A 60,948-nucleotide genomic window follows, 5' to 3' on the forward strand; every position below is an offset into this window, starting at 1 on the left:
GATGTTTGGGAGTAAAGAGTGGAACCCGTGCTCACCGTCCAGGCTCTGCGGCTCCGAGTCCAGGGTGCGGGTCTTGGCTTTGGGGAGCTTCCCACAGGAGCTGATCCAGATGTAGGTGACCTGGCAGCGCGGCGCCGTGGGCAGGGCCAGGAAGGGCATCCGGGCCAATCTGTGCAGGCACAAGGTGTCCGGCAGGAAGGACATGTCCACCACCCTGAGGGTCAGACGCCAGGACACAAGATCAGCCGCTCACACAGGAACGGGAAACATCAGAGTCATCACCTCAGCTTTACCCAAATCCAAAAGCTTCTTGAAACACGACACAAAAGTGACAAACTAAAGTTCAGAGTCCGGACCCCGTGGTCTGAGGGCTCACCTGAACTACAGTTTTTTGTATTTTTTTTGTAATTTATTTTTTAAATTTCATTAAATGTATTTTTTCTGGACTGGAGGGTTGACCTGAGACTGTGGAGCTGCTTTTTTTTCTTTTTTCACATGTGTAACGCTCAGCAGAAGTCTCAAGTTCATACTTTTAAATTTAAAAATGAGCGATGGAAGATAGAGGTGGAATCTCAATGAGTGAAAAGTATTGTCAGGCGTATGCATTGTGAGAGCTAGAAACGAGTTTGGGCCAAAACAAAATATGTCCCGCCTTCGTTTACACACACTCCGTTTAGGGAGACACAGCCCAAAAGAATATTTAATCTATCATCCAACTGACTTTTAAATAAACATTTAAGAATCGTCTTCTTTTATGTTATTGCCATCCTTTTCAACCATCTAACTTTCTAAAGTGGAAAAATAAAAATACAGTTTTTAAAGAAAGTAATACTGAGTGAATATCCTTTTACCGACTACAAGAGACCTGATCTTTAGGCTCAGCTTCATAAAGCAGAGTTTAATGGCGTCAGGAGAGAAGCCTCTGATGTGTTTTGTTAATAAAAGTAGTTCAGGTTAAGGGCTGGAGATCTCAGGCTCATCATGTGTCGTTAGAGGGACTATACAGAGTTTAAACATGTTAAGCTAAGTGTTTCCTCCCTCTGCATGTTCGTCCTCATGTGTCTGTGAGCTCAGACCTGTTCATCACAGCGGCCTCTGAACTCCTGACCTCAGAAACTAAGAGCCTCATGCACGAGCTCATGTAGAGACTGCAGATACAGCAGACCTGACGCTAAAGAAAAGACCAAAACCAAAAATGAAAAGTAAGAAATGAAGTCAACAAAGAAAGTCACGAAGAAAACACAAGGCAGAAAAAACTAGATTTCCTTCTTTTAGAACAAATGTAAAACGTGTTGTATATAAAATATGACCAAAACCGAGACAAACCAAAAACAGTAAAAATGTCTAATAATTGTGTAAGTTTTTAAGTGAGACTAACCTGAAGCTGCTGAGTCTGAGTCTGAGACCTGAAGCTCCTCCTCAGTGTGTGAGCGCTACCTGCACAGGTCAGGCCTTATCAGAGCGGCACAGGGGGCGGGGCTACAGCAGGACCTGCCCAACCACACTCGCCGTTCACCCTGAGGGCGGAGTCAGTCTCAGAGAGGGGGCGGGGCTACAGCAGAACCTGCCCAACCACACTCGCTGTTTACCCTGAGGGCGGAGTCAGTCTCAGACAGGGGGGGACAATATATCTGTACCCAGGAACTAAAACATGTACAACAGGCCAGGATGAATGAGAGTGTGGAGGGTTCATTAACATGCACTGTCTGAAGCTGAGGCTAAAGGGCCTTTCTAGCACAACCTTGGTCTGCAGGCCGTCATCAGAAGTCTCCTTGTGTGCAGTTGAAAGAAAGCCTGTTAATATATCGATTATAATGTATTTGTTTGCAACAGTTTCTTCTCTTTCACAAGTCAAGGCGTAGTTTCTCGCCTCACGGAGCTTGTTGCTGAAGTCGTTCCAGAATGATCCCTGTGTTTCATACGTATTATAATATCAGACATTGTTATCCGGTGAGCTAACCATACGACTGAGGAGTATTTTCTGTTTTGTCCAACTCTCTTTCCTCTGTTTGATGTTTGCAGATCTTCACACATGGAATGAGTGCACATCTGTTCTGCATCTGTGGCTTTAAAACTGGCACTAAAAAGCGTTAAATGTGACTCGCTTGCGTTTACGGCAGAGACACGGAGTTTCTTTTCACACGTGATGTGTGACTTTAACATGTTTACATTGGTTTACTTTCCAAACCTGGAGCCAAACGTTTCCCAGTCCTTCCTAAGCCTGAGGGGATTCTTCTAAAGAGACGCTGAAAACAAACTCATTCACAGACAAAGGTTTGACTTTAATGATAGAAAATCACAAACTCCTCTGTGTATTTTACTTTTTATACACTTTATTCTTCGTATGTTAAAAGTCGCTCTGACCAGAGTTCTTACAGAGGAACGTTTCCAGCAAAGAACTGCCACGATTTGGCCTTTTTGTTTCCCTTCTGGTTTATTTTGTATCTGGCCTTGGTTTATTTTGACATGTCGTTTTGGTCTTTGTGATTTTCTGTTTGTTTGTTTTGTTTGTTTGTTTGTTTGTTTACTTTATTGTCCCCATAGGGAAATGTGTCCTCTGCATTTAACCCATCCTTCGATGCCACTGGGGCGACCCCGTAAGGAGCAGTGGTCGACGGCAGTGCTGCGCCCGGGGACCCGTCTCCATGATGTGGAGCCAGGCTGATGGTCAGAATCACCTGGCTGGAGGATTCACCTATTGTACATGTTTTTAGTGGTAGGGGAAACCGGAGTACCCGGAGGAAACCTACGCAGACACGGGGAGAACATGCAAACTCCACACAGAAAGGCCCCGTCCTGGTGGGAGTCGAACCCGGACCTTCTAGCTGTGAAGTGGAGGCGCTAACCGCTGCGCTACCGTGCCGCCCCGTTTGTCTTCCCTCGTTACTTGCCGGCCCCGCCCTGACGTGTTTCACCTGTGCCCCGCCCTGATGTTCTTCACCTGTGTCTCGCCCTGATGTGCTTCACCTGTGCCCCGCCCTGACGTGTTTCACCTGTGCCCCGCCCTGATGTTCTTCACATGTGCCCCGCCCTGACGTGTTTCACCTGTGTGGGAGGCATTTAGGCAACATGCCGAGGGCGGTGCATTAGCTACGGTACGGCTAAACATAAAGAATAATAAATGAGAAGGAAAATGTTAGATTGAAATGATTAGAATTGGAAAAGCAACATATGAGCAACCCCAATGATTCCAATTTAAAGGACTGTAATATTGACAAGGACAGAACTGCAGGCATCGATACATGAGGAAACCTCTGGATAAATTGGAGAAACAATCTTTTGAAACTGGAGAAAAAACGGGGAGATTATTGGCCCTCGGGTTAAACTAGAAAGTAAATCCTGTATATCCATGATACAGGATCATATATTCCTGATCAAGACTAAATAAACTCAGCTTTTGAATCATTCTATTGTAAATTGTCTGCATCTGAATGTAATATCAGAGCCGCAGTCCATAATGATTTCTTCCACAATGTATCACTCCCTCAGGTGAAAGAGAAAGAGAAGGAACTCCTGGAAGCAGACGTGGATGAAAATGAAATAAAAGGAGCCATTAAAGCCCTTGCAGCTGGAAAAGCCCCCGGGCAGGACGGCTACAGCATCGACTCTTACAAGTGTTTCCAGGACGTCCTGTTTCTCTTTCTTTGTTACCTAAACCAGGAAGAGATCATACACAAATGGGACATGTTCGCCCTTTGAGTTTGCTAAATAATGATTATAAAATATTTAGTAAAATGCTTGCTATGCGCCTTGAAATAATGATCCCATCAGTTATAAATTTAGACCAGGCAGGTTTTATATCAGGACGGGAATCGGCACAAAACATGAGAAGGTTGTACCATGTAGTTACGGAAGCCCAAGCTCTTAGTCATCCAGCAGTTGCAATATCCCTCGACGCTGAAAAAGCGTTTGACCGGATTGAGCGCTCATATTTATTTAATGCACTGTCGAAATTCAGAATTGGTCCTAAATGTATTCAGTGGGTCAGGGCAATGTACAATAAACCTATAGTGACCGTTAAAACTAACAGCCAAATGTCCTCTCCTGTTAGGTGAAACATGATGAAGAGCAGCACACTGATGAAGATCATTTATGGTGGACGCAGAACGTCGCTCTGATTGTTGAGGTTTAAGTTTTGTGTCTCTGTGTTTCCATCGTTGTGTTAGAGAAAGTGTATAATGTGAGTCACAGTTTGTAAAAGGCAGAATAAGACTTGCCTTCAGCCTAAAGCCTTCGCTCAGGCATCATTTAAACTCCTAATGTACATGTTTTCTTATTGTATAATGTTTAAAATCTGTGGAAAACATGTGACCTAAGATATAAATGTTTATAAAAACCAAAGGAAATAAACTACTGCTTTTTTGCCACTTTTTTTTGCATTTTCATCCTTGTTTTTTTTTGTTTTTTGTCTCTAATTTGACGCTTTTTTTTTCTTTTCAAGTACCTTTTAGATTTGGGTAAAGCAAAACAGGAGAAAACGTGCTCGGTTCAGGCGGAGGTTAAGAGGTTAAGAGATCAGTTCGACACTACTTTTATTTTTTATTTTAGAATCAACGCTGCCGTGTGTTTTATGCAAAAGAACAAAAACACATTCAGAAAAGTACATAAGGGACATTAATATAACATTAATATTATATTAATATAATATCAATAACAATAACGGATCAATAACAGACGGTTTAGTCCTGAACCTGTGCATGCTGTAATGACACTTTGCCACTAGATGTCACTGTGGACACATTGTTTTGAGGCTCAATTTCTTCAACTGTTCTGGAGTTTCATGAAGCTTCACTTCTCACAGCCTTAACTGAGCTTTACCCAAATCTAAAAGCATCAAAATAGCATCGAAAACGAGGATGAAAACGAAAAAAAGTGACCAAAAAATGTGACGAAAACACAACACAGTAATGAAAAGAAGAGACATAAAGTTAAAATCACTTGTGTAGGTCTTAGCTTTCAAATGAGGCGTTACTCTGGTCTATAGGCTGTAAACTCACTTTTAGATTTGGGTAAAGATGAACTGGGAAAAATGTGCTCGGTTAAAATGGGGGTTAAATAAACTTAATTTAATCTGATGTTACTAATTACCAAGAGCAGCGGAACAAATAACATAATAACATAAACTGCATACACATGTAAATATATAATATATAATATATATAAACACTAACTAATACATAAATATGTGTGTTAAAGAGCTTCTACATGTGCTGAGATCAACTCTCCCTTCTGAGCCTGAAACCGTCCATGTGGCGCCCCCTATGCATCATCCAGTGCACTGCATGTGAATTTAGTGCCAGTGTTTTCCATTGTGTCGCACGGGTCATGTGACATGAGTCGCTCTGAAGCCCCACAGCGAGGAGGCGGGGCCTCTTTGATGGAATCAAAGGGGCGCGGGTGACCCCTGACCCAGGGTTACAGGTGACCCCTGACCCAGGGTTACGGGTGACCCCTGACCCAGGGGTACGGGTGACTCCTGACCCAGGGTTACAGGTGACACCTGACCCAGGGTTACAGGTGACACCTGACCCAGGGTTACAGGTGACCCCTGGGTCAGGGGTACGGGTGACCCCTGACCCAGGGTTACAGGTGACCCCTGACCCAGGGTTACGGGTGACCCCTGACCCAGGGGTACGGGTGACTCCTGACCCAGGGGTACAGGTGACCCCTGACCCAGGGGTACAGGTGACCCCTGACCCAGGGTTACAGGTGACCCCTGACCCAGGGTTACAGGTGACCCCTGACCCAGGGTTACAGGTGACCCCTGACCCAGGGTTACGGGTGACTCCTGACCCAGGGGTACAGGTGACCCCTGACCCAGGGTTACAGGTGACCCCTGACCCAGGGTTACGGGTGACCCCTGACCCAGGGTTACAGGTGACCCCTGACCCAGGGGTACAGGTGACCCCTGACCCAGGGGTACAGGTGACCCCTGACCCAGGGTTACGGGTGACCCCTGACCCAGGGTTACGGGTGACTCCTGACCCAGGTGTACGGGTGACTCCTGACCCAGGGTTACAGGTGACTCCTGACCCAGGGTTACAGGTGACCCCTGACCCAGGGTTACGGGTGACTCCTGACCCAGGGTTACAGGTGACCCCTGACCCAGGGTTACAGGTGACTCCTGACCCAGGGTTACAGGTGACCCCTGACCCAGGGTTACAGGTGACCCCTGACCCAGGGTTACAGGTGACCCCTGACCCAGGGTTACAGGTGACACCTGACCCAGGGTTACAGGTGACCCCTGACCCAGGGTTACAGGTGACCCCTGACCCAGGGTTACAGGTGACCCCTGACCCAGGGTTACAGGTGACCCCTGACCCAGGGTTACAGGTGACTCCTGACCCAGGGTTACAGGTGACCCCTGACCCAGGGTTACAGGTGACCCCTGACCCAGGGTTACAGGTGACCCCTGACCCAGGGGTACAGGTGACCCCTGACCCAGGGTTACAGGTGACCCCTGACCCAGGGTTACGGGTGACTCCTGACCCAGGGTTACGGGTGACTCCTGACCCAGGGTTACGGGTGACTCCTGACCCAGGGTTACAGGTGACTCCTGACCCAGGGTTACGGGTGACACCTGACCCAGGGTTACGGGTGACCCCTGACCCAGGGTTACGGGTGACCCCTGACCCAGGGTTACGGGTGACCCCTGACCCAGGGTTACGGGTGACCCCTGACCCAGGGTTACAGGTGACCCCTGACCCAGGGTTACAGGTGACTCCTGACCCAGGGTTACGGGTGACCCCTGACCCAGGGTTACAGGTGACCCCTGACCCAGGGTTACAGGTGACTCCTGACCCAGGGTTACGGGTGACTCCTGACCCAGGGTTACGGGTGACCCCTGACCCAGGGTTACGGGTGACTCCTGACCCAGGGTTACGGGTGACTCCTGACCCAGGGTTACAGGTGACCCCTGACCCAGGGTTACAGGTGACCCCTGACCCAGGGTTACAGGTGACTCCTGACCCAGGGTTACAGGTGACCCCTGACCCAGGGTTACAGGTGACCCCTGACCCAGGGTTACAGGTGACTCCTGACCCAGGGTTACAGGTGACCCCTGACCCAGGGTTACAGGTGACTCCTGACCCAGGGTTACAGGTGACTCCTGACCCAGGGTTACGGGTGACTCCTGACCCAGGGTTACAGGTGACCCCTGACCCAGGGTTACAGGTGACTCCTGACCCAGGGTTACAGGTGACTCCTGACCCAGGGTTACGGGTGACCCCTGACCCAGGGTTACAGGTGACCCCTGACCCAGGGTTACAGGTGACTCCTGACCCAGGGTTACGGGTGACACCTGACCCAGGGTTACAGGTGACCCCTGACCCAGGGTTACAGGTGACCCCTGACCCAGGGTTACAGGTGACCCCTGACCCAGGGTTACAGGTGACTCCTGACCCAGGGTTACGGGTGACTCCTGACCCAGGGTTACAGGTGACCCCTGACCCAGGGTTACAGGTGACTCCTGACCCAGGGTTACAGGTGACCCCTGACCCAGGGTTACGGGTGACTCCTGACCCAGGGTTACAGGTGACTCCTGACCCAGGGTTACGGGTGACCCCTGACCCAGGGTTACAGGTGACCCCTGACCCAGGGTTACAGGTGACTCCTGACCCAGGGTTACGGGTGACTCCTGACCCAGGGTTACGGGTGACCCCTGACCCAGGGTTACGGGTGACTCCTGACCCAGGGTTACAGGTGACCCCTGACCCAGGGTTACAGGTGACTCCTGACCCAGGGTTACAGGTGACTCCTGACCCAGGGTTACAGGTGACCCCTGACCCAGGGTTACGGGTGACCCCTGGACTAACTTGCTACACTCTCCTACAGCTCAGTGCTGATGTGTCCAGCCCAGTGCGGGGTCATCATAAAGGCTTTGTTGACATGATCAGTGCATTATACATGTTTTAGGAGCAACAAACTCCACCTTCTCCACCTCTGGTGATGAAGAGAACTCCTCCCCCTCACGGTCACTCTGCATGTTTACTGTTAGCTGCTGTTACAGTCACACAGACCCCGCCCACCCTAAGCCCCGGCACGTCCCCTTTTACATAGTGTGTTGTAAACATTGTTGTGGGCAGAGTAAGGCCCTGGTGTTCGGATGATTTAAAGTCGGTTGTTTCGTTACATTTGTGCTTCTCAGAGTCTGAGGACGAGCTCGGTGATAACGTCCACACACGGACACAAACACTGCTGTTCTTCTCACATTAAGTGGATCCTTCCTTTGCTTCTGGCTCTGGACACAGCCCTGCCCATGAGGCGAGTGACTCCTGCTGCTGCTGCGGGAGATTAGCCCTGGATTAGGCCCAGATTAGGCCCAGATTAGACCCGGATTAGGCCCGGATTAGCACCGTTTGCAGCTCTGCCTGTTCTTCACGCTGTCACTCCGCACTCACGGCCAAAGAGCAGCCCACGAACCCTGGGCCAAAACTTTAATTAAGGCTTTGATCATCTGCAGCTGGCCCGGGCGGCGTCAGGCCATGGGGCAGGAGGAGAGCCGCCCCGAGACGGAGATGGACCCGCAGAGGATCCAGGAGCTGTGCATCCTCTTCATGAAGGAGTGTCCGAGCGGGGCCCTGCACCTGCACGAGTTCAAGCGGATCTTCGGGGTCCAGAGCAGCAGCGAGGAGGAGACGGCCTACATCGAGACGGTCTTCAGCTCCTTCGACACCAACAAGGTTCCTCTGGGGTTCCTCTGGGGTTCCTCTGGGGTTCACACCTCTGGGTTTTTATTATTTATGATGATTCTGTGTCTGTGATTGGAAAGAAACGCTCGCTTTAAAGAAACCGTTTCTGCAGCTGCTCATTTGTAAAGACGTCCTCGTTCCTGAAACATTCACAAAGCTTTTCTCTGTCCAGAACTCGGACTCTCTTAGAGCTGGATATGTTTAGACCAGGGGTTCTCAACCTGCGGCCCGTGTCCTCGGCTCCAGTCCTCATATAGCCTGTGCAGCTCTTTGCAGCTGCGCTTTCGGGTCACGTGATCAGCGCCTTTCGCTCGGACCGTGACCGTGAATGAAGCTGAAAATAGGTATAAACGGCATGAGAATAAGTTGATATAATGAGATCTAGTAAGAAATTATATTATACAAAACTTTTAGACGTGAATAAAAGGAACACCAAAAATGCTTGTGGAATATGAAATACTGTTATAAAGAATGGGTCTAAAAAGAGAGATTATCCAAATTACTTTTGGAACAACAATGAAGAATGTGATCATGTAAATAAGGTTGTTAGTTAGTTAGTGAGTTAGTTAATTTATTTTCTTCGGTCATTGTGAACATTTAAATCACAAATCACATGTTTTCCAAAGATCTTAGACATTTTACAATAAGAAAACACATACATTTAGAATTTAATCTAAATGATGCCTGACCGACAGGGGTTTAGGCTGAAGCCAAGACTTATTCTGCCTCTAAACCCTTTTACAAACTGTGACTCTGTGTCCAAAGAGACACATTATACACTTTCTCTAATACCAACGATGGAAACACTTAAGCACAAAACTTAAACTTCAACAAACAAAAATGATGCTTTGTTTCCTCGATCGACTTCTCTTCTAATGCTCTTCATTCAAGTGTTCTATACTTCTCTATCATGTTTAACTTATACGTTTTCTTAAATGCTTTAATAGTTTTGGAGCCTTAAGTTGAATAAACCGTTCCATAGATCAACGCCTTTAACTGATAAACTCCTCCTCTTAGTGTTACTGAGCGCCAGAGGTTTCTGTAGCAGATCAGTTCCTCTGAGGTTGTATCTAGATTCTCTAGTTTGTTAGTTTCTAGTTGTAAACAGTTTCAACAAATCCGGATCTTGCATCCAAAATTACAAATACAGGTCCGAATAATGTAACGTTCATTGACAGAAATCCCAAATCAATCTTCCTCCTGTAGACGAGCTTGAAATAATCACTGTCGGGAAAAATGTAAAAACTAATCTTCATTAGACTGCTTCGACATAGACATGGCACCTATGGGTATATATAATACTGTGAAGCCTCTTGTATATATATATATATATATATATATATATATATATATATATATATAGTACTGTGAAGCCTCTTGTATATATCTGTAACTCAAGAAAATGAAAATTGCTAAAGTTGTTCCATTTTACAAAAACACATTTTTACAAATTACCGGCCAGTCTCTCTGCTCCCGCAATTTTCAAAAAATCTAGAAAAATGATATGATACGAGACTAGAACGTTCTCTAGAAACATTAGAAATTCTAAATGAAGGTCAGTACGGATTTCGGAGTAAAAGATCGACGTCTATGGCGATTATGGAAGCTATAGAAGACAGCACTAATGCACCAGATGAGAAAGAGTATGAAGTCGGCATATTTATAGATCTTAAAAAAGCCTTTGATACGATTAATCATTCAACATTGTTATAAAAATGAGAGCTGTCTGGTGTCAGGGGGATGGAATGGACCCAAAGCTGTTAGTTGGAGAGAATGCAGTGTAAAAACGGGTGAGCAAAACTATTCAACTTATATATAAATGACATATTTAAGAATTCTCAGTTGTTAAACATGATTCTATTTGCAGATGACACTAATTAGTTCTATTCAAATGAAAATGACTGTAATTTAATCCATACTGTCAACGAAGAATTAAGGAAAGTGAAACATTGGCTGGAGACAAACAAACTGTCCTTAAACCTGAACAAAAGTAAAGCTGTGTTCTTTGGAAACAAAACAAACGACAGGGAGAAAAGTGAAATACAAGTAAACATGGATGGTGTACAAATGGAAACGGTGTCTGAAAACACATTTTTAACAGTGGACGACAAACGATCATGGAAGCCACACATGAGACTCATCCAAGCTAAGGTTATTGCAGTAATAAACAAAGTTAAAACATTCTTGAGCCTGATACTGTTCGTTAATATTACCATACTTAACTTACTGCTTGGAAGTCTGGGGCAACAACTACAAAAGTGCACGACAGCCTCTGTGCGATAAGAATTATCCATAAAGCTGTTACATCGATCACACAAACCATCAGGTCTTCTGAAGCTCACCCATGTGGTCAAACTAAATACTGCACAATACTGTACAAGGCCGACCATAATGTACTGCCATGTACTATTCAGAAATGATTCTGCAACAATGAAGGGCAGCATAACTGAAGGGGATGTGGTAACTTTAAAGGGGATCCACTAGGAAAAGCTGGTGTGTCTCAGTATGCGGAGTCATTCCTCTGTTCAAAGCTGGAGATAAACGTCTCTTTACAAACTACAGGCCTGTTTCACTTTTACCGCAATTCTCAAAAATCTTAGAGACGGTTTTTAACTCTAGACTCGACAGATTCATTGAAAGAAATAACTTACTCTCTGATAATCAGTTTGGTTTTAGGAATAATCATTCAACTTTGCACGCACTCTTTGATACAATTGAAGAAATAACAAATGCTGTAGAAGAAGAAATATGCAGTAGGGTTATTTATTGACCTGAGTAAAGCGTTTGACACAATAAACTATGATATATTCATTGATAAACTAGAACGTTATGGGATTAGGGGGGCAGCTCTACAGTGGGTCACCAGTTATTTAAAAAATAGAAAACAATGACTGAAAATAGGAGACCATCAGTCGAGTTGTCTAGAATTGTGTGTGGTTTACCTCAAGGCTCCATTCTGGGCCCCACATTGTTTAATATGTACATTAACGACATTAGTAAAACATCTTAAATTCATTTTGTTTGCAGACGATACAAATATGTTCACAGCAGGAGACGATTTGCAACAACTGTGTCAGATTGTTAACTTGGAACTCAAGAGTGTCAATAAGTGGTTCAAACAAAACAAATGATCCTGGAATGTGAGTAAAAGCAAACTGATGATATTCGGCAACTGTGATTCTAATGCTCTGGAACAATTCAGACAGAGGGTGTTGTTATAGAGCAGGTGCACGAACTCAGAGTCCTCTGCGTTATTATAGACGACAGAATTACCTGGAAATTGCACATTAAATATATAACTACTAAACTTTCAAGAAGCATTGCAGTAATAGCAAAAGCGAAGCACATTTTAAATATCAAAGCGCTACATACCTTATACTGTTCTCTTATACTGCACTATTTATACTATTGTACTGTGGTTTGGGGAAGTACTTACAAAAACACAGTTAAACCAATAATGGTTTTCTGGACCACACAAACCCATTATTTTTAAAATCAAGGATCATGAAGTTTTGTGACATTGTTGAGTTCCAAACTGTACAGATGTTATACAGAGCAAGGCACAAACTGTACAGATGTTATACAGAGCAAGGCACAAACTGTACAGATGTTATACAGAGCAAGGCACAAACTGTACAGATGTTATACAGAGCAAGATACAAACTGTACAGATGTTATACAGAGCAAGGTACAAACTGTACAGATGTTATACAGAGCAAGGTACAAACTGTACAGATGTTATACAGAGCAAGGTACAAACTGTACAGATGTTATACAGAGCAAGATACAAACTGTACAGATGTTATACAGAGGTACAAACTGTTACCAGGCCAAATACAAAGAAGGTTCCAAGAACGCACTAGTTTTATGAATTACGTGAAGATTTAAACTTCAGGATTCAGAAACATAGCTCAACTTTGAAAAGCTTCAGCCCTGCAGTTAAAGGTGCAATTGTGGAATAATTTGGAGATGGAAATGAAACAATGTCCAAACATCAACCTGTTCAAATATAAATACAAACAAAAGACTTTTGAAAAATACTAGTTTCCACTAGAGGGAGCAATAGAATCACTTTACATTGATTAATTAAGGCAGAGTGTTTGGAATTGCTTGTAACGGATGTCATTTCTATTTCTCAAAACATAATAAAGAATGAGCCCCCCCAACGGGCTCAAGAACCTCATTGGTTAATGCACTTTACAGTAGACGAACAACATCTACAAAATCAGCTGTTAGGGCGGCTGGGGGGGGTTTGTTGATGGGGAGCTACTGCCCTCTTCAACTGGCCCGCTCTACACCCGGCTCTTTAACGCACCACTCGATGTAGGGGTCACATCATACACTGTACATAATAAAATATATATAAAGAATACTAATACAATAAAAAGGTGTGGTGGGACGGTGGCGTGCTGGGGGGGTGTGGTGGGGGGGGGGGGGGGGTGGTGTGGTGTGGGGGGGGTGTGGTGGGGGGGTGGCGTGGTGTGGGGGGTGTGTGGTGGGGGGGGTGGGGGGGTGGCGTGGTGGCGTGCCAGTGATGTAGTGAGGTCGCGGTACGGAGGCGCTGTATCTTTCTAACCCTATATTGACATGTTGACAGGTGAAAGAACATACATGTGATTGGCAAACAGTACTCGGTTGGAAAAGTAAACGCAAACTCCAGTCTTGCACCATAATCGGTTGTTTACCACAAGCCAATACGCACTACTGACAAAACACACACACATCACACTTTTCAACACAACACATTGTGTTTGTGGTCACATGGACTGAACGTGGCGTCCTGTCACCTGCTGCAGGGAGGTTTGTGTGTCACTGGCTCAGCGGCTTTGGAGCTTTGCTGGTGTGTGGTTGTGTTGGTGCTGGTGTGTGGTTGTGTTGGTGCTGGTGTGTGGTTGTGTTGGTGCTGGTGTGTGGTTGTGTTGGTGCTGGTGTGTGGTTGTGTTGTTGCTGGTGTGTGGTTGTGTTGTTGCTGGTGTGTGGTTGTGTTGTGCTCTTTGTTGCCATCAAGTTTTTGTACATTGCTACTAATGAAATGATGAAACTTACAGGGGAACCTATAAGTTTACTTCCTCGAGTTGTGTAAAGTATGATATTGAAGCATGTGGAAATGTACATGAAATGAAAGCATGTTAACATGTCGTGAAAGCGTGTGTATGTAATAATGTACATTGAATAAACAATCAATCAACAAAGCATCAAATCAGCGAAAAACCACAAAAAAGTGACAAATGTGCTGGAAAAGCAACAATAGCACAAAAAGTCCCAGTCAGTTTTGTTTCTTAACTTTCAAATGAGGCGTAACACAAACTCTCCAGTCGAAGATATTAGATTTGGGTAAAGCTGAACTGGAGAATGTGCTCGGTTCAGGTTTAGATCGAGTTCATCTGTTCCTGAATCGTCTGAATATTTGAAGGAAACTGATTATGTTTAACTTTAAACATTATCAGGGGAGTTTGTTTCCTCTTCCTCTGTGTGTTTGTTTCCTCTTCCTCCGTGTGTTTGTTTCCTCTTCCTCTGTGTGTTTGTTTCCTCTTCCTCTGTGTGTTTGTTTCCTCTTCCTCCGTGTGTTTGTTTCCTCTTCCTCCGTGTGGTTGTTTCCTCTTCCTCCGTGTGTTTGTTTCCTCCGTGTGTTTGTTTCCTCTTCCTCCATGTGGTTGTTTCCTCCGTGTGTTTGTTTCCTCTTCCTCCATGTAGTTGTTTCCTCCGTGTGTTTGTTTCCTCTTCCTCCATGTGTTTGTTTCCTCTTCCTCCGTGTGGTTGTTTCCTCTTCCTCCGTGTGGTTGTTTCCTCTTCCTCCGTGTGGTTGTTTCCTCTGTGTGTTTGTTTCCTCTTCCTCCGTGTGTTTGTTTCCTCTTCCTCCGTGTGGTTGTTTCCTCTTCCTCCGTGTGGTTGTTTCCTCTTCCTCCGTGTGTTTGTTTCCTCTTCCTCTGTGTGTTTGTTTCCTCTTCCTCCGTGTGTTTCCTCTTCCTCCGTGTGTTTGTTTCCTCTTCCTCCGTGTGTTTCCTCTTCCTCCGTGTGTTTGTTTCCTCCGTGTGTTTGTTTCCTCTTCCTCCGTGTGTTTGTTTCCTCTTCCTCCGTGTGGTTGTTTCCTCTTCCTCCGTGTGTTTGTTTCCTCTTCCTCTGTGTGTTTGTTTCCTCTTCCTCCGTGTGTTTCCTCTTCCTCCGTGTGTTTGTTTCCTCTTCCTCTGTGTGTTTGTTTCCTCTTCCTCCGTGTGTTTCCTCTTCCTCCGTGTGTTTGTTTCCTCTTCCTCCGTGTGTTTCCTCTTCCTCCGTGTGTTTGTTTCCTCTTCCTCCGTGTGTTTCCTCTTCCTCCGTGTGTTTGTTTCCTCCGTGTGTTTGTTTCCTCTTCCTCCGTGTGTTTGTTTCCTCTTCCTCCGTGTGGTTGTTTCCTCTTCCTCCGTGTGGTTGTTTCCTCTTCCTCCATGTGTTTGTTTCCTCTTCATCCGTATGTTTGTTTCCTCTTCCTCCGTGTGGTTGTTTCCTCTTCATCCGTATGTTTGTTTCCTCTTCCTCTGTGTGGTTGTTTCCTCTTCCTCTGTGTGGTTGTTTCCTCTTCCTCTGTGTGGTTGTTTCCTCTTCCTCCGTGTGGTTGTTTCCTCTTCCTCTGTGTGTTTGTTTCCTCTTCCTCTGTGTGGTTGTTTCCTCTTCCTCCGTGTGGTTGTTTCCTCTTCCTCCATGTGTTTGTTTCCTCTTCCTCCGTGTGTTTGTTTCCTCTTCCTCCATGTGTTTGTTTCCTCTTCCTCCGTGTGTTTGTTTCCTCTTCCTCTGTGTGGTTGTTTCCTCTTCCTCTGTGTGGTTGTTTCCTGTCTTACGCCCGCTCTCTCTCCTGCAGGACGACCGGCTGGACTTCCTGGAGTACGTGGCGGCGCTGCACCTGATCCTGAAGGGGAACCTGGAGGACCGGCTCAAGTGGTCCTTCAAGATGTACGACAAGGACGGGAACGGGAAACTGGACCGCAGCGAGGTCAAGAGCCTCATACGGGTACGAGCTAACGCTAACGCTAACTGCAGCGAGGTCAAGAGCCTCATACGGGTACGAGCTAACGCTAACGCTAACCAGAGCGAGGTCAAGAGCCTCATACGGGTACGAGCTAATGCTAACGCTAACCAGAGCGAGGTCAAGAGCTTCATACGGGTACGAGCTAATGCTAACGCTAACTACAGCGAGGTCAAGAGCCTCATACGGGTACGAGCTAATGCTAACGCTAACCAGAGCGAGATCAAGAGCCTCATACGGGTACGAGCTAATGCTAACGCTAACCAGAGCGAGGTCAAGAGCCTCATACGGGTACGAGCTAATGCTAACGCTAACTACAGCGAGGTCAAGAGCCTCATACGGGTACGAGCTAATGCTAACGCTAACTACAGCGAGGTCAAGAGCCTCATACGGGTACGAGCTAATGCTAACGCTAACTACAGCGAGGTCAAGAGCCTCATACGGGTACGAGCTAATGCTAACGCTAACTACAGCGAGGTCAAGAGCCTCATACGGGTACGAGCTAATGCTAACGCTAACTACAGCGAGGTCAAGAGCCTCATACGGTACGAGCTAATTCTAACGCTAACTACAGCGAGGTCAAGAGCCTCATACGGGTACGAGCTAACGCTAACGCTAACCAGAACGAGGTCAAGAGCCTCATACGGGTACGAGCTAATGCTAACGCTAACTACAGCGCGGTCAAGAGCCTCATACGAGTACGAGCTAATGCTAACGCTAACCAGAGAGAGGTCAAGAGCCTCATACGAGTACGAGCTAATGCTAACGCTAGCTAATGCTAACGCTAACTGCAGCGAGGTCAAGAGCCTCATACGGGTACGAGCTAATGCTAACGCTAACTACAGCGATGTCAGGAGCCTCATACAGGTACGAGCTAATGCTAACGCTAACTACAACGAGGTCAAGAGCCTCATACGGGTACGAGCTAATGCTAACGCTAACCAGAGCGAGGTCAAGAGCCTCATACGGGTACGAGCTAATGCTAACGCTAACTACAGCGAGGTCAAGAGCCTCATACGGGTACGAGCTAATGCTAACGCTAACTACAGCGAGGTCAAGAGCCTCATACGGGTACGAGCTAATGCTAACGCTAACTACAGCGAGGTCAAGAGCCTCATACGGGTACGAGCTAATGCTAACGCTAACTACAGCGAGGTCAAGAGCCTCATACGGGTACGAGCTAATGCTAACGCTAACTACAGCGAGGTCAAGAGCCTCATACGGGTACGAGCTAATGCTAATTCCCGGTCGTTTCTCGGTCGTTTCTCGGTCGTTTCTCAGTCGTTTCTCAGTCGTTTCTCAGTCGTTTCTCGGTCGTTTCCCGGTCGTTTCTCGGTCGTTTCTCGGTCGTTTCCCGGTCGTTTCCCAGTCGTTTCTCGGTCGTTTCTCGGTCGTTTCTCGGTCGTTTCTCGGTCGTTTCTCAGTCGTTTCTCAGTCGTTTCTCAGTAGTTTCTCAGTCGTTTCTCAGTCATTTCTCAGTCGTTTCTCGGTCGTTTCTCGGTCGTTTCTCGGTCGTTTCTCAGTCGTTTCTCGGTCGTTTCTCGGTCGTTTCTCGGTCGTTTCTCAGTCGTTTCTCAGTCGTTTCTCGGTCGTTTCTCGGTCGTTTCTCGGTCGTTTCTCAGTCGTTTCTCAGTCGTTTCTCAGTCGTTTCTCAGTCGTTTCTCAGTCGTTTCTCAGTCGTTTCTCGGTCGTTTCTCGGTCGTTTCTCAGTCGTTTCACAGTCGTTTCCCGGTCGTTTCTCGGTCGTTTCTCAGTCGTTTCTCAGTCGTTTCACAGTCGTTTCCCGGTCGTTTCTCGGTCGTTTCTCGGTCGTTTCTCGGTCGTTTCTCGGTCGTTTCTCGGTCGTTTCTCGGTCGTTTCTCGGTCGTTTCTCGGTCGTTTCCCGGTCGTTTCTCGGTCGTTTCTCGGTCGTTTCTCGGTCGTTTCTCAGTCGTTTCCCAGTCGTTTCTCAGTCGTTTCTCAGTCGTTTCCCAGTCGTTTCTCAGTCGTTTCTCAGTCGTTTCTCAGTCGTTTCCCAATCGTTTCTCAGTCATTTCTCAGTCGTTTCTCAGTCGTTTCTCAGTCGTTTCCCAGTCGTTTCTCAGTCGTTTCTCAGGCGTTTCTCAGTCGTTTCCCAGTCGTTTCTCAGTCGTTTCTCAGTCGTTTCTCAGTCGTTTCCCAATCGTTTCTCAGTCATTTCTCAGTCGTTTCTCAGTCGTTTCTCAGGCGTTTCTCAGTCGTTTCTCAGTCGTTTCCCAATCGTTTCTCAGTCATTTCTCAGTCGTTTCTCAGTCGTTTCTCAGGCGTTTCTCAGTCGTTTCTCAGTCGTTTCCCAGTCGTTTCCCAGTCATTTCACAGTCGTTTCCCGGTCGTTTCTCGGTCGTTTCCCAGGCGTTTCTCAGTCGTTTCTCAGTCGTTTCTCAGTCGTTTCTCAGTCGTTTCCCAGTCGTTTCCCAGTCGTTTCTCAGTCTTTTCTCAGTCGTTTCTCAGTCGTTTCTCAGTCGTTTCTCAGTCGTTTCCCAGTCGTTTCCCAGTCGTTTCTCAGTCATTTCTCAGTCGTTTCTCAGGCGTTTCCCAGTCGTTTCTCAGTCGTTTCTCAGTCGTTTCCCAGTCGTTTCACAGTCGTTTCCCGGTCGTTTCTCAGTCGTTTCTCAGTCGTTTCTCAGTCGTTTCTCAGTCGTTTCCCAGTCGTTTCCCAGTCGTTTCTCGGTCGTTTCTCAGTCGTTTCTCAGTCGTTTCTCAGTCGTTTCCCAGTCGTTTCCCAGTCGTTTCTCGGTCGTTTCCCAGTCGTTTCTCGGTCGTTTCTCAGTCGTTTCTCAGTCGTTTCTCAGTCGTTTCCCAGTCGTTTCCCAGTCGTTTCTCAGTCGTTTCTCAGTCATTTCTCAGTCGTTTCTCAGTCGTTTCCCAGTCGTTTCCCAGTCGTTTCTCAGTCATTTCTCAGTCGTTTCTCAGTCGTTTCCCAGTCGTTTCTCGGTCGTTTCCCAGTCGTTTCTCGGTCGTTTCTCAGTCGTTTCTCAGTCGTTTCTCAGTCGTTTCTCAGTCGTTTCCCAGTCGTTTCCCAGTCGTTTCTCAGTCGTTTCTCGGTCGTTTCTCAGTCGTTTCTCAGTCGTTTCTCAGTCGTTTCCCAGTCGTTTCTCAGTCGTTTCTCAGTCGTTTCTCAGTCGTTTCTCAGTCGTTTCTCAGTCGTTTCTCAGTCGTTTCTCAGTCGTTTCTCAGTCGTTTCTCAGTCGTTTCTCAGTCGTTTCCCAGTCGTTTCTCAGTCGTTTCTCAGTCGTTTCTCAGTCGTTTCTCAGTCGTTTCTCAGGCGTTTCCCAGTCGTTTCCCAGTCGTTTCTCAGTCATTTCTCAGTCATTTCTCAGTCGTTTCCCAGTCGTTTCCCAGTCGTTTCCCAGTCGTTTCTCAGTCGTTTCTCAGTCGTTTCCCAGTCGTTTCCCAGTCGTTTCCCAGTCGTTTCTCAGTCGTTTCCCAGTCGTTTCTCAGTCGTTTCCCAGTCGTTTCTCAGTCGTTTCCCAGTCGTTTCTCAGGCGTTTCTCAGTCGTTTCCCAGTCGTTTCCCAGTCGTTTCCCAGTCGTTTCCCAGTCGTTTCTCAGTCGTTTCCCAGTCGTTTCTCAGTCGTTTCCCAGTCGTTTCTCAGTCGTTTCCCAGTCGTTTCCCAGTCGTTTCTCAGGCGTTTCCCAGTCGTTTCTCAGTCGTTTCTCAGTCGTTTCTAAGTCGTTTCTCAGTCGTTTCTCAGTCGTTTCCCAGTCGTTTCTCAGTTGTTTCCCAGTCGTTTCCCAGTCGTTTCTCAGTCGTTTCCCAGTCGTTTCCCAGTCATTTTCCAGTTGTTTTCCAGCTAATCGAGCATCATGTGTTTCCTCTGGGGCTGGAGAAAAGAGAAAACACATGAACGTGACACAAGTCAAAACTACCTCTGAGCTGAGTCTGAAAGCAGGAGAGTAAAAAACATGTACAACAGGAGTTGACACATTTGAATGATTGTCCTTTCTGCTCAAGGCTTCTTCAGAATAAAGAGTGGTGGGAGAGTCTTTATCTCCAGTTCCATTAGAGAAAAGCTGGTTAGAGCAGATTACAGGGATGAGGGGCTATTTTTATCCCTGACCCTGACTGACCGCCTCCTGCTGTTCATGAGGAGAGACCACCTCCTGCTGTTCATGAGGAGAGACCACCTCCTGCTGTTCATGAGGAGAGACCACCTCCTGCTGTTCATGAGGAGAGACCACCTCCTGCTGTTCATGAGGAGAGACCACCTCCTGCTGTTCATGAGGAGAGACCACCTCCTGCTGTTCATGAGGAGAGACCACCTCCTGCTGTTCATGAGGAGAGACCACCTCCCTCTGTTTACGAGGAGAGACCACCTCCCTCTGTTTACGAGGAGAGACCACCTCCTGCTGTTCACGAGGAGAGACCACCTCCTGCTGTTTACGAGGAGAGACCACCTCCTGCTGTTTACGAGGAGAGACCACCTCCTCCACGGCGCCCCCTGCAGGCTCCCTGTCCCACAGGTGTCGGCTCCAGAGCAGCAAATCCAAACATAACCTCTCTGATAATCCCGACTCGGGCCTGATATGAAGGGACAAGGCCAATGTTTTCAGTAATTAATTTATCATTCTGAAATTATAGCAAAAGTCTGCAATATAAAACATATAAAAAAGGGGCAAACTCAAGACCAATTTTCAGCGCGATGTTTCTCTCGGGACGAGGTCGTTGTCTTCACTTTGGGTCACGTTGGCCGATAAACGGCTCGGCCTCTGATCCATGTACGAAACACTTCTTTTTGAGCTTCAGGAACATTTGAAAAGTCTTTGTGACTCAGACCAGACCTGAGCGTCTCCTCAGTCTAACTGATGCTGTTCCGTGTTTCAGATCATGCAGAAGATCCGTGTGCGCCGCAGCGACATAGACATGACGCCCACGCAGATCTGTGACCGAATCTTCGAGCTCGTGGACCAGAACCACGACGGTAAGAAGCTCCCGGGCTCGGGTTCAGTTCAGCTCGTTTCTTCTGTTCCTGCGTTACTTTATTATGAAGGTAAAGCGTTAGTGACTCATGTGTGAAACAATAAACATCTAAAACAGTGAGGATGAAGAGTGGACTTGTTAAAGCTGAGCCTCGTCGCTTTACAGTGAGAGCGTCTGTAAAGGAGCTCTGACAAAGTGCATTGAATCGGTCACGATAAACACAGTTACTCGTCAGATTAATTACAGCTTTCCTCAACCACGTCAATCTGAGTTTGTTGAAGACACTGGAGGACGATCCACCAGTGACTTCAAAATAATGTCAGAACGTCTGCACGAACACGAGACCAGCTCTGATTGACATCCGTCTCTATGGAGACTCGAGGGGAAAGGGGCGGAGTTAATGCTTAGTTTGTCTGAGTAGGAGCAGACTCGGGGAAACTCAGTGTTAAAACACAGAGCTCAGTGTTCCCCCCACACTGCTCAGAGTCAGGCTCAGTGTTCCCCCCACACTGCTCAGAGTCAGGCTCAGTGTTCCCCCCACACTGCTCAGAGTCAGGCTCAGTGTTCCCCCCACACTGCTCAGAGTCAGGCTCAGTGTTCCCCCCACACTGCTCAGAGTCAGGCTCAGTGTTCCCCCCACACTGCTCAGAGTCAGAGCTCAGTGTTCCCCCCACACTGCTCAGAGTCAGGCTCAGTGTTCCCCCCACACTGCTCAGAGTCAGGCTCAGTGTTCCCCCCACACTGCTCAGAGTCAGGCTCAGTGTTCCCCCCACACTGCTCAGAGTCAGGCTCAGTGTTCCCCCCACTCTGCTCAGAGTCAGGCTCAGTGTTCCCCCCACACTGCTCAGAGTCAGGCTCAGTGTTCCCCCCACTCTGCTCAGAGTCAGAGCTCAGTGTTCCCCCCACACTGCTCAGGGTCAGAGCTCAGTGTTCCCCCCACTCTGCTCAGGGTCAGAGCTCAGTGTTCCCCCCACACTGCTCAGAGTCAGGCTCAGTGTTCCCCCCACACTGCTCAGAGTCAGGCTCAGTGTTCCCCCCACACTGCTCAGAGTCAGGCTCAGTGTTCCCCCCACACTGCTCAGAGTCAGGCTCAGTGTTCCCCCCACACTGCTCAGGGTCAGGGCTCGTGGATTTAGCGAGGCCGATCCGTTTATGGAGTTTAAAATCACACTGCTGAGTCTGAGGGACACAATGTTTTCGACCCAAGATATTTCTGTTTCTATGGAGCAAAACATAATCGACTCCCTCGCCTTGACCGAGCGTGTTTTCTCCAGTTCGGCTTTACCCAAATCTAAAAGCTTCTTGTGTGTCAAAAATGAGTCGGCAAAGTAACAATGACGTAATAAAGCAGGAGATGTGCCGGTGAAGGCGGGGAAAGAGCTCACTACTGTAACCCAGGTGATAAAACCTGTGCCCAGCCTGTTCCTACCGTTCCCATTCACTATTTTTTTCCCCACGCCTGAAACCAATCACTGCGCTCGCTTTCGGTGATGTCATCAGGTCACATGGGTCGGGGCGGCGCATCGTGAGTTCTAATATGGCGCTGTGCATTCAGTGTGCAGAGGCAGTGGGGAAGGCAAGATCAGAGCCGTGCTACAGGAGTCTCCTCCCGTGACCCAGCACCGTGACCCAGCCCACCAGGAAAAGCGCTTGTGTGTAGAAATAGATCGCTAAAGCGGCCAGGTTCTAATCCCGAGGGCGAGCTGATGGAGCAGGCCTAGAGCCGACAGATGGAAACTGCTGAAGAATCGAATCACTCTCTCCTGCTGGGCTGGTAGGGGGGGGGGGCTCCTTGTAGTCCACGAACTCTCCCCACTCAACTCACACTATTGCCCAAACCCCCTCAGACATTTCCCCTGGACAATTACACTCAACCCAGACGTGGGTTTATCCGGGACCTGTGGAGGGGTTGGGAAGTGGGTGGTTTGCCTGAGGTTGGGGTTTCCCAACGCTGGGTTTGCGGACTCTTGATTGTGATCAATGTACGGTTGTACTGGGCAGTTTTTCTGGTCGCATTTGATTTGAATTGTTTTCACTAACTGGATATTGATTGAAGCGCTTGTTTGTTGAATGGCCATTCACAGAATCTGTACTATTGGTCACCGTATATATTTTTCACTTTGGTTTATAATTACTACTTTTCTTTAAATACATGGTACCTCTTAACCGTACTCTTGCCTCCTGTCCACTCCCTCCTAGAGCCGAACTCGATCTTCTGGTCACTGGCCTATGTTGACAGTCACTTTTGTATTCCTGTGTTCCGTAGTAACATAGCCTACCCACAGGTACCATAGGATCTATAACATTGTTATTACACAGGTGCTACAGTTCAGTTTCTGATCTGTGAATCTTCCTCAGACTGTGAGTGTGTTTCCTCCTGCCCCTGTGGCACAGTGGTTAACCTGTGTCCGCCCCTCAGAGCTCGGTCTCAGGTTCAACTCCCTCCTCTCTGTTCCAGGTCAGATCTCTCTGGCCGAGTTCATGGAGGGCGCTCTCAGAGCTCGGTCTCAGGTTCAACTCCCTCCTCTCTCTGTTCCAGGTCAGATCTCTCTGGCCGAGTTCATGGAGGGCGCTCTCAGAGCTCGGTCTCAGGTTCAACTCCCTCCTCTCTCTCTGTTCCAGGTCAGATCTCTCTGGCCGAGTTCATGGAGGGCGCTCAGAAGGACGAGTGGGTGATGCAGCTCCTGAAGCTGGACGTCGACGCCTCGGGCTGGGTCATCCAGAACTGTGGAGACAAGAACCCCTGACACACACGGAGTACACGCAGTACACGCAGTACATGCAGTACACGCAGTACTACAGTACTACAGTACATGCAGTACTGCAGTAACACGGACCTCTCTCTGAAGCGTGGACAGTGTGAAGCAGCTGTTTCTGGATAAAACGCTTTTCCTCTTGGACCGACGGCGAGTCCGAGAACAGACACGTTTGTTTGGACGTTTGGACGTTTGTTTGTTTGGACGTTTGGACGTTTGTTTGTTTGGACGTTTGGACGTTTGTTTGGACGTTTGTTTGGACGTTTGTTTGGACGTTTGTTTGGACGTTTGTTTGGACGTTTGTTTGGACGTTTGTTTGGACGTTTGTTTGGACGTTTGTTTGGACGTTTGTTTGGACGTTTGGACGTTTGTTTGGACGTTTGTTTGGACGTTTGGACGTTTGTTTGGACGTTTGTTTGTTTGGACTTTTGGACGTTTGGACGTTTGTTTCTTTGGACATTTGTTTCTTTGGACGTTTGTTTGTTTGGATGTTTGTTTGTTTGTTTGTTTGTTTGTATGTTTCCGACTGGTTTGCAGCTGAGGACGTTCTGCTCGATGCGACGGAAACACCTGGAGTTCATCCCAGCGATAAAGACTCAGGCCTTGGTTTAAGCTCAGCTCACTCTACACGACTTATGCTGGATTCTTCTCGTATCTCGCTGAAGGCCGTTTCTCTCACAGAGTCGTGTCGTAGTGTGGGCGGGGTCACAAAGACGTGACTAGACTCCAGTCGTAGGAAGTCAAACATGAAACACAGAAACGTGGGTGATTTTACCGTCGACACCCAGAACGCAGCGGCTCATGAAACACCGCAGAGCCTCCTTTTTCATTTCTCTGTCGAAACCGAGCCACAAACAGCTCCTGTCATGGCCACACCCCCACACATGTCATGGCCACACCCCCACACGTGTCATGGCCACACCCCCACATGAAGATCACCCAACATGTCATGGCCACACCCCCACATGAAGACCACCCAACATGTCATGGCCACACCCCCACACGAAGACCACCCAACATGTCATGGCCACACCCCCACACGAGGACCACCCAACATGTCATGGCCACACCCCCACACGAAGACCACCCAACATGTCATGGCCACACCCCCACACGAAGACCACCCAACATGTCATGGCCACACCCCCACACGAAGACCACCCAACATGTCATGGCCACACCCCCACATGAAGACCACCCAACATGTCATGGCCACACCCCCACATGAAGACCACCCAACATGTCATGGCCACACCCCCACACGAGGACCACCCAACATGTCATGGCCACACCCCCACACGAAGACCACCCAACATGTCATGGCCACACCCCCACACGAGGACCACCCAACATGTCATGGCCACACCCCCACACGAAGACCACCCAACATGTCATGGCCACACCCCCACACGAAGACCACCCAACATGTCATGGCCACACCCCCACACGAAGACCACCCAACATGTCATGGCCACACCCCCACATGAAGACCACCCAACATTCACAAGAACCACCTTTTCAAGCTACATTTCAATCGCGATCAGAGTGCAGCAGCTCTTACTGAGTTTGGAGACGAACTGTTCTCCTCTTTCTCCTCCATCTCGTCTCCTTTTCTTATTAAATCCACTGAAATACGTCCGGCTTCTTCGCGTTGCCGACTTTTGCCTTCATTTGACAGAACTACAGCCCAGTTGAGGCTTTGTTGTAGCGTTAGCCGATAGCAGTGTTTTTCAACCTTTGTTGAGCCAAGGCACATTTTTTTCATTGAAATAATCACGAGGCGCCACCAGCAGAAAATGTTCTCAAAGTGTCTTGAATAGGAACACCATATAGTCTCACTCGCCACAATACCTCAATACATCACTAATTCTCTTGTCTCAAAGAAACTAACTCCCTGATATGGAAGAGTAATATATGGTTACTCTGCCGATCACTAGACAGCACAGACACTCTAAAACGGTACATTATTTGTGGATAATAATGCATTTGTTTAAAAAAAAAAAACAACTAGGTGAGATTGGATAATTTCCCAAGACTAGTTCCACGGCACAGTGGTTGAAAAACACTGGCCTATAGCGCTGCAGTGCCGGTGTTGTGACATTGTTGACACCGTTGACCAATCAGGGACATGTTCCTCACACTCACAAACACAGGCCTGTCGTTGCTGATCTGGGGTCAGTTTCTGAAGCCGGAGGAGAAATGAAGCGGTAAAGAAACATCAGCTGTTTGTCAGGATCGACCCCCACACGTTCTATAATGGTGTTGTGAACCCCCATTCTACTAGAAAGGCCGTGTAGTGTGAGCTGACCTTACGTTTGAGTCCTTGCGATCTCTGACGTCATGTGTGTAGCTGAAGTCATGTTTCTGAGACTGAAACGAGACAAAACTCAGGTTAAAACATTCACCGGACGCTTCAGTCGCTGCAAACACGACGGACTCGCGTTTGCAGCTTCTGAGTTTGTTCACGTGTTGTGATTCTTCTGCCATATTGAACAACAGTAAAACCTCACTTTTCTACTCTGTAAATAAAACTCTCCGTTGTTTGGTCCGGGATGAGCTCGTGCTGTTTTTTGACATTAAATGATTTTTCTAAGAGACTTTCCTGTCGTGTTTTTGAGGTTTGTGCAGCTGCAGTTTCAGGCTCGGCCACTCGAGGGCAGCAGAGGGACACGGACCTGCACAGGCGGGACTCCACACCAGGGGGCGCTGTCGTCTCATGTTTCATTCACTCAGAGCTGTGTGACACTGAGCTAAACCTAAAGCCTCTTAACCTCTGAACCCCGTGTGGACCGAGCACGTTTACTCCAGTTTTACTCCAATCTAAAGCGTCTCCTGGAGCTCAGCCTGAAGGCCAGAGTCTGCAGCTGAGACGACACTCAGGAGCTCCGGTGCTGGTTTCTGATGTGTCTTTGTCTTGTTTCCTTTACATTCTTCATCACATTAACTTACGTCATACTAACAAAACAAAACAAAGATAATCCATACGACACACGTTTGTCTTATCCCTGAAGTACGACCATATAAGACGTCTGCTAAAACAGCGCCCCCAAGCTCCCATTGAGGGTATTACATTACATTTAACTCGATTCAGAAACAACTTTATTTTACGTAGTGTTTTTGACGATTCCAAAACTCAAACGCAAAGAAATAAATCACAAACTGGCAAAATGAGCCCCACATGCAATAAGTAAAGCCGTCCCAGATCTTCAGCCCCGCCCACACCTGTGGAGGAACTGAACGTCCAGCGGTGCCAAAGGCTCTCCAAGCGCGCTCTGCGCTATTACGCATCACACCTCCCCAACCGCAGCAGCGGCGACTATTCACCACTCTCATCATTTATTATATTATATGTGAGGCTATGGGTTATCGCCATTTTACTCACAACAACAGCGACACCAAAGCACAACTCACCACTGACGTCTTCATGAGTCCTTCTTCTCCTCCAGATGCGTCTCCAGCTCCATATCTCTCCTGTCACTTCCGTCTCTGTCCTCAAACGTCCTCGTGTCTCAGACTCCGTGTCTCCCGTACGTCCGGTTGTCCGGTGACCGCGGCGAGACTCGGATCCGCCCCGGGTTCCAGAGCGTCTGATGCGGAAACACCTCTGTCACCCCGACAAAGTGTGGCCTCGGCTCCGCTGCTGTTCTCCACAAAGTCCTGCTGTTCTCCACAAAGTCCTGCTGTTCTCCACAAAGTCCTGCTGTTCTCCACACAGTCCTGCTGTTCTCCACAAAGTCCTGCTGTTCTCCACAAAGTCCTGCTGTTCTCCACAAAGTCCTGCTGTTCTCCACAAAGTCCTGCTGTTCTCCACAAAGACCTGCTGTTCTCCACAAAGTCCTGCTGTTCTCCACAAAGTCCTGCTGTTCTCCACACAGTCCTGCTGTTCTCCACAAAGTCCTGCTGTTCTCCACAAAGTCCTGCTGTTCTCCACAAAGTCCTGCTGTTCTCCACAAAGTCCTGCTGTTCTCCACAAAGACCTGCTGTTCTCCACAAAGTCCTGCTGTTCTCCACACAGTCCTGCTGTTCTCCACAAAGTCCTGCTGTTCTCCACACAGTCCTGCTGTTCTCCACAAAGTCCTGCTGTTCTCCACAAAGTCCTGCTGTTCTCCACACAGTCCTGCTGTTCTCCACAAAGTCCTGCTGTTCTCCACACAGTCCTGCTGTTCTCCACAAAGTCCTGCTGTTCTCCACAAAGTCCTGCTGTTTTCCACAAAGTCCTGCTGTTCTCCACACAGTCCTGCTGTTCTCCACAAAGTCCTGGTCTCTGTCAGAGTTCCTCTGGAGAACGAGCTCCACAAAGTCCTGGTCTCTGTCAGAGTTCCTCTGGAGAACGAGCTCCAAATGTCCTGATCAAACTGAGCTCGTCATTTCTCCGCAGTTTCGTCATTTAAGGATAAAAATATAAAACATCACAGCTGTGTTTAGCTCGCGGGTTTTTCCAACTAGATTTGACGGACACTCGCTCTGTCCAATGAAAACACGTGAATCAGCTCGAGGGCGTTTGGGCAGCTGAGCCTGCGTTCTGATTGGCTGAAGGGTCTGCTACGTCATATCCTGTAATATTTGTTAATAATTATCATCATTATATTATAAACAATCTGAAATAAACTGTTGTAAAGCATTTCCTCTGATGCCGGTGATTTATCTGGACAAAAGCAGGATTTAACCCTATGTGAAAGGTGCAGGTGGGAAGAAAAAAGAAAAGGGTTTATGTATTTGATTTTATTTATTTATTTATTTATACATTTCTTGTTATCTATTACTTATGCATTAATATATTTCCCTCAGCAAAAACTATTCTTTCTGGGATCCATTTACTTGTATTCTTAACTGTTATTTGAGTTTTATCACAATTTTTACTTTTACTCAAGTAATATTATTTTGAAGTATCTGTGACTTTTGGAGACATTGGCATGAGTGTCTTTTCTTTTTAAGGGACTACGAGTCCGGAATAAAGAGGAATTGTAAATTGTAAATAGTACTCGAGTGTATAGTGGGAAGCAGCAAACTGAAAAACAAATGAAAATGAATCTAAACCTTGTTCTTCTTATTCTTAATTTTCTTGTGTCTTTTCATAACAATGATGATTGTTTCTCTGGGGTTTTATTTACACATGACAGAATTTTCAACATTGTTTTATGTTCTGTCTCTGCTTTATCAACATTAAACCTGGATCAGACACACATTTACTCAGGGGTTGCAAGTTTGTGATTTATTACTTTGCGTTTGAGTTTTGGAATCGTCAAAAACACTACGTCAAATAAAGTCGTTTCTGAATTGGGTTAAATGTGATGTAATTCCCTCAATGGGAGCTTGGGGGCGCTGTTCTAGCAAACGTCCTATATGGTCGTAATTCAGGGATCAGACAAACGTTTCTGCTGGAGGACAGTCTCCAGAAGATCTTGGTTTCCCCTACCACTAAAACATGTACAATAGGTTCCCCTCTGGGACCAGGACTCCCCAAAACAGAGATTCTTAATCTCAGTGGGACTTTCCTGTCAATAACTAAATAAAATCTACTTTTGACTGAAACTAATATGATATATGTGAGTACGTGCAAAGTGACACATGTCAAGTCTTTGTTGTTATTTTGATGATTAAGGCTTACAGTCCATTTTCTAAATATTCTCATTTTATGATATTTTTAATTTGTCTTGTTTTTTTACAAACTGGGCCACAATAAAATGAAAACAAATAAATGTTTGTTTGATTACTTGAGCTGTTAGTCGCAGCTCTAAAGGGGCCGAAGCATAAGGACTATAACCCCCCCCCCCCCAAAATAAAAACTAACATTTTTATTAAGGCGAGACGTTGCAGGTGAAGAGGGAAAAAATGTATATTTACAGATATCAATGTGAAACTGTTGCTGTCGATCAGTGGCATAAACGTGAGAAAAAATATATCTGTCATTTTATCTTTTCATATCAGAACAAGGTGTTTGATGCCTAAAAATGCCCCAAATTTCCCGTCTTCTCGGCGACGAAATCTGAATAATGGACAGAGCTACATTCAAATTTATGGTTTCATTTTATTTATAAATGAGTGACCAATACTTTCTCAGAGCGGATTTAGGATTTCTTGTTTAGTTTTAAAATAATCTGTTTTTTAGTGTAAAAAATGTAAAAATGTAATTTTCGCCTTATTTTTTGACATTCAAAACTGAATAAATGGGGCTTAAGGGATTAAATAATAAAAAATCCCTCTGAAAAAATCCTCCAAATATTGTTCAGTCCAAGGCTGGAAAATGTGAAGTCTTTAGGTCCGACTGACGTGGACATAGTGTCGCCACAATGACAGAAACATGTGTTTGGAGAAAAAGGCCCTTGAAATTGTGTTCTCCCATATAAGTCTATGGGGGAACATTGAATCAGCGCAATATTTAAACATGTTATTGTGAAGATTAGGCATATTTTCTGTTTCCGGGTGAAAGCTTATATGTTCAGAGACAGATTTGGCCCAAAACCTGAAAACTGAAAACATTGAGTTTTGCCTGAAGTGTCTCGCCTTAACAATGAAAACGAAGAACATAGTGCAAAACAAAACAATAATTCAGAAACCGCTCGACTAAAACACAAACAACACAATGTCTAGTCATTACAAAATATCCCGTAAATGTCACTATTTTAACACAAACCAAACTGACGAGGCTCAATTTAAACTGATCCAGTAACAAATAGAAACGGCCACACGTCACTGTGCAGGTCATGAGTCACATCAGGGTCAGACTCACAGGTTAAGATGAATCACTTTTCACCATGTTCTGAGTTTCAGGTGTGGCTGGAAGTGTTATGACCAGCAGGCAGGTTAGGGCTGGGGGGTCAGAGTGGAGCAGGTAGGTTAGGGCTGGGGGGGGGTCAGAGTGGAGCAGGTAGGTTAGGGCTGGGGGAGGTCAGAGTGGAGCAGGCAGGTTAGGGCTGGGGGAGGTCAGAGTGGAGCAGGTAGGTTAGGGCTGGGGGGGGGTCAGAGTGGAGCAGGTAGGTTAGGGCTGGGGGAGGTCGGAGTGGAGCAGGTAGGTTAGGGCTGGGGGAGGTCAGAGTGGAGCAGGCAGGTTAGGCCTGGGGCTGGGGGGGCAGGTAGGTTGGTGGTGAACAGGCACAAAGATCTGACGAGGAGCAGGATGTTGTCATAAAGAGCAAACACAGATTAGGCCTGAGAAGTCGTCTCTCTGAGGTACTGACGATGTGAAGCAGAGCCTGCGCTTTACTTACTGCATGTGATTCAGCGGCTTCAGGAGTGGGTTCAGGTGTGGATTCAGGAGTGGATTCAGGATTCAGGAGTGGATTCAGGTGTGGATTCAGGCGTGGATTCAGGTGTGGATTCAGGTGTGGATTCAGGTGTGGATTCAGGTGTGGGTTCAGGCGTGGATTCAGGTGTGGATTCAGGTGTGGATTCAGGTGTGGATTCAGGTGTGGATTCAGGATTCAGGAGTGGGTTCAGGTGTGGATTCAGGAGTGGGTTCAGGTGTGGATTCAGGAGTGGGTTCAGGTGTGGATTCAGGCGTGGATTCAGGCGTGGATTCAGGTGCCGATGAGCCCGCCAGGAAACAGGAGGCAGAATCCAAGGCCACGCCCACAGCGGCACCAGACAGGACAGACCAACATGCACCACAACAGTCAGCTCCTGTCAAAACGCTTTGAGATTTGGATATAAATAATTGATTATCCAAACCCTATGGTGCAGTTTCACCTCTTCGCCCCCACTTTAACCGAGCACATTTTCTCCAGTTCGACTTTACCCAAATCTAAAGCTTCTGGGCCGGAGTCTACAGCCTGTAGTCCAGAGTAAAGCCTCATTTGAAAGAGAGGGACACCTTCATGTTTTGTTTGTGTTACGTGTTATTTTCGTCGCTATTTCTGAGCTTGTTTCCTCGAAGCTTTGGGAAGAAGCCAAACTGGTGACAATGCGCTCGGTTAAGGCGGGGGTTAAGAGGTGTTAATTCCCATTAATTCCCTTGGTAAATTTCCAGTGTTGACCATTCCTGGAAGTTTGCCGCCGTACTCTCCGTGAGGGTCAGCTCCGGGTCAGTGACGTGGGGCTAATCCCCCTGAGAGTGGCTTCTTAATCACGGAGACGCTCTTTGATCAGTCTGCCACAAACACTTCCCTCAGACCCACGAGTGCAGGCTGGAGATGTGACTGCTCAGACGTCCGTGTGTTTGGATTATCAGACGGGGGGAAATGGGCCAGACTCACAGCGGCCGGGAGGACGTCCCGGAGCAGGAGGCGGCTCACGGGGGCCAGGACGACCCCGACACTCAGGTCACGCTGCAGCACATCCAGAAACTCTACCCCAAGTTCACCATCGAGTGTCCCAGCGGAGACCTGCACCTGCACGAGTTCAAGCGCATCTTCGGACTCAACCACAACGCCACGGAGGAGGAGGCGGCCTACATGGAGAACGTGTTCCGCTCCTTCGACACCAACGGGGTAAAGATAATACACATAATAATAACACATAATAATACACATAATGATACACATAATAATACACATAATACAGATAATACGGATAATACAGATAATACAGAAAATACAGAAAATACAGATAATACAGATAATAATACAGATAATACAAATAATACAGATAATACAAATAATACAGATAATACAAATAATAATACAGATAATACAAATAATAATACAGATAATGCAGATAATACAGATAATAATACACATAATACACATAATAATACACATAATAATACATATAATACACATAATAATACACATAATACAGATAATAATGCACATAATAATACAAATAATACAGATAATAATACAGATAATACAGATAATACACATAATAATACAGATAATACAGATAATACACATAATAATACAGATAATACAGATAATACAGATAATACACATAATAATACACATAATAATACAAATAATACAGATAATAATACACATAATAATACTAATAATACAGATAATAATACAGATAATACAGATAATACACATAATAATACAGATAATACAGATAATACACATAATAATACAGATAATACAGATAATACACATAATAATACAGATAATACAGATAATACACATAATAATACAGATAATACAGATAATACACATAATAATACAGATAATACAGATAATACAAATAATACACATAATAATACAGATAATACAGATAATACACATAATAATACAGATAATACAGATAATACACATAATAATACAGATAATACAGATAATACACATAATAATACAGATAATACAGATAATACACATAATAATACAGATAATACAGATAATACAAATAATACACATAATAATACACATAATAATACAGATAATACACATAATAATACAGATAATAATAATCCAATCCACTTTATTTGTATAGCACATTTAACCAACAAAATGTTTTCAAAGTGCTGCACATGAGATCCTGAAAACAGATACAATACTTATTAGCTCTACCACAAAAAATAAAAATAAAAATAATAACAATAATAAAAAAATAAATAAATAAACTAAAACCTGCATAAAACAATAAATAGTTCGTAAATTACATTAATAAAAATAAAATAGATAACATAAAATAATTAAAAACATTGAATAAAAAAATAAAATCAACAAGATAAAATAAATAAAAGACACGGGGACCATACAACTCACACGGTGTTAAAAGCCTGAGAATAAAAATGGGTCTTAAAGGAACAGGCCACCGTTTTTCCATACTAAGATATGTTCTTAGCTCACTTTAGCTGAGTTAATATATCCCCGTCTGGTCTTTGTCCGTGCGCTCACACATACGCAGCCTCTCCCACATGTCACATAGCTCCGAAAAAGCTCACGATAGAAGCTACCAAGCTCTTCCACGTGTTCCCTATTTAAATAAAGTTACGTGAAGTGTTTTCATGCGAAGTATATTTACACAGAAATGTAACATGTCGATTTTATAAGCAGATAAAAAGGGGAACTATATTGTGAGGCGTAATGATACAGGAGCAGTAACTCCTAAAGACTTCCCCGCTCACTTCCGTCAATAACCTTTAGGAGTTACTGCGCGGACGTTTTACTCCTCGTATCATTACGCCTCACAATATAGTCCCCCTTTTTATCTGCTTAGAAAATCGACATGCTACATTTCTGTGTAAATATACTTGGCATGAAAACACTTCACGTAACTTTATTTAAATAGGGAACACGTGGAAGAGCTCGGTAGCTTCTATCGTGAGCTTTTTTGGAGCTATGTGACATGTGGGAGAGGCTGCGTATGTGTGAGCGCACGGACAAAGACCAGACGGGGATATATTAACTCGACTAAAGTGAGGTAAGAGCATATCTCAGTATGTAAAAACGGTGGCCTATTCCTTTAAGACGAGATTTAAAACACTCCACTGTGGGGGCTGTTCGAACGTGGAGGGGCAGAGCGTTCCACAGCTTAGGGCCGACAACGGAGAACGCTCTGTTATACACATAATAATACAGATAATACAGATAATAATACAGATAATACAGATAATGATACAGATAATACAGATAATAATACAGATAATACAGATAATACAGATAATAATAGAGATAATACACATAATACACATAATAATACAAATAATACAGATAATAATACAGATAATACAGATAATACACATAATAATACATATAATACAGAAAATAATACACATAATAATACAGATAATAATACAAATAATACAGATAATACATGAGAACGTGCTTAGGTCGATTAAATATAATTACAATAAATATCACACATGATCAGTGAGTTTGTCCAAATATGGATCATCTCCAGGTTCTGCAGGAGAGTCTTCACATGGTCAGGAGAATCAGATCTGATGCGTTTACATTCTCTATGAGCCAGAGCAGAGTCTTTCAGAGGAAATGTTCATCTTGTTTATTCATTTTAAAATAAGCCTTTTTTAGGAGAAGAATCTGTAAAAAAAATAGATTAAAAAAAATGTAAATGTGCCTTGTTTTTTGAAATTTAAATCTCAATAATCAGGCAAGTATCTTTGAAACGTTCCCCTGGTCTCCTCAGGACGGACACATCGACTTCATGGAGTACATCGCGGCCGTCCACCTGATCCTGAGGGGGAAGCTCCGGGACAAGCTGGCCTGGTCCTTCAAAGTGTTCGACCGAGACGGGAACGGCTGCCTGGACCGAGACGAGGTCCGGCTCGTCATCAAGGTCAGGAACAAGTCAAAGAACGACCGTTAAGAGAGCCAAAGTTCACCAACGAGCCGAACAACAACACACACACACAGGAACGAGAGGCTCATGTGTCTCCTCGGGTCTTCAGCTGGACCAGACCTCAGAGCTCCAAAGGTCATTTATGCACAAATATCAAGTGGTTTTGTCCCTGCATTCAAGATATTTTAAATAAAGGCACTGTAGCTGTGTGGGAAAGCTGGCCAATGTGGTGAAGAGGCAGAATCAAAGCCCAATTTATTGCACCAAACTTTACATATTTACAAAAAAACTGTCAAAAAAACCTAACATAATCATACAACAGAACTGCAAGTTGTGAATCGTGCTCATTAACAGAGAGGATCTAGTTAGCATGAAAAAAAGAACAGTTTAATTTAATGCTTTCCTCTTTCATTGTCGGTTATTAAAACAGTTTCAGGGCCTTTAATATCTGTGCTGTTTGTGGTGCATTAAGGCCTTAACCCAAAACATGTTCTCCAGTTCGGTGCAATGTCTCATTTGAAAGCTAAGACCTACAAAGTGATCTAAGATTTTTCCTCATGTTGTCGTCACTTTTTGTTTGGTTTTTGTTTGTTGTGTTTCCTCCAAACTGGGGAAAATGTGCCGGGTTAAAGTGTGGGAGTTTTATTGTCCCTGCATCTTCACATGAATATATCACAACAAGGTCTGAGCTCAATGTTAACCTCTTAACCCCCGCCCGAACCGAGAGGATCTTTTTCCTCACGTCATCACATTTTTTTTTCCATCATTTTTTTGTTGGTTATTCAACTCATTTTTGTAACTTTTTTGTCATTTTTTTCGTCATTTTTTTAATCAATTTTTTGTCATTTTTTCGTCATTTTTTTATCACATTTTTGTCATTTTTTGTCACTTTTTGTCATTTTTTCATCCATTTTTCGTCCCTTTTTTGTCAATGTTTTCTCACTTTTTTGTCACATTTTCGTCATTTTTTTATCACATTTTTGTCATTTTTTCGTCTTTTTTTTTATCATATTTTTGTCATTTTTTTGTCACATTTTTGTCACATTTTTGTCACATTTTTGTCATTTTTTGTCACATTTTTTCGTCATTTTTTTATCACATTTTTGTCATTTTTTCGTCTTTTTTTTTATCATATTTTTGTCATTTTTTTGTCACATTTTGTCACATTTTTGTCATTTTTTGTCACATTTTTTCGTCTTTTTTTTTATCACATTTTTGTCATTTTTTCGTCTTTTTTTTATCATATTTTTGTCATTTTTTTGTCACATTTTTGTCACATTTTTGTCACATTTTTGTCATTTTTTGTCACATTTTTTCGTCATTTTTTTATCACATTTTTGTCATTTTTTCGTCTTTTTTTTATCATATTTTTGTCATTTTTTGTCACATTTTTGTCATTTTTTGTCACATTTTTTCGTCTTTTTTTTTATCACATTTTTGTCATTTTTTCGTCTTTTTTTTATCATATTTTTGTCATTTTTTTGTCACATTTTGTCACATTTTTGTCATTTTTTGTCACATTTTTTCGTCTTTTTTTTATCACATTTTTGTCATTTTTTGGTCACATTTTGTCACATTTTTGTCATTTTTTGTCACATTTTTTCGTCTTTTTTTTATCACATTTTTGTCATTTTTTGGTCACATTTTGTCACATTTTTGTCATTTTTTGTCACATTTTTTCGTCTTTTTTTTATCACATTTTTGTCATTTTTTGGTCACATTTTGTCACATTTTTGTCATTTTTTGTCACATTTTTTCGTCTTTTTTTTATCACATTTTTGTCATTTTTTGTCACATTTTTTCGTCTTTTTTTTATCACATTTTTGTCATTTTTTGGTCACATTTTTGTCAATGTTTTCTCACTTTTTTCTCACATTTCCATCATTGTTTTCATCTCAGTTTTGTCACTATTTTCACAGCTTTTTTCCTGAGGCTTTTGGATTGGGGTAAAGCCAAACTGGAGAAAATGTGCTCGGTTCAGGTGGGAGTTAAGGGGTTAACATAAAAACAGGTAAAATATGTTTATAGAAGAAAACCAAAGCTTCTCTTAAAACATGGGATTATAGGTGACTGACCTGGTCCTCTTGGCGCGCTGAGTTTCCTTCTGTACGAAGTGCGTGGTATAAATAAACATGCGCTGCCTCTTCCCAAAATGGGATTTGCAAAGGGAGGAGGCGGAGGTCAAACCCCAACTTTACACCAGGCCTTTCAAAGGTCACCCCGAGAAGAAACAGACTGTGATGTTCCTGGAAAAGGATTTGAGCTGGAGCCGAGACTGCGCTGCTTATAGAGTTCAGCCACAGGGGGCGCTGCAGAGAGGGCCCTTCTCCATGTTTACACGGAGCTGCTGCAGAAAGCTCAAAGTACAGACGACTGTTCACATGTGAGCCGTATGTTTCGTGTTTCAGATCATCCATGAGATCAAGAAGCCGCACGACCCGGACGCCGGCGCCGACGTGGAGCAGATCGTGGAGCGGATCTTCTCACTCGTCGCTACAAACAACGACAGTGAGTTCAGGACGGAAATTAGTCCTTTCATTCTTTATTCAGGCTTTTAATGTTCAGATTAAAGACCTGAACGTGCTAGAATTAAGATTTAGAGCAGGTTTGGACTGAGCCTTCTCTCAGTTTGGACGATCCTTTTGTTTCCTGTTTGTTTCCTGTGTGTTTCCTGTTTGTTTCCTGTTTGTTTCCTGTTTGTTTCCTGTTTGTTTCCTGTTTGTTTCCTGTAGTTTTGTTTCCTGTAGGTTCCTCCTGTTCCTCCGCCTCTTGTCTGTGAGTTTTATTTTGTGGTGAGTTTTATTTTGTCTGAGTTTTATTTGGTCTGAGAGTTTTATTTTGGCGGTGAGTTTTATTTTGTGGTGAGTTTTATTTTGTCTGAGTTTTATTTTGTGGTGAGTTTTATTTTGTCTGAGTTTTATTTTGTGGTGAGTTTTATTTTGTGGTGAGTTTTATTTTGTGGTGAGTTTTATTTTGTGGTGAGTTTTATTTTGTGGTGAGTTTTATTTTGTGGTGAGTTTTATCTTGTCTGTGAGTTTTATTTTGTGGTGAGTTTTATTTTGTGGTGAGTTTTATTTTGTCTGAGTTTTATTTTGTGGTGAGTTTTATTTTGTCTGAGTTTTATTTTGTGGTGAGTTTTATTTTGTGGTGAGTTTTATTTTGTGGTGAGTTTTATTTTGTGGTGAGTTTTATTTTGTGGTGAGTTTTATCTTGTCTGTGAGTTTTATTTTGTGGTGAGTTTTATTTTGTGGTGAGTTTTATTTTGCGGTGAGTTTTATTTTGCGGTGAGTTTTATTTTGTGGTGAGTTTTATTTTGCGGTGAGTTTTATTTTGTGGTGAGTTTTATTTTGTGGTGAGTTTTATTTTGTCTGAGTTTTATTTTGTGGTGAGTTTTATTTTGTGGTGAGTTTTATTTTGTGGTGAGTTTTATTTTGTGGTGAGTTTTATTTTGTGGTGAGTTTTATTTTGTGGTGAGTTTTATCTTGTCTGTGAGTTTTATTTTGTGGTGAGTTTTATTTTGTGGTGAGTTTTATTTTGTCTGAGTTTTATTTTGTGGTGAGTTTTATTTTGTGGTGAGTTTTATTTTGTGGTGAGTTTTATTTTGTGGTGAGTTTTATCTTGTCTGTGAGTTTTATTTTGTGGTGAGTTTTATTTTGTGGTGAGTTTTATTTTGTCTGAGTTTTATTTTGTGGTGAGTTTTATTTTGTCTGAGTTTTATTTTGTGGTGAGTTTTATTTTGTGGTGAGTTTTATTTTGTGGTGAGTTTTATTTTGTGGTGAGTTTTATTTTGTGGTGAGTTTTATCTTGTCTGTGAGTTTTATTTTGTGGTGAGTTTTATTTTGTGGTGAGTTTTATTTTGCGGTGAGTTTTATTTTGCGGTGAGTTTTATTTTGTGGTGAGTTTTATTTTGCGGTGAGTTTTATTTTGTGGTGAGTTTTATTTTGTCTGTGAGTTTTATCTTGTCTGTGAGTTTTATTTTGTCTGAGAGTTTTATTTTGTCTGAGTTTTATCTTGTCTGAGAGTTTTATCTTGTCTGAGAGTTTTATCTTGTCTGAGAGTTTTATCTTGTCTGAGAGTTTTATCTTGTCTGAGAGTTTTATCTTGTCTGTGAGTTTTATTTGGTCTGTGAGTTTTATTTTTCGGTGAGTTTTTTTTGGTCTGAGAGTTTTATTTTGGCGGTGAGTTTTATTTTGTCTGAGAGTTTTATTTTGCGGTGAGTTTTATTTTGGCGGTGAGTGGCGGGGGCTGATGAAGGAGGAGCAGTAGGAACACTAAGCTCCTAAAGCTCCTGTCGGTCACTACAGTAAAAATAGCGGCTGCTCTTTGACTCTGACTGACCTCTGCTCTGTGAACAGCAGGTGGCGCTGTGCAAACATCAGACCAAAACCCTGACTCGTCTGTTTCGAACGGCGCTTAGTTTCCCCAGACCTTTTTCTGTTTAACTCTCAACTACAGGAATCCTTTAAGAATCTTTTGTAGGGCTGCAACTATCGATTATTTACATCGATTAATCGGATAATAAAAAACAGTTTTAAACAAAGGATTTTTCTGCTAGAAATAGCATTTATTCTTAAGAGACGCCTGTCCTTATGTCCATGATGAGGAGAGAGAGCAGCTTCAGAGTGTCTTTTAAATCAGTACTTTTATTCTTAATCAGGTGAAGTAGGTCCTGATGGAGACAGAATCTTGAAATGTTCTGCTGAAGCTCAGGTGACTGATCTCTTTGCCGGGATCTCAACCAGAGGGGTTTCCTAAAAGAGGAGAAACATTTTAATTATTATTTGTCATAGTATTGCTATAGCAGGGATTAATGTGTCAATTTGCATGGTTCATAAATGTATTTGTTGTGAGCAATGAAAGGAAGGATATGAGAAAGTTTAAAGTACGGATGAGACAGTGTGACTGTGCTGGAGTTTTATTCTGCTTTTAAAATAGTGTGACCACCTCAAATATTTTAAACAGACCAGTGGGACGATGTGGCAGAACTTTGAAGGACAGAGAAATTAGTATTATTATTTTTTATAGATCAGGCATTTTAATCCCACTAAAAAACACCTTTTTATTATTGCAACTTATATAACACTGAGCAACAGATATATTACAAAGCAATTGGATGTAAAAAATAATGATCATCAAAAAAATCATGAGTTAGGCTTCAATAAAAGAGTGGAACATGTGAAGCAGGAGGAACAGAGAAGGACCAGGCTCTGCAGGACAGTCACAAGAGGGACAGGTGGTCACGCTATGTAGATCTGTGGATTTATTTATCTTCATTTAAATCGTAGATACAGCGTAAAGATATTTAGCGCAAAAAACTTTGCAGCAACGGACAAGTAGATACAGTAGGATGTAAAAGTCTGTGTTTGGTGAGGGGGGGGGAGATGAGTTCGCCGTCATACCTTATGTCACACTTTGAAGTAACAGTGGATGAAAGTGTAGATGGTCCTGATGGTAAATCATCACTGATGCAGCTGTTAGCATTGTTGTGGCGGTAGCAGGGGGGGGGGGCGTGTCCTTTCGCCTTGTTCGCCTCGTTCGTCTCCGTCCTGTCTTCGCTTCTCGTTGCGGAGTTTCTTCTTGTTTTGATGATTACAACAGCCTGGCTCTCTGCTCAGAAACACCTGCAGGATCGACTCCATCTAACACTCTGTCTCTGCGTCAGGTCAGATCTCTCTGGACGAGTTCATCGAGGGAGCGGAGAAGGACCCGTGGGTGATGAAGCAGCTCCACCTGGACATCGGGCCCAGCGAGTGGTTCATGGAGCACCAGGAGAACCAGCACTGACTCAAACCTTCAGTCTGAGGAACATCTCCATCAGCCTCTGGCACTGTGACTTTATTCTAAACTCCAGACAAAGAAGAACAGCATTGTAGAAGCCGGACCCAGCCCTGGGATCATCAGCTGGAAGTAAACGCTAAGTATTAGTTTAGTTGGATCTGGTTGTCCTTCATATAAAAGTATTTGGACACGAGCAGTGAGTTGTCTGAGTTATTTCATATGACTTACTCACTTATATGACCTCACATGTTCTTTTATCTTCACGGGTTTCAGCCGCGACTGCAGGAAAGATGTTTCCGCTCAATTCAAGTTCAGTTGTAGCACATTTAAAAACAGCTTCATGAAGGCTCCTGACGGTGGAGATGATCTTCAGAAACATGAGGTGATGTTGGTCTGTAGAGTCAGAATAATGTGAATCACTGTCAGGTGTTAGACCGGGAGCCAGACCCCCTCCCCAGGCACATTTTTGCTACCTTTTCCAAACTAGTATCTTTCAGTAGAGTATATCCTGGGTCATTACCAGTGGGGACCCCCCATTGCAACTCGGCCCCGTTCGGCCGTGGGACCCCAAAAACCATTTTAATGGGACAGGCTTCAAATGGAACTTTGTGATTCTCTCCAAAGCAGTGCTGTGGTCACATACAGAGTCACAGATGAATGAAATTTAGAACAAAGAAAGCTGACATGATGAGGAACAAAGGAATATGACAGTTTGGGTTTTTTCCATATATTAAACAATATATCTACAAAAATGCTAAATAAATGTCATACAGATCAGAAAAGCGCTTCACAAATGAGTGCATTATTGTCTTTTGTGTTTATCTTTACCTTTTCAAATGTAAATAGAAAACTGCCCCAACTCATCAGCTTCACATTATGATGAGCTCAGGACCTCAGACGGATCAGCAGCTGTAACAGAACATGTTCATGTTCCCTCTCAGAGTTGTGGATCCTCATACAGGCCTGTGAGAACATCCCAGGGTGAAGTTACAGCTTTTAGGACGACAGTTCAACTTCACCTTTTTGGATTTGCTTCAAACTTGGCACAGTTGATGTTGATATACTAAATATTCTGTGAATACAATTTGAGCTGCATATCTTTTTTAATGTATGAGTTTTAGGGGTTTTCAAAAGGGGTTAGGGTTAAAATCAGGCCTTGTTGCAACAACAAGTTTCTTTAGAGACTTTTGGGAATTTTTGTACTGATTTCTACAAAATACCTTTAACAATTAATACAGAATATGTTGCCAGTGTCATCTCTGAATAAGATACACGATGGGTCGCCAACGTGGCCCCCAGGTTCCCTTTGGGACGTGCCCAGCAGCCCTTTTTTAAGCTTTAAAAGACTTATTTCTAACCTTTTTTTAATATATAATAATATAGATTGTTATACATAATAATCAGGGAAACATTTGGAAACCACAGGCTCCTGCAGCAGAGGCGTGTGTGACCTCTGACCTCAGCGTGGTAATAATATCCCCGTCAGGTCTGCCCAGGTTAATATGATCAGCAGCAGAGACCCGCTGTGGGACGTCACTGTAATCCCCTTCATCAGGGACCGAGGCTTCACTCAGGACGGCACTCAGACCCACACGCTTTAGGAGAGGGTCCCTGCGCCTGACCACGGCCCGCTGTGGGACGTCACTGTAATCCCCCTCATCAGGGACAGAGGCTTCACTCAGGACGGCACTCAGACCCACACGCTTTAGGAGAGGGTCCCTGTGTCTGACCACGGCCCGCTGTGGGACGTCACTGTAATCCCCCTCATCAGGGACAGAGGCTTCACTCAGGACGGCACTCAGACCACAGACCCACACGCTTTAGGAGAGGGTCCCTGTGCCTGACCACGGCCCGCTGTGGGACGTCACTGTAATCCCCCTCATCAGGGCTTCACCGAGGCTTCACTCAGGACGGCACTCAGACCCACACGCTTTAGGAGAGGGTCCCTGTGTCTGACCACGGCCCGCTCTGGAAGGAACTGGGAGAAACTGGAACAAACTGGAGTAACTGGGACTTTGGGGAGCCTGGTTTCTGCAGCTGCAGTAAGTTCGATTTAAAGTGACACGTTGTAAAGCTTATTTAGACGGAAAACATTTGTTTAAGTCGTAATTATCCTTTTATTTCAGTGAAGCCGCGATTTTAATGAAGAAAAACTGGGCAGAAAAGTAATTTTTAATTGATTTTCTAATGCACTGACAGGACGTGACATAGATACAGACAGCAGCGCGTCATACGAGGGGGCGTGGCCTCACTGGGGGGAGGAGTATGTTTTGTTATGTTTTTTTCACTCTTTTTAGCCGTTTTGTGGCAGAATAAACTTTTTATCACACAAATAAAGTCAGGTTTAAATCGGTCCATGTGGATGTTTTTCCAGCAGATACTTCAGTAAAGGTGAAAAAACACAGTCGTAGCTAGTGCTAGCATTAGCATGTAGCACAATGCTAACATGAAGCATCATGCTAATGTATGTATGGGCTGTTGAACCACTTTGCAGTATAGTATAGTAAGTATATTCATCATACAGCGTTTCAAAGTATCATTGTTTTTATCTTAAAGTGCGTGTGAGGTTTTAATGCTTTTGAAAATATGACTCATTTAGAAGAACAACAGAAAAGTTATTTTTATTTGAGTTTTTAAGCTGCTGAAGGAAGTGACAGATAAAGATAAAGTTCAGTTCGACTCATTTCCCATTGACTTAACACGGTCGGCACGGCAACAGTTTAAAATAGTTTACCTTGTTCCATGTCACTTCCTGTCAGTGTCCAATCAGGAAGTAAAACTATAAACAACTATGAAGAAAACTGGGAACAATCTTTAATAAACTCTTAAATACAGTTGTGTTAATGATGTTTTAGCAAAACGTGTGTCATAGATACAGACACATCTCGTCATAGAACGGGGCATGGCCTTGCCAATTTTTTCCTCTTTTTAGCCATTTTCTGGTGGAATATGAACTTATTTATCACATAAATAAAGTCAAGTGTTAATCGGGCCCATATGGATATTTTCTCACAGCAGATTGTTCAGTAGAAGTGAAAAAATGGCAGTTGTAGCACGCACTAGCTAACCGCTAGCATTATCCCGATGCTAACATGTAGCATCATGCTAACATGTAGCATCAAGTTAGCATTCTCCGTTATTCATGTATTTATGGGCTGTTGAACCACTTTGCTCCTCCCCATGTCTTTGTATCTTTATTTAGTAGAAACTATATTCATAATTCAGCATTTGTTAAAGTAGTTTTTGAATAATTAGAGAAAGTTTAGATTTCTCCAAAATTGTTTCCCCTTAACTGTTTTCAAAAATGACCATATATGGGCGACTCCAGAGATGCTTCTGTATCTACACTTTTGTTAAGCGTCTCAGCTCGACTTCCGGGTTCGCAGATGTGCGAGAAAGTACAAAAAAACCTTTAAAACCACAATCAATATTTGTGAAACTCACAGAGAGTTATTGAAATACTTATTTATCAGAACCATGAGCAAAACATGAGCCTGCTGCTATAAAAGTCATGTTTACCTAAATCACTACATCCGGGTTAGCGAGATAATGCTAACGGCGCAGCAGCTACGCTAACCCGGAAGTACCGACTTTAGTAAATATTGCTTTTTTAGCTGTAGGTTCAGCATTTTGGCTCATGAGTCTGAGAAATAAGTCGGTTCAGTAAATGAAATACTTAAAAATACAGTTTTTAAGAGTTTTTTATGTTATTTTCTCACATATTTGCCGTTCTGCTGCGACCCGGAACGTGATGTCACACTTAACAAACGTACAGACCCTTTCGCTGCTGACATCAGTGACATCATCAGTGACATCATCAGTGACATCATCTGTGACATCATCAGTGACATCATCAGTGACATCATCAGTGACATCATCAGTGACATCATCAGTGACATCATCAGTGACATCATCAGTGACATCATCAGTGACATCAGCTGGAGGCAGGAAGTGATCAAGAGAAATAAGATTAAACTAAAACTAGCCAAGTGCAAGAACAAGAAGGCAATGAAATAAGGTTTGTCTGATATTTCCAACAACAGTTAGACATTTGTTTATCGTTACTATGACAACAGCTACAATGGAAACAGATAAGGCCGGACTGTTTACAAACATTTCCAATAAAGAAAACTGGTTAAACTGGTCTTTTCCAAGAGGCGTTTAGATTTGTGTAAAGCTGAACTAGAGAGGTTAAGAGTTTAATCTTTGTTTAGTTTTGTTGTCCTGTCCAGACGGAGTTCCGCCTGTGGTCCGGTGGTGGCGCTGCGTCTCCCGGCGATGCTCCCGCTGCTGTAACGGTTTCCAGTGGGTGAGTGTGACCATGGGTCAGGCGCAGAGCGAGGGCGACCACCCGGAGGTGACGCTGCAGCACATCCAGGAGCTGTATCGGAAGTTCGCCAGCGAGTGTCCGAGCGGAAACCTGCACCTGCACGAGTTCAAGCGCATCTTCGGCCTCAGCAAGAGCTCCGGGGAGGAGGAGGTGGCCTACATGGAGACGGTCTTCAGGTCCTTCGACTCCAACAGGGTAAGAGCATCCCTCACAGGCTTCTTCTTCTGTGGAGTCTGAGCTTCTTCTTCTACTGTGGTGTCCAAGCCTCTTCTTCTGTGGTGTCTGAGCCTCTTCTCCTGTGGTGTCTGAGCTTCTTCTTCTGTGGTGTCTGAGCCTCTTCTCCTGTGGTGTCCAAGCTTCTTCTTCTGTGGTGTCCGAGCCTCTTCTTCTGTGGTGTCTGAGCCTCTTCTCCTGTGGTGTCTGAGCTTCTTCTTCTGTGGTGTCTGAGCTTCTTCTTCTGTGGTGTCCGAGCTTCTTCTTCTGTGGTGTCTGAGCTTCTTCTTCTGTGGTGTCTAAGCTTCTTCCTCTGTGGTGTCTGAGCTTCTTCTTCTGTGGTGTCTAAGCTTCTTCTTCTGTGGTGTCCGAGCCTCTTCTTCTGTGGTGTCTGAGCCTCTTCTCCTGTGGTGTCCAAGCTTCTTCTTCTGTGGTGTCTGAGCTTCTTCTTCTGTGGTGTCTAAGCTTCTTCTTCTGTGGTGTCTGAGCTTCTTCCTCTGTGGTGTCTGAGCCTCTTCTCCTGTGGTGTCCAAGCTTCTTCTTCTGTGGTGTCTGAGCTTCTTCTTCTGTGGTGTCTAAGCTTCTTCCTCTGTGGTGTCTAAGCTTCTTCCTCTGTGGTGTCTGAGCTTCTTCTTCTGTGGTGTCTGAGCTTCTTCTTCTGTGGTGTCTGAGCTTCTTCTTCTGTGGTGTCTGAGCTTCTTCTTCTGTGGTGTCTAAGCTTCTTCTTCTGTGGTGTCTGAGCTTCTTCTTCTGTGGTGTCTGAGCCTCTTCTCCTGTGGTGTCCAAGCTTCTTCTTCTGTGGTGTCCGAGCCTCTTCTTCTGTGGTGTCTGAGCCTCTTCTCCTGTGGTGTCTGAGCTTCTTCTTCTGTGGTGTCTGAGCTTCTTCTTCTGTGGTGTCTGAGCTTCTTCTTCTGTGGTGTCTGAGCTTCTTCTTCTGTGGTGTCTGAGCTTCTTCTTCTGTGGTGTCGGAGCTTCTTCTTCTGTGGTGTCGGAGCTTCTTCCTTTGTGGTGTCTGAGCTTCTTCTTCTGTGGTGTCTGAGCTTCTTCTTCTGTGGTGTCTGAGCTTCTTCTTCTGTGGTGTCTGAGCTTCTTCTTCTGTGGTGTCCGAGCCTCTTCTTCTGTGGTGTCTGAGCTTCTTCTTCTGTGGTGTCTAAGCTTCTTCTTCTGTGGTGTCCAAGCTTCTTCTTCTGTGGTGTCTAAGCTTCTTCTTCTGTGGTGTCCGAGCCTCTTCTTCTGTGGTGTCTGAGCCTCTTCTCCTGTGGTGTCCAAGCTTCTTCTTCTGTGGTGTCTGAGCTTCTTCTTCTGTGGTGTCTAAGCTTCTTCTTCTGTGGTGTCTGAGCTTCTTCCTCTGTGGTGTCTGAGCCTCTTCTCCTGTGGTGTCCAAGCTTCTTCTTCTGTGGTGTCTGAGCTTCTTCTTCTGTGGTGTCTAAGCTTCTTCCTCTGTGGTGTCTAAGCTTCTTCTTCTGTGGTGTCTAAGCTTCTTCTTCTGTGGAGTCTGAGCTTCTTCTGCTGTGGTGTCTAAGCTTCTTCTTCTGTGGTGTCTGAGCTTCTTCTGCTGTGGTGTCTGAGCTTCTTCTTCTGTGGTGTCTAAGCTTCTTCTTCTGTGGTGTCTAAGCTTCTTCTTCTGTGGTGTCTGAGCTTCTTCTGTGGTGTCTAAGCTTCTTCTTCTGTGGTGTCTAAGCCTCTTCTTCTGTGGTGTCTAAGCTTCTTCTTCTGTGGTGTCTGAGCTTCTTCTTCTGTGGTGTCTGAGCTTCTTCTTCTGTGGTGTCTGAGCTTCTTCTGCTGTGGTGTCTAAGCTTCTTCTTCTGTGGTGTCTGAGCCTCTTCTTCTGTGGTGTCTAAGCTTCTTCTTCTGTGGTGTCTGAGCTTCTTCTCCTGTGGTGTCTGAGCTTCTTCTTCAGTGGTGTCTGAGCTTCTTCTTCTGTGGTGTCTAAGCTTCTTCTTCTGTGGTGTCTGAGCTTCTTCTTCTGTGGAGTCCAAGCTTCTTCTTCTGTGGTGTCTAAGCTTCTTCTTCTGTGGTGTCTGAGCTTCTTCTTCTGTGGTGTCTGAGCTTCTTCTACTGTGGTGTCTGAGCTTCTTCTTCTGTGGTGTCTGAGCTTCTTCTTCTGTGGTGTCTAAGCTTCTTCTTCTGTGGTGTCTGAGCTTCTTCTTCTGTGGTGTCCGAGCTTCTTCTTCTGTGGAGTCTAAGCTTCTTCTTCTGTGGTGTCTGAGCGTCTTCTTCTGTGGTGTCTAAGCTTCTTCTTCTGTGGTGTCTAAGCTTCTTCTTCTGTGGTGTCTGAGCGTCTTCTTCTCTGGTGTCTAAGCTTCTTCTTCTGTGGTGTCTAAGCTTCTTCTTCTGTGGTGTCTGAGCGTCTTCTTCTCTGGTGTCTAAGCTTCTTCTTCTCTGGTGTCTGAGCTTCTTCTTCTGTGGTGTCTAAGCTTCTTCTTCTGTGGTGTCCAAGCTTCTTCTTCTGTGGTGTCTGAGCTTCTTCTTCTGTGGTGTCTGAGCGTCTTCTTCTCTGGTGTCTAAGCTTCTTCTTCTCTGGTGTCTGAGCGTCTTCTTCTGTGGTGTCTAAGCTTCTTCTTCTGTGGTGTCTAAGCTTCTTCTTCTGTGGTGTCTGAGCTTCTTCTTCTGTGGTGTCCGAGCTTCTTCTTCTGTGGAGTCTAAGCTTCTTCTTCTGTGGTGTCTGAGCGTCTTCTTCTGTGGTGTCTAAGCTTCTTCTTCTGTGGTGTCTAAGCTTCTTCTTCTGTGGTGTCTGAGCGTCTTCTTCTCTGGTGTCTAAGCTTCTTCTTCTGTGGTGTCTAAGCTTCTTCTTCTGTGGTGTCTGAGCGTCTTCTTCTCTGGTGTCTAAGCTTCTTCTTCTCTGGTGTCTGAGCTTCTTCTTCTGTGGTGTCTAAGCTTCTTCTTCTGTGGTGTCCAAGCTTCTTCTTCTGTGGTGTCTGAGCTTCTTCTTCTGTGGTGTCTGAGCGTCTTCTTCTCTGGTGTCTAAGCTTCTTCTTCTCTGGTGTCTGAGCGTCTTCTTCTGTGGTGTCTAAGCTTCTTCTTCTGTGGTGTCTAAGCTTCTTCTGCTGTGGTGTCTAAGCTTCTTCTTCTGTGGTGTCTGAGCGTCTTCTTCTGTGGTGTCTAAGCTTCTTCTTCTGTGGTGTCTAAGCTTCTTCTTCTGTGGTGTCTGAGCTTCTTCTTCTGTGGTGTCTGAGCTTCTTCTTCTGTGGTGTCCGAGCTTCTTATACTTTGATATTTACTCCTTATACTTTGAACACTTTGATCAAATACGTGAAGTTAAAAATAGATAAATTATTAATTTCGGTGGCACAGTGGTTAGCACTAGTGCCACACAGCTAGAAGGTCCCGGGTTCGATTTCCACCTGGACGGGGCCTTTCTGTGGAGTTTGTATGTTCTCCCCGTGTCTGTCCCCACCACTAAAAACATGTACAACAGGGAAGAGTGATGTGTGGTCAGATGTGCAGTGGTGATCCTGAAGCTGCAGCTCTGACCGAGTGTGGGTGAAGGAAGAACAAATCTGTGACACTTTGTGAAGCTTTGAGCCACGTGTGTCATGAGAAAAGTGCTGCACAAACAAACTGTCATTCTAAGGTTTGCACGTCCAGCTCCAAAGGTCTGCTCCTCAAAGCTTAGCTTCTTCAGGTCTTTTATAAAATGAGGGTTTTTAGTTCAGCTTTTGGCTGAAGTGAAGCCGTTTGTGAAAGGCCTTCGTGTCTTTGTGTTTGGAGGCGTTTCATCTTCCTTGAGTCTCTAAGAACAGTTTAGTTTGTTTATTTCAAAAGGAGCATCATGTTAAAGTCTCTCTCGTCTCCTCAGGACGGACACATCGACTTCCTGGAGTACGTGGCCGCGGTTCACCTGATCCTGAGGGGAAACCTCCGAGACAAACTGGCCTGGTCCTTCAAAGTGTTCGACCGAGACGGGAACGGCTGCCTGGACCGAGACGAGGTCAGAGGCATCATCAAGGTCAGCTCAGCAAGACACGTCCATCACACTCAGGAGACAGCAGGGACGTGCACAGATAGAGCCCAGGTGGTGCTCAAGCACCTGCCCCCTCTGCCCTGTGCCCTTCAAGTGCCCTTCTCGAGACCTGTTTTTTTTTTCTCCCCCAATATTAAGTATTATTTATTTTATTGTTCTTAGATATTTGCCCTATTAAGTCAACCTGTGCTGAAAATACAGTTTTAATGTTCAGCAACTTCAAATCGCGCTTCATTCCTCTGCCCCTCGAGCCGCGGCGGCGCTGACGCTCCTGATCAATAAGAGCAGCTGTGCTGTCCCCGCGTTTCCCCTGTTTGAGAAGATGGTACAGCCCATCTCTGTGAGACGCGGGAGTAAAGTAAACTGAGTGAATTCGGTAACTTTATGAACGAGCCAGCGCGACATGACGGGATTATTAAGGGGAAAGGAAACGAGAGGGCCGTCGGGGCGAGACTGTCAGCGCCGCCGCGCGTGTCGAGACCGTCCGGACAAAGTCCGCGGTAAGAAGTCACTCACTTTAGCGGTTCTGTTTGTCGCGCTATAAAATGTTCTGAAAATGAGCTGTATTATTCAGACTAAATCAGGGCTGAGCGTAGACCAGGGCCAGAGCAGAGTGAGCTGAGGTAAGGGAGAGGAGGAGAGAGAAGGTGAGGAGGTGCCTGCGTTCTGGACACTGGAGGGGCACAGGAACATGAACAGCCCAGGATTACTGTTATACAACATGTTTTTTGACATGGACAAAAATATCCATGTCATGATATTGACAAAGCAGATGTTTTAAGTGTAGGCTATAGAACCTTTGCATCATTTATTTGTGCTAGACTTAAAGCCACACTGTGTAGAATTTTACCCAATAAATAAAACTGAAATACAAGCATTTATTTTATGACCATTATTTTCATCATTGAAAAATACCTCAGAATTGTACAAACAAACATCTATGAGGCTAACCCCGACTAACTTTAATGGGAGTGGGTACGTCTCCAGCTCGTCTCCATGCAGATGTGACTAAAGGGAGTAGAATGTGAGATTTAGACAGGTTAGTTTCACATCCAAATCCATTCTTTTATTACCCACAGCAGCAACAGCACTTTCTGTGTTCGAGCTGGTCATTAGGAGCATGTTTTGTTTTGCCACAACAATATAGTCCAATATGTTACGCAGTGTGCCTTTAAGTGCAGAGCCTTGTGATAGTCCTACATTGTCCTTTAAAGTCTATGTAGTTTACTATTAGGTCCACATAGTTGGACATTTTATGTTGCTGTGTTAATCAATGGTGTGTTAGTGTCACTAATTACAGAAAAATCACTTTTTTGTCTTTTTTGGCGGGGGGGGTTGTGCCCTTTTGACTTGGTTGAGCACCTGCCCCTCAAAATGTCTGTGCACGCCACTGGGAGACACAGACACAGACCCCTCACCTTCACCGAGCACCAGCTCCACCAGATCCGTGGGAGTGAAACAAACTCACACGCGGTGAAGGACAGTTTTACTCCTTTCTCGTCTCATCTTCTCGTTCTCAGATCATTAATAAGATAAAGACGCCGTACGACTCGGGCGCCACCGCAGACGTGAACCAGATCGTGGACCGGATCTTCAGTCTGGTCGACAAGAACAACGACAGTAAGAAACATCTACACGATCACACGTCTGCCCATAGCGGCTCCGTAACACTCGTCTCTGTCTCTGCGTCAGGTCAGATCTCCCTGGACGAGTTCATGGAGGGAGCGGAGAAGGACCCGTGGGTGATGATGCAGCTCCACCTGGACATCGGGCCGTGCGAGTGGTTCATGGAGCACCAGGAGAACAAGCACTGACCTTCATACCCCACACTGACCTGAGACATCACCTTCATACCCCACACTGACCAGAGACATCACCTTCATACCCCACACTGACCAGAGACATCACCTTCATACCCCACACTGACCAGAGACATCACCTTCATACCCCACACTGACCAGAGACATCACCTTCATACCCCACACTGACCAGAGACATCACCTTCATACCCCACACTGACCAGAGACATCACCTTCATACCCCACACTGACCAGAGACATCACCTTCATACCCCACACTGACCAGAGACATCACCTTCATACCCCACACTGACCAGAGACATCACCTTCATACCCCACACTGACCTGAGACATCACCTTCATACCCCACACTGACCTGGGACATCACCTTCATACCCCACACTGACCTGAGACATCACCTTCATACCCCACACTGACCTGAGACATCACCTTCATACCCCACACTGACCTGAGACATCACCTTCATACCCCACACTGACCTGAGACATCACCTTCATACCCCACACTGACCAGAGACATCACCTTCATACCCCACACTGACCTGGGACATCACCTTCATACCCCACACTGACCAGAGACATCACCTTCATACCCCACACTGACCAGAGACATCACCTTCATACCCCACACTGACCAGAGACATCACCTTCATACCCCACACTGACCTGGGACATCACCTTCATACCCCACACTGACCAGAGACATCACCTTCATACCCCACACTGACCAGAGACATCACCTTCATACCCCACACTGATCAGAGACATCACCTTCATACCCCACACTGACCTGGGACATCACCTTCATACCCCACACTGACCTGGGACATCACCTTCATACCCCACACTGACCTGAGACATCACCTTCATACCCCACACTGACCCGGGACATCACCTTCATACCCCACACTGACCCGGGACATCACCTTCATACCCCACACTGACCAGAGACATCACCTTCATACCCCACACTGACCTGAGACATCACCTTCATACCCCACACTGACCTGAGACATCACCTTCATACCCCACACTGACCAGAGACATCACCTTCATACCCCACACTGACCAGACACATCACCTTCATACCCCACACTGACCTGAGACATCACCTTCATACCCCACACTGACCAGGGACATCACCTTCATACCCCACACTGACCAGAGACATCACCTTCATACCCCACACTGACCAGAGACATCACCTTCATACCCCACACTGACCTGAGACATCACCTTCATACCCCACACTGACCAGAGACATCACCTTCATACCCCACACTGACCAGAGACATCACCTTCATACCCCACACTGACCTGGGACATCACCTTCATACCCCACACTGACCAGAGACATCACCTTCATACCCCACACTGACCTGAAACATCACCTTCATACCCCACACTGACCAGAGACATCACCTTCATACCCCACACTGACCCTGGACATCACCTTCATACCCCACACTGACCTGGGACATCACCTTCATACCCCACACTGACCTGGGACATCACCTTCATACCCCACACTGACCTGGGACATCACCTTCATACCCCACACTGACCTGGGACATCACCTTCATACCCCACACTGACCTGAGACATCACCTTCATACCCCACACTGACCAGAGACATCACCTTCATACCCCACACTGACCAGAGACATCACCTTCATACCCCACACTGACCTGAGACATCACCTTCATACCCCACACTGACCAGAGACATCACCTTCATACCCCACACTGATCAGAGACATCACCTTCATACCCCACACTGACCTGGGACATCACCTTCATACCCCACACTGACCTGGGACATCACCTTCATACCCCACACTGACCTGAGACATCACCTTCATACCCCACACTGACCAGAGACATCACCTTCATACCCCACACTGACCATGACATCACCTTCATACCCCACACTGACCAGGGACATCACCTTCATACCCCACACTGACCAGAGACATCACCTTCATACCCCACACTGACCTGATGTTGGTCACTGGTCAGTGTTCTTGTAAATAATTGGTCGAGCCGGGACTGTTTTTTAATTCCATTTCTTTAACAATACTTGGATTTAGACACCGATCCTTTAGACAGAATAATCTTGATATCTTTTTTACATGTAAAGAATATAAGAAACTTCCTTTTAACGACAATAGGGCAGAAAAACAACACTTTTTTATTTTATTTTACCCTCCAAATACATTTCTGCACGTTTCCCCCCAACATTTCATATTTATTAAAAAGAAATTACAGGATTACATTCATTTACACTTTCTTCAATGTGTTTTTGTGTTTCACTTTTTTCTTCTTCTTCATTTTGACGACCAACAGCAGAAACACTTGAACATAAAGATGTATTTTTCTTTTTGGTTCGAGTTAGAAGTGATTTCACTCCTGATTCTACCTCAGTTTCCTAAAATATTCACAAACACGACCATTACCTCAGATTCACCAGTATGTGTTAAAAAGTGAAATAATGAAGTGCTATACGTTTGTGCTGAGTTCACCTATAACTGTATTAATTTAATCATTCCTGATGAAGTCTTTAAGAATAAATCCAGAATCATTTACAAACCTGTGACGAGTCCGTGTTCACTTAAAGGAAGAAGAGAAAGGGCTTTGTCTTGTGTACGTGTAAATAAACATGGAATGAACTGATGTTTTGTAAAAAACATTTCATTAAAACATGACGCATTTGTGTTTTCATTGTGATTTCTGATCCTTGTCCACTGGAATAATGTGACCCTGAAAATGTGTGAAACCACCTCTGACTGAGAGAGGAGATCCTGCTGTGAGGCTCACCCCTAACCACTGTGCCACAGCATCCTGTTGGAATGAGGATGAGTGAGTTAGTGTGACTGTTACAGATGATGCTCTGTTAAGGAGGATTAACACCAACCACAACCCTGTTGCTGTATGTGTCAGGATCCATATCTTGGCTCTCCCCCACCCTTCTGTGTGTGTGTGTGTGTGTGTGTGTGTGTGTGTGTGTGTGTGTGTGTGTGTGTGTGTGTGTGTGTGTGTGTGTGTGTGTGTGTGTGTGTGTGTGTGTGTGTGTGTGTGTGTGTGTGTGTGTGTGTGTGTGTGTGTCCTGATACTCATCCAGATCTCGTTAACCTGCAGTATAAGAAGCCTGGTTCTTCAGACACTCCTCGCCAGTTCGTTTTCTCAACTACCCAGTTAGTAACGCTTGGCTCAGTCAATAGGCGTGTTTAAGATGAGCCAGGCGGACTCCGGTGCCTGCAGGCGGCTGCAGGCCGCAATAGACACACACCGCCTGATGCTCCCGCGAGAGCAAAGCGCCTGGAGCGCCTTAGCCCGACGAGCTCATCTTAAACACACCTATTGTTAAATCAATATTTTTGTAACCTATTTTTGTGCTCAGGTGCCAGCAGCCATCTTGTCTTCTCACCTGCCTGACAGCCATCTTGTCTTCTCACCTGCCTGCCAGCCATCTTGTCTACTCACCTGCCTGCCAGCCATCTTGTCTACTCACCTGCCTGCCAGCCATCTTGTCTACTCACCTGCCTGACAGCCATCTTGTCTACTCACCTGCCTGCCATCTTGTCTACTCACCTGCCTGACAGCCATCTTGTCTACTCACCTGCCTGACAGCCATCTTGTCTACTCACCTGCCTGCCATCTTGTCTTCTCACCTGCCTGACAGCCATCTTGTCTTCTCACCTGCCTGCCATCTTGTCTTCTCACCTGCCTGCCATCTTGTCTTCTCACCTGCCTGACAGCCATCTTGTCTTCTCACCTGCCTGACAGCCATCTTGTCTTCTCACCTGCCTGCCATCTTGTCTTCTCACCTGCCTGCCATCTTGTCTTCTCACCTGCCTGACAGCCATCTTGTCTTCTCACCTGCCTGCCAGCCATCTTGTCTTCTCACCTGCCTGCCATCTTGTCTTCTCACCTGCCTGACAGCCATCTTGTCTTCTCACCTGCCTGACAGCCATCTTGTCTACTCACCTGCCTGACAGCCATCTTGTCTTCTCACCTGCCTGACAGCCATCTTGTCTACTCACCTGCCTGACAGCCATCTTGTCTTCTCACCTGCCTGACAGCCATCTTGTCTTCTCACCTGCCTGACAGCCATCTTGTCTTCTCACCTGCCTGCCAGCCATCTTGTCTTCTCACCTGCCTGCCATCTTGTCTTCTCACCTGCCTGACAGCCATCTTGTCTTCTCACCTGCCTGACAGCCATCTTGTCTACTCACCTGCCTGACAGCCATCTTGTCTTCTCACCTGCCTGACAGCCATCTTGTCTTCTCACCTGCCTGCCAGCCATCTTGTCTTCTCACCTGCCAGCCATCTTGTCTTCTCACCTGCCTGCCTGCCATCTTGTCTTCTCACCTGCCTGCCAGCCATCTTGTCTTCTCACCTGCCTGCCAGCCATCTTGTCTTCTCACCTGCCTGCCAGCCATCTTGTCTACTCACCTGCCTGCCAGCCATCTTGTCTACTCACCTGCCTGACAGCCATCTTGTCTACTCACCTGCCTGACAGCCATCTTGTCTTCTCACCTGCCTGCCATCTTGTCTTCTCACCTGCCTGCCAGCCATCTTGTCTTCTCACCGGCCTGCCTGCCATCTTGTCTTCTCACCTGCCTGACAGCCATCTTGTCTTCTCACCGGCCTGCCTGCCATCTTGTCTTCTCACCTGCCTGACAGCCATCTTGTCTTCTCACCGGCCTGCCTGCCATCTTGTCTTCTCACCTGCCTGACAGCCATCTTGTCTACTCACCTGCCTGACAGCCATCTTGTCTTCTCACCTGCCTGACAGCCATCTTGTCTTCTCACCTGCCTGACAGCCATCTTGTCTTCTCACCTGCCTGATAGCCATCTTGTCTTCTCACCTGCCTGCCAGCCATCTTGTCTTCTCACCTGCCTGACAGCCATCTTGTCTTCTCACCGGCCTGCCTGCCATCTTGTCTTCTCACCTGCCTGCCAGCCATCTTGTCTTCTCACCTGCCTGACAGCCATCTTGTCTTCTCACCTGCCTGACAGCCATCTTGTCTTCTCACCTGCCTGCCAGCCATCTTGTCTACTCACCTGCCTGCCATCTTGTCTTCTCACCTGCCTGACAGCCATCTTGTCTTCTCACCTGCCTGCCAGCCATCTTGTCTTCTCACCTGCCTGACAGCCATCTTGTCTACTCACCTGCCTGACAGCCATCTTGTCTTCTCACCTGCCTGACAGCCATCTTGTCTTCTCACCTGCCTGACAGCCATCTTGTCTTCTCACCTGCCTGACAGCCATCTTGTCTTCTCACCTGCCTGACAGCCATCTTGTCTTCTCACCTGCCTGACAGCCATCTTGTCTACTCACCTGCCTGACAGCCATCTTGTCTTCTCACCTGCCTGACAGCCATCTTGTCTTCTCACCTGCCTGCCAGCCATCTTGTCTTCTCACCTGCCTGACAGCCATCTTGTCTTCTCACCTGCCTGCCAGCCATCTTGTCTACTCACCTGCCTGCCAGCCATCTTGTCTACTCACCTGCCTGACAGCCATCTTGTCTACTCACCTGCCTGACAGCCATCTTGTCTACTCACCTGCCTGCCATCTTGTCTTCTCACCTGCCTGACAGCCATCTTGTCTTCTCACCTGCCTGCCATCTTGTCTTCTCACCTGCCTGACAGCCATCTTGTCAACTCACCTGCCTGCCAGCCATCTTGTCTTCTCACCTGCCTGACAGCCATCTTGTCAACTCACCTGCCTGCCAGCCATCTTGTCTTCTCACCTGCCTGACAGCCATCTTGTCAACTCACCTGCCTGCCAGCCATCTTGTCTTCTCACCTGCCTGACAGCCATCTTGTCTTCTCACCTGCCTGCCATCTTGTCTACTCACCTGCCTGACAGCCATCTTGTCAACTCACCTGCCTGACAGCCATCTTGTCTACTCACCTGCCTGACAGCCATCTTGTCTACTCACCTGCCTGACAGCCATCTTGTCTTCTCACCTGCCTGCCAGCCATCTTGTCTTCTCACCTGCCTGCCAGCCATCTTGTCTTCTCACCGGCCTGCCTGCCATCTTGTCTTCTCACCTGCCTGACAGCCATCTTGTCTTCTCACCGGCCTGCCTGCCATCTTGTCTTCTCACCTGCCTGACAGCCATCTTGTCTTCTCACCGGCCTGCCTGCCATCTTGTCTTCTCACCTGCCTGACAGCCATCTTGTCTTCTCACCGGCCTGCCTGCCATCTTGTCTTCTCACCTGCCTGACAGCCATCTTGTCTACTCACCTGCCTGACAGCCATCTTGTCTTCTCACCTGCCTGACAGCCATCTTGTCTTCTCACCTGCCTGACAGCCATCTTGTCTTCTCACCTGCCTGACAGCCATCTTGTCTTCTCACCTGCCTGCCATCTTGTCTTCTCACCTGCCTGACAGCCATCTTGTCTTCTCACCTGCCTGACAGCCATCTTGTCTACTCACCTGCCTGACAGCCATCTTGTCTTCTCACCTGCCTGACAGCCATCTTGTCTACTCACCTGCCTGACAGCCATCTTGTCTTCTCACCGGCCTGCCTGCCATCTTGTCTTCTCACCTGCCTGACAGCCATCTTGTCTTCTCACCTGCCTGCCAGAAGATGGCGGTTTAAGCTACCACGCATGAAGACGCCGTGCACCAAAGTTTGGTAAAAAACTTTCAAAAGGACTCTACACAAACTTTCTTCAACACACCTCACTACAATGTCGCGCCGAGCCCAGAGACAGAGTTATGCTGCAAAAGCTGGTAGCAAACGGGACATTTTCACAGCACAACACTCCAGCTCCCACAAGGCCTTGGACTCCCGTCCGAGAGGCGTCATCATTCCATTCACTCACCAGTTCTAGATAAATCTAAATCTAATTTAAAATCGTTTAACACACACAACCACTTTCACACTCTTCATATCCACATCCACTCAAACAAAGAATAAAATAAAACAAAACTCAATTCAATCAAGTCCTATTGCACCGTGTGGCGCTCAGGGCCAAGCTCCACAACTTGGAGACCAGGATAGGAACGAAGTCTTACTGCAGCCGTTGCGTATTAGGGCCACGCAGATGGCGATAGCCTTGTTACCTTGTTTGTGGAGGAGGAGTTGGTGAGACTAACAGGGGGGCGCACCCTCGCGCCCTGATCAGTTGAGTTCAGTTTATTTCGTACGCAGCTTTAACTTTGTGCGCCGGGTGGGCGCTTACTTTAACCAAGCGACCCGCAGATGGAAGTGACCACGACCATATGAAAAGGGGAGGTAGGAACAGGATCCTATGAAAATATGACTTGTTTTAGAAGGAGAAGCAGCATACATTTGTTTCCTGGAAGCACATACCGCCATACCGCCTTTGCGATGCCCAATCCCGTCAGACCTTGGAAGCTAAGCAGGGAAGGGCCTGGTCGGTGCTTGGATGGGAGACCGTTTAGTAACACCAGGAAGCCTAGCGAATGTAGTGAGTGAGTGAGTGGTTGGTGGTCAGAGGGGCCGATGGCGCAGAATGGTTGCCTCGTTTCCGTCAGTCTACCCCAGGGCAGCTGTGACCACCACAGAGTATGGAGTGAATGAATAGTGCAATGTAAAGCGTCTTTGAGTGTCCAGAAAAGCGCTATATAAAACCAATGCATTATTATTATTATTATTATTATTATTATTATTATTATTATTATTATTATTATTATTATTATTATTATTATTATTATTATTATTATTATTATTAAAACATAGCGTCAATTGAAGCACTCGGCACACGATTGGCCCGGTCCTCTCAGTACGACCGCGTTGCACAGCATACGCACAGCATACGCACAGCATACGCACAGCATACGCACAGCATACGCACAGCATACGCACAGCATACGCACAGCATACGCACAGCATACGCACAGCATACGCACAGCATACGCACAGCATACGCACAGCGAGGAAAAGCCCCCCACGCCACAGCCCACGAGGACGGCAGGTAGAGCATGCACACGGCAGAGGCGTGAGCTCAAGAAGACGCCAACATGCTACAAACAGCTCGGTTTTAGGACAGATCGAACTAGATTTAATGAATGAAAACCACACGGAAACTTACCAAAGACGCATACGGCGAAAGCGTGGTTCAGTTGCGCGGCCTTACGCCTTGTGCAACTGAATCGCGTGTTTGGCACGAGACGCCGGCCAAACGCAGCAGCTCCGTCCCCAGGCTAAGCTACGCGACGTCAGAGGCGAAAGGGAGGGCTGAAGGTGAGGTGCGCCCCTAATATAGCATCAGATCTAGCGGTGATTGGTTTGCCAGCGGAAGTGCGTATCACCACATCTACAAACACACCGAGATTGAAACTCAGTGACTGCAGTCTGAATGTTCTGCGCTTGAGCTGTCCACAAACCAGCCTCCATTTAGCTTCAGACAACCCACATCATGGTGAGTTTGTTGGTGATTGTTGTTGGTGGCGAAAGCCCAAAGCAGAACTGCATTTCTCTGTACTACAATATTAGAACATTGTTTATTATGTCTATGTAGGCTCTCAGTCGTGGAGTTGTCTGTGACTGGTGATATACAAATAAAGTTATTTTTCTGTAAAAGAACAGAAAGTTCATTCTGTGATGCAGTAGGTTTTATTTTAAGTCATAAACAGATACACTGTCATTACCTGTGGTTTACACAAAAAGCTGAATGTGGTGAGAGGAGTAAAGATCAGATCAATATATATCATACAATAATGTGAAGATTTCTAAATCAAACATGAAAACAGAAATAGATTTTTCCTACGTATTTGTACACACCAACACTAAAGCAACAGATTATTGTGGTCAGTAATTTTGGTGTTGCACTCTATGATGGATGAAGTTATTCCACAGATGTGTTCAGGCCCGTGGCTTTTTTAAAAACCTGTTGAGCATCTTCAGCCAGTGAGTTCAGAGTGTGTGTGAGCGTTTTGTAGGTGGTAACACAGGAATAAGACATGGAAAGGAGGGTTCTCAAAACAGCGGTATGCTTGGGGTTATCTGCTATTATATTTCCAATTAAATGAGCAGAAATTGTCACAAATTGTTGCACTTCAGTGTCGGTAAAATTATATATAAGAGGTTTTGTTTTGGCATTCACTGAAGCCTTTAGGTGTTCTACAGACACACCACTCACCTCAGACAGCTTCTGCAGTGACTCAGGAGTGAGCCCCAGAGAGTGCATGCACTGCTCTGTAAAGTTGGATACAATTTTCAGATTAACATCCTCTGTGAGACAAGGGAATGGCACAACTGCAACTACTGCTGAAGCTACAGTGAACAAATATATGTTCTTCTCCAGTGTCGTCTTCTTCTGTTCGATGACGTCCAGACTGATGTTGGGCAGAGCCAGGAGCAGAGCATCCCTCTGATGTTCAGGAAGTTCCTTCTCCAGAGTTTTCCACAAATCGTTGAATTCGTGGAGATGGAGAGTGCAACTAGAAATCAGGAAAAACTTTGGAGACTCAAATCCCAGCTTCTGGAGTTCTGCATCAAAGTAAAAGTCAGTCAATAAAATAGATTTGAACAAAAAGATAGTGAGATTCAGAATGAACACTTTACCTTCAGTGCAGTTCTTCCTGACGATGTGAAGAACATCCTCCTCTTTCACATTTGGGTCGTCCCTTTTCTCATCTTGTATGTTGTGGTCGATCTTGGAACGAACAAAGTAGAACTTTTTGTTCATCTTCTGAATTTCTTTTGCCAGTTTTGCATCATTTTCTGTGAAGCGATCACTGGAAACAATGATGAAGAAGTCGTACTTCTCAAAGCCCATCTTCTTTATGTATTCATCAGATGTGAACTTTGTGGTGCCAACCCCCGGCAGATCCCAGAATTTAATGTTGGGAAGCTCTGGATGCAAATAAACTGTTGGCTCCATGGTGGTCTCCTTCACTCCAGTTGGAGCAGCTCCATCTGTTTTGTTTCTGATTCCTCTCAGAGCATTGACCAGAGTGGATTTACCAGAACCAGACTCTCCAGTGATCGCAATGTTCAGAGAAACTTTGTTTCTCTCTTCCAAATACTCCAGCGCTTTTGTAGCTGCTAGATCCTGGTCCTTGTTCTCAAGTGCAATTTCAATTTCCTCGATGTAGTGGTCAGCCATGATGGTTCCTGAGAAAGTAAATGCAGTAAAGAAATTAAAATCAACTTTGGTCACAAAGCGGTGATTTATCGCCGTTGCCAACTGCCCTCTCATGGGGGCAGCATTGTGTGTAATAATAATAATAATAATAATAATAATAATAATAATAATAATAATAATAATAATAATAATAATAATAATAATAATAATAATAATAATAA

At 45.4% G+C, this 60,948-nt stretch overlaps 4 protein-coding genes across 4 annotated transcripts; 3 read left to right on the forward strand and 1 right to left on the reverse strand.

The window, feature by feature from the left end:
* Positions 1 to 8,483: 8,483 nt before the first annotated feature.
* Positions 8,484 to 23,372, forward strand: LOC306962568 (guanylyl cyclase-activating protein 2-like; the record flags this gene model as incomplete). Its single annotated transcript, XM_079555750.1, has 4 exons — positions 8,484 to 8,681; positions 15,523 to 15,672; positions 20,530 to 20,626; positions 23,248 to 23,372. 4 exons carry the CDS (start codon positions 8,484 to 8,486, stop codon positions 23,370 to 23,372), a joined length of 570 nt encoding a protein of 189 aa, XP_079411876.1.
* Positions 23,373 to 31,558: 8,186 nt separating this feature from the next.
* LOC306962375 (guanylyl cyclase-activating protein 2-like) lies at positions 31,559 to 40,337 on the forward strand (the record flags this gene model as incomplete). The annotated part of the gene is made up of 4 exons (XM_079555495.1): positions 31,559 to 31,807; positions 34,401 to 34,550; positions 36,962 to 37,061; positions 40,216 to 40,337. 4 exons carry the CDS (start codon positions 31,559 to 31,561, stop codon positions 40,335 to 40,337), a joined length of 621 nt encoding a protein of 206 aa, XP_079411621.1.
* Positions 40,338 to 44,652: 4,315 nt separating this feature from the next.
* On the forward strand, positions 44,653 to 50,652 carry LOC306962376 (guanylyl cyclase-activating protein 2-like; the record flags this gene model as incomplete). The annotated part of the gene is made up of 4 exons (XM_079555496.1): positions 44,653 to 44,856; positions 48,674 to 48,823; positions 50,359 to 50,458; positions 50,531 to 50,652. 4 exons carry the CDS (start codon positions 44,653 to 44,655, stop codon positions 50,650 to 50,652), a joined length of 576 nt encoding a protein of 191 aa, XP_079411622.1.
* Positions 50,653 to 58,945: 8,293 nt separating this feature from the next.
* LOC306962377 (interferon-gamma-inducible GTPase 10-like) lies at positions 58,946 to 60,748 on the reverse strand (the record flags this gene model as incomplete). The annotated part of the gene is made up of 3 exons (XM_079555497.1): positions 58,946 to 58,954; positions 59,780 to 60,129; positions 60,205 to 60,748. 3 exons carry the CDS (start codon positions 60,746 to 60,748, stop codon positions 58,946 to 58,948), a joined length of 903 nt encoding a protein of 300 aa, XP_079411623.1.
* Positions 60,749 to 60,948: the final 200 nt, after the last annotated feature.

This window comes from Gobius niger, assembly GCF_951799975.1.
Source record: "Gobius niger genome assembly, chromosome: 4".
Lineage (NCBI taxonomy): Eukaryota > Metazoa > Chordata > Actinopteri > Gobiiformes > Gobiidae > Gobius > Gobius niger.